Source organism: Coregonus lavaretus (genome assembly GCF_964263955.1).
Source record: "Coregonus lavaretus genome assembly, chromosome: 13".
Taxonomy (NCBI): domain Eukaryota; kingdom Metazoa; phylum Chordata; class Actinopteri; order Salmoniformes; family Salmonidae; genus Coregonus; species Coregonus lavaretus.
The window spans coordinates 8,052,755-8,113,702 of record NC_140000.1 but is presented as its reverse complement, the minus strand read 5'-3'; the positions used below and the strand labels follow the sequence as shown (position 1 = coordinate 8,113,702).

The 60,948-nt window shown below is 44.1% G+C and overlaps 2 protein-coding genes across 4 annotated transcripts in view; both read right to left on the bottom strand.

Annotated features, from left to right (window-relative positions):
* Positions 1-14,113: 14,113 nt before the first annotated feature.
* Positions 14,114-49,749, bottom strand: LOC311140679 (nuclear receptor ROR-alpha A-like). Its single transcript, XM_084175855.1, has 14 exons — positions 49,257-49,749; positions 48,418-48,607; positions 48,033-48,195; positions 47,767-47,877; positions 47,447-47,571; positions 19,972-20,057; positions 19,707-19,848; positions 19,256-19,576; positions 18,930-19,159; positions 18,402-18,534; positions 18,131-18,238; positions 15,584-15,694; positions 15,229-15,338; positions 14,114-15,060 (listed from the first exon to the last, which is right to left on the bottom strand). The coding sequence occupies exons 1-14, from the start codon at positions 49,416-49,418 to the stop codon at positions 14,902-14,904; spliced, it is 2,151 nt and encodes a 716-aa protein (XP_084031981.1). The 5' UTR covers positions 49,419-49,749; the 3' UTR covers positions 14,114-14,901.
* An 8,453-nt stretch (positions 49,750-58,202) lies between these two features.
* LOC311140406 (uncharacterized protein) overlaps positions 58,203-60,948 on the bottom strand; it is a 13,155-nt gene continuing 10,409 nt past the window's right edge. For 2 of the 3 annotated variants that reach the window (XM_084175445.1, XM_084175447.1), the window contains exons 3-5: positions 60,431-60,485; positions 60,094-60,211; positions 58,203-59,917 (exon numbers count right to left, since the gene is read on the bottom strand). In XM_084175445.1, coding sequence (XP_084031571.1) covers positions 59,884-59,917; positions 60,094-60,211; positions 60,431-60,485 — 207 coding nt within the window. In that variant the 3' untranslated portion in view covers positions 58,203-59,883. The remainder of the gene's footprint in view (positions 59,918-60,093; positions 60,212-60,430; positions 60,486-60,948) is intronic. The other variant, XM_084175446.1, reaches the window with a different exon arrangement.

Here is a 60,948-nt window from a genome sequence, read left to right as displayed (position 1 = left end):
CTTCTGGCACCTGGAGTTCAGACAGGTGGGTTTATGGTTGTTGTGGGGGTCCTCCCCTTCCTCTACCTCTCCATTGTGGTGTACCTCTGCCTCTTCCCCTCCCTGGGGGTTGATGGTTAAATTGCTGCAGATCCCAACAATCACGCTTGAAATGTCCAGTTCTTCCACAGTTGTAGCACAGGTAGTTCCCTCTTCTAGGAGGTGGTATGCCTTGCTGAGGCCATGGTTGTGGTTGTGGGCCAAAAGTCATGGTGCCTTTTAGGCTGTATAGTGAGGTGGGGCCAGGAGTGGTGCTGGTGTCTGGGGCGACTGTAGGAGACCCTTTCACACACATTGTGTCAGATTTTTTAGGTTGCACCCTCCTACTCTCCTCTATTTCCCATGTCCCTACTCTCAACTCTCCCTCTGCTCTCTCGGTCATTCGTTGTTCTAGGTATTCATTAAATTTGGGTATGGTTGGGTTTGGCCCTGCCATTTTGCTTTACTATCTTTATACACTTATCCCGTCCCTGGTGTTTTATTTCCAAGGATGTATTATCGGTATCAATACAGACTTATCTCATGTACGACACCCTCGTATATAAAGAGGCTGATTGTTTTTATATTATGTGTAATGCAATCATTATCATAAAAATCAGAATTCCAATCACATACACCAATGCAGTAATTTCTACACACAGTACACACCACGCTTTAGTTATCTCACGCTTGTTCTAGAATCATGCACAAATTCAATACCAGTTTCCCCAGTCCCTGGTTCCTGAAACCCTAGGTCGAATTCACTCAATTCCACAGTTTGGTATTCAGTTTCATAAGTCTCACTATAACTTCCCATCATCCATTACACATTTAAGATATAACACAGACACGTTAAAATATAAACACAGCAAAACAAAACTGCCAATTAGAATTCAATACCTTAAAAAATGTAGGTTACCAGAGCGTCCTAAAACATAGTCTCAGTTCGACTGCTACCCTTCACACAACCTTATACTTATGTGAAGTCACAGAAGCAACTGGATCCCTATCAAAGGATTTTTTTTTTTTTTAGACAACTCGATCACTAGGAAGGACTTAGTCTCAGCTTAATTGTACCTTTCACACAACCATTTATATGGAACGTTTTAAGTGTGAAATCACAGAGATAACTGGCATCCCCGGGAATTTAGTACCTCTGGTCAATTTCGGTGATTCTCCCCCACCTAATGATGGGTCAAATCTTATCCACTCATACGTCAAAAACACATCCCCCACACAACCTATCTAAAAATAGGACCTTTTAAATGTGAAAACCCCACACAACCTATCTAAAAATAGGACCTTTTAAATGTGTAAACCCCACACAACCTATCTAAAAATAGGACCTTTTAAATGTGTAAACCCCACACAACCTATCTAAAAATAGGACCTTTTAAATGTGTAAACCCCACACAACCTATCTAAAAATAGGACCTTTTAAATGTGTAAACCCCACACAACCTATCTAAAAATAGGACCTTTTAAATGTGTAAACCCCACACAACCTATCTAAAAATAGGACCTTTTAAATGTGTAAACCCCACACAACCTATCTAAAAATAGGACCTTTTAAATGTGAAAACTTATAGAACAACTAGATCTTGTAGGAAATTTTACAGTATAAATCACAGTACCAGATATCTCACTTATGCCTTAATTCATTAGGATGGAAATTATTTAACAAGTATTCATACTCACGCTCAGTACTTCTGATCAAAATTTGGTATTGGTCTATAATACAATATGCAAGATTTCGTTTTAACAGGCTCTGCATACCTTTTTAGAAGAGCGCTCTGATCAGGTTCCTGAGGCAAGATGAATAGTTGATGTCTCCTGGATTACAGGTCACTCTTCCGTCTGTTTTTAGATCGATGTTTTGCCTTTTCCTCTCGCACCAACTCTTTAGATCGAATTAGAAACCATCCTCTGCTACCAATTTGTTGGTGAACACATAATTAGGAGAGGAAGTACAAAACCATCGACGCTAGACAGAGAGGAATTTGCTTAAGCAAAAGGCAGTTTATTAAACACAGAGATATCTGTTACTGTTAGCTAACATGCATGGGATCCTGCTAATTAACATGCATGGACCTAATCATATAGCACTCTATTAGTGTCAGCTGAGAAGGATGAATAAACAGAGTTTACAGCATTACTTTATACAATGTAACATAAAGGAAGGGGTCCTTCTTCTAGTCCCTTGATTGGTTCCCGAGGCGTAGGAGGCGGGTCTGCTCTGTCCAGAGCAGATGCACCATTGGTGCACGGCAGAGTCCTCTGCCCTTGGCACCCGACCAGTAGACAGGGGAGTTGAGAATGAGTGTGCGTGCAAATGAAATGTCTTGTGTGTGTCCAGGGAACTCGTGAGGCCTGAGAATGAGTGTGCGTAAGAAATGAAATATTGGTGTGTGTCAAGAGAAAATGGTGGGGAGTATCTGGTGGTTTATGGCCGGAGAGGGGGTGTTGTCCTATTATCGCATTCCTGCAAGACTAGGTCATCTGGTGAGAGATATGGTGTTCTCCTCTGTCCTTTGTTCTCTGACCTAAAACAGCATTTATTGAAAACAGGCTCCAAATGGGTCTTTGCACAACATTTTAGTCAGACCAATCTATAACCAATTATATTTACTACGACACTAGCTAGCTAGCTAACATTGTCCCTTTCTTAAATCAGCCATTGATGAAGATAGGGATTTGGACTTGTGGTTTTACTTAATTCTCCATACTGGCCAATGATTATAACGCCAATTCTGATCCAACCATACATTCATACATTGTGCCCCTTGCCTGAGAGGATGGAAGTTCATTATGTAGCTAGATGTAGAAGGCTAATGTTAACTAGCTGGCTCATCGTTGCCCATGAAAGTAAGTTAGGCTAGCGAGCAAGCATTTTAGCCAGGTAGGATAGCAAAAAATAAAAGCGTGTACTGTATGACTGAGTCATAGACCGTTTCGTTAACATAAAAGAGAGGAGGATGGCATTGGCGTTTCTCTACAAGTAGGCTGAGTCAACATGTTTTTTCTACTTGCACAACACATGCACGCACACACACAAACATCGAAACCATGGACAGTCACATCATATTTAGCTTACATCGATTGGACTAAATTATTTTTGGTATCTTTTAGTTGTCACTGTATTAGACTAAGCATAGGTGATTTGATGATGTTGAAATGGTGCTGGAATAGTGGAGGCAGCTCCTGTTTTCTTTGCGACTTGCGGTAACTCTCCATGGTTCAAAATCAATAGTTGTTTAGTAGTCCGAAAATGTCGGAAACATTAACTTGCTTGACCATGCTGTAGGTAATTTAACTGTTTGTTACATGCGATTTGCTTTGTGGACTTCGCCGGACAGAGGTTGCTCTCCAGTTTTGTGATGAAACAAAGGTGTACTTGAATTTATTCTGCCATTGTGTCTTCTTATTGTCTCGGCCTTAGGCCTATATATCACGGTGGTACGGCATATGAATTAACAGGTTATAGAGCAAAAAACGCAATTATTACAACACATAGGTTGTAATATGTTTTTAGTTTTTTTGGCTTGGCCCCACACACCGCTACTGTGAGTCAGAGTTCCTCTCAAATATGGTGCGATTACTTTGAGAAACGTTAGCTGGTAGTTTTACATAGGCTGCGTATCAATTACTATCTAATGCATTTGTGTGCAATCATGCATTGGCACAGTAGTTTATTGTTCCAAGGTGGAAAGTGCGATTGTGCCTACATAACACTAGGCAGGTTTCCATTGACCCAGGTTTCTTCGACAAAAGCAATGTCGCAACAAAAAAAAGTCATTGCGACATGTGAAACAGCAGATAGCCTATAGGCGAAATGTTCTAAAGATCAACAAAATTTTTATACGTTCGACAGGGGTGGATTTTCTTTGTCGAACCTTCATTATTGAGACAAATGATGATGTAAACAGTGTTTTTCGAATATATGATGATTGCCAAGGTATGCGGGGCACGTGATGTCAACACTTAACTATGAAGTGCCTGTTAAATGTATTTTTCAACTATAAAAATAATGTTTCTTTGCAGGATCCTTTCAAGAATGGCTCAATTGCTTCAATTTGCATTTCTGTTTTTTTTCCGCATTTTTTTAAAATGCATTTTTCACCATCAAATTATTTACATTGCAAGTTTCACCATGGCACGGGACGGTGGCGATACGTTGGCACATGATAATTATTAGAATATGACAAATATTAGTAAATTCTTGCATTCTATCCATGCTGACTTTCGCGGGCTACCTGAGACATGAAACAGATAGGTGGGAGGGCATACAGACTGTCGGTCATTTGTTAATGCGCAATTAGCCTAAATGGATCATGGAAACACTTCAACCACTATGTTTTTATTCAACACTAGGTTTTTGCGTAAAAGTTTTTTTTTAGGTGTGACGTCAGTACGTCCAGCTGTTTTTATCGACACAAGATAGTTCAATGGAAACGCACCCTAGTAGAGAAGGGTGCAACTGCAGCCCGCAATTCGGGGCGTTCCTGCACGTGGGTATTCCTGCATCTGCAGGAACCCCTCTTTATACTTCTATTGGTACATTTTTAAGCTGACTCCAGTACATAGGCAGGAGCAGGGGCGGTGTGTTCATTAGGGCGATATGGGCGACGCACTGCCAAACGGGAAAAGGAAGGGATTTTTTTTCTAATCAATTATATCACGGCAACAGTAGTTATCAGTGTTCTAATCTAGACGTCTGATCTGCCACTAAATGTCCAATCAGGCTAAAGTCGTGCTTCAAATGTCCCCGCCCGTTTTGGGGCGATTTCAGTCAGGTTGAAAATCGCCCAGAAGTCTCTCATAGCCTCTAATGTAAAATCAATTTTTTTCAAATATCAGAGCTTTCAATACAATCTCTATGGGTTTCTGAGGGCTTGCACTTACGCGCTTTCGTCATACGTAACATAACCATGAACGTAACTAAGAAAAGAGCGGGTAGCCTCATCAATCAATTCACTACTACTGTCAAAATGGCTAGCCTTCAGTGCAACTCGATTGTCTCTTTGAAAGAAGTTCCTTTTTGTCGGCGAACAAATCAAGATAAATTGGCAACGAAACAATTAGGACCTCCCAGACCAAATTTAATAATTCAACAGGTTTCTACTAAGCAGAGTCGTGAACACTGTCTACGAGAATCGAGACGACCTCATAGAATGTTTTGAAGCCATTCGGACGGGTTCATTGGGTTCATTTGACCAGCCCACCGTGAGAGAGGCATCTGGCTACGTGAGGATGCTACATTATGAAGATTAAAAATTTTTCCTGCGGCTTTTTCACAAATCATGCCCCACGTCGACATTCTGTACCAGAAGCTACAGAAGAAGGACATCGATGCTGTCTTTATCAAACGTGCCCTCGACAGCTTCACAAGCAGTGTGCAGGCCATAAGGTAAGATTAAACAATATCATTCGATCTTTCTCAAAGCAGAGCTTTATTTGAAAATGTATGCATGAAAGGAGACTGCATTTGTGTTTGAAATTACATTATTCTCATTATATATGGCCAGTGGTGTAATCTAGCTTATTTTATATACTATGTGTACTGTACAGTGGTGCTCATAAGTGTATGAACACATTCTAAAGTTGACTAAAAAGAGGAAAAATAAATAAAAAAATCATCTTTTGGAAATTGATCTTAATGACTTAATTACAAAAGTTGGAAAATCCAACCTTTAAGGACACCAATTTTCTTTTCTTTTTTATTCCTCTTTTTAGTCAACTTTAGCATGGGATCATAAGCTTATGAGCACCACTGTATACTGTGCTGAACATCCAGGCTATGTGAGACACAAAGGCTAACTTAAACACTAAAGACTTTATGCATCCCTGCCCATTTTAAGTGGAACTGAAGTATTTGTACTATACATGGATACATTGCATATACCTGTGCATCACATAGACAACAATACTGTACAAAGCCAACAAACACATTGGTCTGTTTGCCTTCAGGGACTCCTCTCAACAGCAGCTGCAAGAAGCAACAGGAGCCAAAAGACCCAGAACAGCTTTGAGAGAAGAGGAGAAGCAGAGGCTGTCTGAAGAGGTCTGCAACACCATCCTGGATCACACCAAAGAAAGGTTCTCTTTCTCTGGCCACCTTGTGAGTGCTACCTTACTGCAAGCAGACATGTTTGAAAGGTACTGCCATTCATTTCCTGATGAGGCTCTGAATGCCACTGTGAATGCATACCCAATGCTGAGCAAGGCAAAGCTCAAGACAGAACTATCTCTGATCTATGAGAATCCTGAATTCAAGGGACGCTGTGGTGCACTGGCACTGTACCAGGTTCTCATGAGCTACAACCTCCAGGAGACGTTCTCTGAGACTGTGACTCTGTTGAACATCCTCATAACTACTCCCATGACAACAGCTGAAGCTGAGAGATGTTTCTCAACTTTGACACGAGTTAAGACATTCCTGCGAAATTCAATGGGCCAGGAACGTCTGAATGCACTGGCCATGCTTTCCATGGAGAGGGAACTAGTCCTCAGCATGCCTGATTTCAATGAGAAAGTCATTGAACGCTTTGCTGTATTGAAACAGAGAAGAGAACAGTTTCAGTACAAGTAATGTAGCCTCTCTCTCTCTTTGTCCCTCCCTGTCTGTCTCTTTAACACACACACGCCCAAATCAGTTCACAGTTGATGTTGTTTAAAATAGTTATTTTTCATTTTTAAAAAAGTAAAAAAAAAAAAATCTGTTCATGTTCATTTTTACAAATCTATACAATTGGCCAGAATATGGTTGTTCATATTTACAAATCTATACAATTGGCCAGAATATGGTTGTTCATTTTTACAAAGCCATACAGATAGCTGTGTTTACCTTTTCTAGAAATTACTTTCAAATTCTGTTTTCAGGCAAAATGTCTATCACTGTTCATTTTCACAAATCTATACAAGAGGGCAGAATATGGAAGTCTATAAAAATGTCTTATTACCAATAACTTGCATCAATGTTTTCAGTAGCCTCTATCAAAAGCTCCTGCTTGCTTGTTGTGAATTATGCTCAGGTGCACATATTTCCAATTCAACCATGAGGCAAAAAATGTGGTAAAAGCTCTTGTTGATCCTGCAATCTGAACAAATACCAAGATGCTGTATTTTCAGCTGATATTTCATTTGTTTATGGAAATGCATATTGTTTATGCAGTGTTGAGGAATGTGAAAGAACACCCTTGATTATTTTTACTGTGATAACTTATTTTGATTTTGTAAGCCAACACTTTTGAGATCAGTCAATAAATGCTTCTGGTATTGACTTATATGCTGCCCCTGTCTTCATGTTGTTGCTGGACATATCTTTTTAAAAATGTGTGTAGGTCACCTAAATCATCAGAAAAATTGCCCCCCCTGAGAATTTTTTCAGGAGCCGCCACTGGGCAGGAGGCAGGGGCGCTCCAGTACAGTAGGTGGCGGTAATGTACCATAATGTTTGATGCCAACCACCGATAAACCCCACAGAAGAAGAAGAGGCAGGGGCGACAACGGCAGCTGGCTAGAGCTAGTGCACACCGGTAGTGTCCTTCGCCCCCACCTTTTGGGCACACATTTTATTTGTCACGTGCTGAATAAAGCAGTTGTAGACCTTACTGTGAAATGCTTACTTAAAAGCCCTTAACTAACAATGCAGTTTTAAGAAAAATATGAGTAATGAAAATATTTACTAAATAAACTAAAGTAAAAAATAAGTTGAGTCAATACAGCTTAGTCGAGGTAATTTGTACATGTAGGTAGGGGTAAAGTGACTATGCATAGTTAATAAACAGCGAGTAGCAGCAGCAAAATAGTCCGGGTAGCTATTTGATTAACTGTTCAGCAGTCTTATGGATTGGGGGTAGAAGCTGTTAAGGAGCCTTTTGAACCTAGACTTGGCACTCCGGTACTGCTTGCCATGCAGCAGCAGAGAGAACAGTCTATGACTAGGGTGGCTGGAGTCTTTGACCATTTTTAGGGCCTTCCTCTGACACAGCCTGATATAGAGGTTCTGGATAGTAGGAAGCTTGGCCCCAGTGATGTACTGGGCCAAACGCACTACCCTCTGTAGCGCCTTCCGGTCGGATGCTGAGCAGTTGCCGTACCAGGCAGTGATGCAACCAGTCAGGATGCTCTTGATGGTGCAGCTGTATAACTTTTTGAGGATCTGAAGACCCATGCCAAATATTTTCAGTCTCCTGAGGGGGAATAGGCGTTGTCGTGCCCTCTTCACGACTATCTTGGTGTGTTTGGACCATGATAGTTTGTTGGTGATGTGGACACCAAGGAACTTGAAGTTCTCAACCTGCTCCACTACAGCCCCGTCGATGTGAATGGGGGCGTGCTCGGCCCTCCTTTTCCTGTAGTCAACGATAATCTCTTTTGTCTTGATCACGTTGAGGGAGAGGTTGTTGTGACCTCTGACCTCCTCCCTATAGGCTGTTTCATCGTTGTCGATGATCAGGCCTACCACCGTTGTGTCGTCGGCAAACTTAATGATGGTGTTGGAGTCGTGCTTGGCCACACAGTCATGGGTGAACAGGGAGTACAGGAGGGGACTAAGCACATCCCTGAGGGGCTCCCGTGTTGAGGATCAGCGTGGTAGATGTGTTGTTGCCTACCCTTACCACCTGGGGGCGGCCTGTCAGGAAGTCCAGGATCCAGTTGCAGAGGGAGGTGTTTAGTCCCAGGCTCCTTACCTTAGTGATGAGCTTTGAGGGCACTATGGTGTTATACGCTGAGCTGTAGTCAATGAACAGCATTCTCACATAGGTGATCATTTTGTCCAGGTGGGAAAGGGCAGTGTGGAGTGCAATAGAGATTGCATCATCTGTGGATCTTTTGGGGCGGTATGTGAATTGGAGTGGGTCTAGGATTTCTGGGATGATGGTGTTGATGTGAGCCATGACCAGCCTTTCTAAGCACTTCATGGCTACAGACATGAGTGCTATGGGTCAGTAGTCATTTTGGCAGGTTACCTTGGCGTTCTTGGGCACAGGGACTATGGTTGTCATGAACCCTGCATCCTGAGTCGGTTCCTGCCTGTGTTGCCATTTTTCTGCTCGGAATCTCCAGTTTCCTGAGGGTTCGTGAACGCTCCCGGCCTGGTTGCCGGGCGACATTGCTAGGCGGGAGATCTCCCGATTAACCGCACCTGCATCTCATCAGCGGTCTGCACACCTGGTCCTGATCATCACCCTTCTTAAGCCCTGACCTGACATCCATTCCCTGCCGGATCGTTAGCCATGAACAGTATGTTTGTCAGTGTATCAGCCTTGGAGTTTCTAGCGTTAGTTTTGTTGTTTTGCACCTTGTTGGCTTGCCATGTACTTACCTCCGTTTTGTTTCTATCTGCAGTCAATCTCCCGGAACCTTCACCCAACCCCTGCCTGGTTGTCGGCGGCTGCCGAGCCATTCTTGGATCTACCACTGCACCTCCACCAACTCATCTCCGCCGTCCGCTCTGTCCCCTGGATTATTCTACATCGTTTTTTGAATCTGTTAAATAAATACTCACCTTCGTTTCAACTCACCTTGTCCTGGTCTGGTTCTGGCTTAGTAAACCGTGACAATGGTGGTCTGCTTGAAACATGTAGGTATTACAGACTCGGTCAGGGACAGGTTGAAAATGTCAGTGAAGACCCTTGCCAGTTGGTCAGCGCATGCTCTGAGTACACGTCCTGGTAATCCATCTGGCCCTGCGGCCTTGTGAATGTTGACCTGAATGTGTAAAGGTCTTACTCACATTGGTTACGGAGAGCGTGATCACACAGTCGTCCACAACAGCTGGTGCTCTCATGCATGCTTCAGTGTTGCTTGCCTCGAAGCGCGCATAGAAGTCATTTAGCTCGTCTGGTAGGCTCATGTCACTGGGCAGCTCGCGGCTGGGCTTCCCTTTGTAGTCCGTAATAGTTTGCAAGCCCTGCCACATCCGACAAGCATCAGGATTTAATCTTAGTCCTGTATTGACGCTTTGCCTGTTTGATGGTTCGTCGGAGGGCATAGTGAGATTTCTTATAAGTGTCCGGGTTAGAGTCCCGCTCCTTGAAAGCGGCAGCTCTACCCTTTTGCTCAGTGCGGATGTTGCCTGTAATCCATGGCAGAAATGCCCACATGCAGAAACACCCCGAATTGCGGGCTGCAGTTGTACACTGTTGCCCTAGCAGGCAATTGTTGCATCTATTTTCTATGCAAACTTTCTAAATGTCTACAAAAAATCACAGGACAAGTTAATGGAAACATAGCTACTATGCGCACGCAGAATACGCAAAGTGAGTTAACCTAGGACAGGGTTAACCCAGTGCCGGGTTAACTCACGGTACACTGAAGGATTCCATTGTAAATCCACAGACTGTGACTCCCCCTTGCCTAACCCTTTTACCCCTTCCTTTCCCTCTCTCCCTCAATCCCTCCTCCCCTTCATGGGGGACACACAAACACAATGTCCCAGAGCAGTGTTCTTCAGCTTTAGAACTTTCCAGGAAAAGCATAAGGAAGAGGAAGAGGAGGAAGAGAGTTTATATGACTAAAACTCAAGGGACAATCTAGGGATAATCTTCAGACGGTACTTTAATCTAACAGAATTAGTACTTTGGATGGTACAGAGTTTGTATGCTAGATTTGACTGAGACTTTTTGTTCTGAGGAGATGTATCTAGAAGAACCAGGAAGTCAGAAATGTGTGTTTGTGCAGGAACAGAACACACATTCCCCAGGAAAGGTCAGAGAGCACAGCACAGGAAACAAAACCTCAGAGGGAGAGCACAAGTAACTCTCCCTCTCACTGTTACTGTCTGGGACTGGGGCAAGGCCAAGGCCAAGGGCCATGGGAAGAGATGGAAGACGATAGATTAGACAGTGCCACATGCAGTGTGTGCAGGCTTTAGTTCCAGCCCAGCACTAACACACCTATAATCAAGGTCTTGGTGATTAGTTGATAAGATGAACCACATATTTTAGTGCTGGTCTGGAACAAAAACCTGCATACCACATAGCTCTTCAGGACCGGGAATTGAGGTTCACTGTCCTAGAGATTAAGTTCATGCCCAACGTCTTACCCCTGTTCATCTGATCCTACTCCTCTGACCGGATTTGAAGCATTTGTGGGTGTAGTGCGGAAAGAGAGAGAGTGGTTGTCTTAATCATGTCCTAACAACTCTCCCGGGTCTTAGTCACTTCTCCTCAGGAGCTCAGTAAACAACATTCAAACAGTTCACTCAAACAGACTCTTAGACCTAACAAAGTCTTCCCATACACAAGGCAAAGCTCAGCTGAGTATCAGCCACTGCCACTCTCACACACAGTTAATTAGTGGTGTTCTGTTCCCACATCGTTAGGCTACTTTCAGTTACAAGGTACCGAAGGTAAAGTCATGAAAGACTGAATGCCTCCGCAGTTCATCAAGGGGTGAATCTTAACTTCCACCTTAGCTGAATTTTGACTCTCTCAATGACATCAATGCATGACTAAGTTACATTTGAAACTTAAGTGGAAGTTATGATTCATGCCAGGACATTGCACTCGATGAACAGCTGCAGCATTCTGCAGTGTGCTGGTGTCTACTTTGCTTTCACCACGCTCTCTCTCACACAAATACACACAGATGTAGATAGAACACACTCAGCTCATTGGATAGTCTATGAATCAGACACACACACACCGTTGAGGACGGCTCAAAGCAGGAATGTCTGTGTGTGTTTTGTCGTGGATGTGTCGTTAAAACATACATTCAACCAATGTGCAGCTGCATGCACTGAGCTCTTTCACTTCAAGCTCTTTCACTTCCTGGTATGCAATTAGACATCCTATTTTATACATTGGGAAAACAGACAATACAGGAACACCAGTCACTTTTTAAATCATATCAGCAGTTTATTGGAAGCCTTTTCCATGGAAATCACCATGGTAACACTTAGGAGACATAAACTAGCATGTTAAAGCAGCACACAGGTAATGTTTGTGAAATCTGACACATTTACAATAACAGTCATGCCCAAGGTTAGTCATTCAAATGCCTACATAGGCCTACAGCAATATTGCCCAGTGTCAAAATTTTATACATTCCAGATTATTCATATTTACATTTCTGCCTGTCTAGGATTTCTGACTCTGTTTTTAATGCAAACACACAGCCTCTTTTAAAGCTCATTACGATAGAGACAGATAGCAGAGTTCTGTCAAATTTGATCCACACACAGTTCATTGAGAAAACTAGCTATATACTTGACTGTGTGTTTGGGTCCTGAACAGTGGGGCCCATGGGCTATAGCTCAGTTACTCAGTCTGACGGGTTAGCCAACTCTGTAAAGTCACACAATTAAAAACAACTCAGAAAACACACATACGAGTTCATAGTGATCATCTAAATATAGTAATTTATACCAGCTAGCAACTGGTCTGGATAAAGTCCCAACAGCCACCCGGAGTCAAAATAACATACAGTGGGGAAAAAAAGTATTTAGTCAGCCACCAATTGTGCAAGTTCTCCCACTTAAAAAGATAAGAGAGGCCTGTAATTTTCATCATAGGTACATGTCAACTATGACAGACAAAATGAGATTTTTTTTTCCAGAAAATCACATTGTAGGATTTTTTATGAATTTATTTGCAAATTATGGTGGAAAATAAGTATTTGGTCAATAACCAAAGTTTCTCAATACTTTGTTATATACCCTTTGTTGGCAATGACACAGGTCAAACGTTTTCTGTAAGTCTTCACAAGGTTTTCACACACTGTTGCTGGTATTTTGGCCCATTCCTCCATGCAGATCTCCTCTAGAGCAGTGATGTTTTGGGGCTGTCGCTGGGCAACACGGACTTTCAACTCCCTCCAAAGATTTTCTATGGGGTTGAGATCTGGAGACTGGCTAGGCCACTCCAGGACCTTGAAATGCTTCTTACGAAGCCACTCCTTCGTTGCCCGGGCGGTGTGTTTGGGATCATTGTCACGTTTCATCTTCAATGCCCTTGCTGATGGAAGGAGGTTTTCACTCAAAATCTCACGATACATGGCCCCATTCATTCTTTGCTTTACACGGATCAGTCGTCCTGGTCCCTTTGCAGAAAAACAGCCCCAAAGCATGATGTTTCCACCCCCATGCTTCACAGTAGGTATGGTGTTCTTTGGATGCAACTCAGCATTCTTTGTCCTCCAAACACGACGAGTTGAGTTTTGACCAAAAAGTTATATTTTGGTTTCATCTGACCATATGACATTCTCCCAATCCTCTTCTGGATCATCCAAATGCACTCTAGTAAACTTCAGACGGGCCTGGACATGTACTGGCTTAAGCAGGGGGACACGTCTGGCACTGCAGGATTTGAGTCCTTGGCGGCGTAGTGTGTTACTGATGGTAGGCTTTGTTACTTTGGTCCCAGCTCTCTGCAGGTCATTCACTAGGTCCCCCCGTGTGGTTCTGGGATTTTTGCTCACCGTTCTTGTGATCATTTTGACCCCACGGGGTGAGATCTTGCGTGGAGCCCCAGATCGAGGGAGATTATCAGTGGTCTTGTATGTCTTCCATTTCCTAATAATTGCTCCCACAGTTGATTTCTTCAAACCAAGCTGCTTACCTATTGCAGATTCAGTCTTCCCAGCCTGGTGCAGGTCTACAATTTTGTTTCTGGTGTCCTTTGACAGCTCTTTGGTCTTGGCCATAGTGGAGTTTGGAGTGTGACTGTTTGAGGTTGTGGACAGGTGTCTTTTATACTGATAACAAGTTCAAACAGGTGCCATTAATACAGGTAACGAGTGGAGGACAGAGGAGCCTCTTAAAGAAGAAGTTACAGGTCTGTGAGAGCCAGAAATCTTGCTTGTTTGTAGGTGACCAAATACTTATTTTCCACCATAATTTGCAAATAAATTCATTAAAAAACCTACAATGTGATTTTCTTTTCTCAATTTACATTTACGTCATTTAGCAGACGCTCTTATCCAGAGCGACTTACAGTTAGTGAATACATATTTTTTTATACTGGCCCCCCCGTGGGAATCGAACCCACAACCCTGGCGTTGCAAACGCCATGCTCTATCAACTGAGCTACATCCCTGCCGGCCATTCCCTCCCCTACCCTGGACGACGCTGGGCCAATTGTGCGCCGCCCATGAGTCTCCCGGTCGCGGCCGGCTGCGACAGAGCCTGGATTCGAACCAGGATCTCTAGTGGCACAGTTAGCACTGCGATGCAGTGCCTTAGACCACTGCGCCACTCAGGAGTCATAGTTGACGTATACCTATGATGAAAATTACAGGCCTCTCTCATCTTTTTAAGTGGGAGAACTTGCACAATTGGTGGCTGACTAAATACTTTTTTTCCCCACTGTACATAATCTCAAGGACGAAATACACTCAGATAACACTCTCAAAAAGGAAAAACAATGTGTACAACTTGGAAATAATCTGAAAACATTTTCAAGTAATCAAAGTGAAATACCTTGAAATACCTGAATGTTTGTACACCATCCTTATCTATAAAAAATATTTTTGCATGAAAATAGCTTCAATTTCTAAACACTAATAGCCTACTGAGATCATTTAGTTGCTCTCAGAAATTACAAAAATATATTTGTTCAACAAGTAAAGAATTCAAAGTAATTACATCTTATGTTATCAAGGCGTACATGTGTGTGTGTGTTTTTGTGTGTCTGTGTCTGTGTGTGTGTGTCTGTGTCTCTGAGTGTCTGTGTGTCTGTGTCTCTGTCTGTGTCTGTGTGTGTGTCTGTGTCTCTGAGTGTCTGTGTGTCTGTGTCTCTGTCTGTGTCTGTGTGTGTGTCTGTGTCTCTGAGTGTCTGTGTGTCTGTGTGTGTTTGTGTGTGTGTGTCTGTCTACTACTGTATGCATGTTTCTTTGTCTAATTATCTGTCAACATGTACGGTGCAGTTCAGAGAGAGTTCAGAGGGAGTCCACAGAAGGCAGGTCGGAGGTGAACAGCTCCTTGTATAGAGGAGGGAAGACAGAGTGGACGGTGAGCGGGTAGCGCTGGCTGAACCAGATCAGCTTCTCCACATGCAGACTGCACAGAGACTGCAACACTGACACCTTCTGGTAGAGCTGGGGACAACACACACACACAGCTAGTCAATGACAGTTCTACACACTGTATCCAGTGATGTCATAGAGGGTAAACACTCACTACTCTCTCAAACTTGAATGCGTGAGTCTGTGAGTGTGTGAGTGTGTATGTGCGCGTGTGTATGTGCGAGTGCCTGTGTGTGTTACCTTGTTCAGAAGGCTCTCCTGGTTGTCTCTGTGTAGCATGTGTCTGAGGCATCTGTCCAAGTCTCTCCTCATTCTATGTACTCTGCCTCCATCCTCAAGACAGGGGCGATCTACACACACAGGAAAAATATTAAAATATATTATTTATATGATGTTCTATGACTTTACTATTCTATGACTTTACTGATCTATGACTTTACTGTTCTATGACTTTACTGTTCTATGACTTTACTGATCTATGACTTTACTGTTCTATGACTTTACTGTTCTATGACTTTAGTGATCTATGACTTTACTGTACTAAGATTATCTGCAGTATCATTTTACAGAATGTGTGTGCATTTGTGTGTCTTACCTGGGTTAATGAGCACCAGTGAGCTGAAGAGAGCCATCTGCTGCTCAGTCAGTCTCAGGGCACACATACTGTGAGCAAAGTCAAACACCGCCACAATCAGATCGCCACAGCCTGCAACAACACAGTTAGCATAGTTAGCATCACTAAGACTAGGAACCAATTGCCTAAGCTAATATGAGATAGTGTCCTCCGTAATTATTGGGACAGGGAAGGATTTTTTATTATTTTGGCTCTATACTCCAAAAATGTGGATTTGAGGTTAAAGTTCAGAAAGTTACAGACGCACAAATATCATACAGCCTCTACATTAATGTATAAGTGTTTGCAAACATATTCTTTACAATAAAAGTGACTCCAAAATGACACAATGCATTATTTACCATTCATTTCTATTGGGCACAAAATAATCTGAAACACAACCAAAACAAACAGCAAATGCGTCCAACACATTTTTTGAGTCACAAGCTTGATGTAGTCATTGCATGCAAGGAATATGGGACCAAATACTTACATTTACATTTTTACTACTTTAATACACATATAAGTGAATTTGTCCCAATAATTTTGGTCCCCTAAAATGGGGGTGCTACAGTACATTCGGAAAGTATTCAGACCCCTTGACGTTTTCCACATTTTGTTACAGTCTTATTCTAAAATTGATTAAATTGTTTTTTCCCCCTCATCAATCTACATACAATACCCCATAATGACAAAGCAAAAACAGGTTAGTAGAAATTTGTGCAAATGTATATAAAAAAAAAAAAAACTGAAATATCACATTTACATAAGTATTCAGACCCTTTACTCAGTACTTTGTTGAAGCACCTTTTGCAGCGATTACAGCCAAGAGTCTTCTTGGGTATGACACTACAAGCTTGGCACATCTGTATTCGGGGAGTTTCTCCCATTCTTCTCTGCAGATCTTTTCAAGCTCTGTCAGGTTGGATGGGGAGCGTCGCCGCACAGCTATTTTCAGGTCTCTCCAGAGATGTTTGATTGGGTTCAAGTCCGGGCTCTGGCTGGGCCACTCAAGGACATTCAGAGACTTGTCCCGAAGCCACTCCTGCATTGTCTTGGCTGTGTGCTTAGGATCGTTGTCCTGTTGGAAGGTGAACCTTTGCCCCAGTCTGAGATCCTGAGCGCTCTGGAGCAAGTTTTCATCAAGGATCTCTCTGTACTTTGCTCCGTTCATCTTTCCCTCTATCCTGACTAGTCTCCCAGTCCCTGCTGCTGAAAAACATCCCCACAGCATGATGCTGCCACCACCATGCTTCACTGTAGGGATAGTGCCAGGTTTCCTCCAGACGTGACGCTTGGCATTCAGGCCAAAAAGTTCAACCTTGGTTTCATCAGACCAGAGAATCTTGTTTCTCATGGTCTGAGAGTCCTTTAGTTGCGTTTTGGCAAACTCCAAGAGGGCTGTCATGTGCGTTTTACTGAGGAGTGGCTTCCGTTTGGCCACTCTACCATAAAGGCCTGATTGGTGGAGTGCTGCAGAGATGGTTGTCCTTCTGGAAGGTTCTCCCATCTCCACAGAGGAACTCTGGAGCTCTGTCAGAGTGACCATCGGGTTCTTGGTCACCTCCCTGACCAAGGCCCATCTCCCCCGATTGCTCAGTTTGGCCGTGCGGCCAGCTCTAGGAAGAGTCTTGGTGGTTCCAAACTTCTTCCATTTAAGAATGATGGAGGCCACTGTGTTCTTGGAGACCTTCAATGCTGCAGAAATATTTTGGTACCCTTCCCCAGATCTATGACTTGACACAATCCTGTCTCGGAGCTCTACGGACAATTCCTTCGACCTCATGGCTTGGTTTTTGCTCTGACATGCACTGTCAACTGTGGAACCTTATATAGACAGGTGTGTGCCTTTCCAAATCATGTCCAGTCAATTGAATTGACCACAGGTGGACTACAATCAAGTTGTAGAAAGATCTCAAGGATGATAAATGGAAACAGGATGCAGCTGAGCTCAATTTCGAGTCTCATAGCAAAGGGTCTGAATATAATATAATAATATGCCATTTAGCAGACGCTTTTATCCAAAGCGACTTACAGTCATGCGTGCATAATTTTTTTTTGTGTATGGGTGGTCCCGGGGATCGAACCCACTACCTTGGCGTTACAAGCGCCGTGCTCTACCAGCTGAGCTACAGAGGACCACAATAAGGTATCTTTTTTTTAATATACATTTGCTAAAATGTCTAAAAACCTGTTTTTGCTTTGTCATTATGGGGTATTGTTTGTAGTTCGATGAGGAAAAAAAATATTTTAATCTATTTTAGAATAAGGCTGTAAGGTAACAAAATGTGGAAAAAGTCAAGGGGTCTGAATACTTTCCAAATGCACCGTATGTACCCAATACAGATGAAAACACCCTAAAATTAAAGCTGACAGTCTGCACTTTAACCTCATAGTCATTGTTTGATTTCAAATCCAAACTTCTGGAGTATAGAGCCATAAGAATAGAACATCCTTCACTGTCCCAATAATTACGGAGGGCACAGTAGCATCCATTCAATAGCTAAGACTAGGAACCAATGGACTTACCCAGAGACTTGAAAAGTTCAGTGCTGGCAAACTTCCCATCGAAGAAGACGGTGCTGTTCTCTGTGTTAAAACACCTGCTCATTCTGACCAGAACTACCTCCATCGAACCTGAGAGAGAGCGAGAGAGATGGAGGGAGGGAGGGAGAGAGAGAGGGGGGGGGGAGAGAAGATTTAGTAATGGCAATGTGCACTTCTTACAGGAAGACTTTTGTTGAGAGAGGGGAGAGATGATAGTAGATTAAGGAGTGATTGACAAGTGGGTTCGGCTCACCAGTCTTCAGCAGGGTGATCTGGTCGTTCTGGCCGAGCCCACGGAACCCTGGGATGCGTTTGGCAAACTCCACCACGTACTGTACCGCTTCAGTCAGCCTCATGGCACAGTGCTGCCACATCTCATCTACTGACTGGAGACAGCGGGAGGAGAGGGAGGGGGAGGGAGGGAGAGGAAGGGGGAGACAGGGAGGGAGAGGGAGGGAAGGAGAGGGAGGGGGAGGGAGGAAGGGAGGGAGGGAGGGAGAGGAAGGGGGAGCGAAAGGGACAGGGAGGGAGAGGGAGGGAGGGAAGGAGAGGGAGGGAGAGAGAGAAAGTGAGGGAGGGAGAGGGGGAGACAGGAGAAAAAGAGAGATGTGAGGGGAGAGGGAATTCCAAAAAAGAGGTGAGAAGGAGAAGAGAGAGACAGGATGCCTTCACTTGAGTTCAGGGGTCAGAGTTATTTTAACTTATTAATAAAACCCTTATTTTTTACTGACGACTGACTGATGATGATTTATATGAGACCAGTGATGTGTTGATACAGTACCTTGCTCTGGTAGGCATGGATCTCCTCTCTGCTGAACAACTTCCATCTCAGAGCCTGCAGTTCCTCCAGTCTGAACTGACTGGTGTCCCTATGGGAACGCATGATACTGCCACACAGCTCTTCTATGTGTAGCAGGGAGTGGGGGTAGGGGAAATAGGATTCGTCTGGGTCATAGGATCTAATTCCCATCCCTATCGTCTGGTCAGGAGACGGCTGACGGGAGTCGAACCCTGAAGAAGAGGTAGTGAGAAGGGGGAAGGGGGGTAATAGATATTAAACAGTGCTAGTCTGATTATGTGTTTCGTGTGTGTGTATGTGTCCCTTACCTCTTTCGTATGAGTGCCCACTGCCAGGAGACACACAGGAGCCCTGGTAGGCCAGACCTGGGGCCTGGGACTCGCCTGGGGAGCACACCAGGTAGGGGAGCACATCTGTCGGGCAGGGTGGCAGCTCTGGCTCTCCAGGGAAGGAGTAGGCCGAAGCCAGGGGCTGGAGCAGGTGGGGTGACCGGTTACGGCGTGCCTTGCTTGGGTAGGGCAGGGCTGGCTGGACCTCTGCCTGGAGATGCTGCTGCTGCTGACGGTGTCTCTCCACCTCGGCATTCAGAGAGTCCCGCTGACGTTTTGACATCCGACCAAACTTCACAGCTGGGGAAACAAAAACAGTTGGTGGTGGAGTTGAGTTGAATTACCCTTATATAAAGTCAAGTGTGTATTTATTCAACCTTTATTTTACCAGGAGACATCTTAGTTTTTTATGTGTGCGTGCGTGTCTCACCATCCCGGCTCATGCCCTGGTTCACACACTTCTGCAATCGGCAGCTCTGGCAGCGGTTGCGGCTGGCTCTGTCTATAGGACAGTTACTCTGTCTGGAACAGGAGTAGGACACGGACGGCAGCTGGCTACGCCGGAAAAAACCCTGAGGGGGAGAGAGGACCATTGACATAACCAATGAAACCACTGGAAATAAGTCATCTGACCACACGGTTTGTTATGTCTGCTTGGTCAGAGTGAAATGAGGTGTGTAGTGCTGCAGTCTCACCTTGCAACCCTCGCAGGTGATGACTCCATAGTGAACTCCTGATGATTTATCCCCACAGATCTTACAGGGAATTACCTCAATCTGAGCTACACACACAATAACACATACATTACAGTTAACACACACATTACAGTTAACAGTAACACACACACCTGTGGACTACGTTGGCCAGCAGAGAGCAATGAGACAATGTCCAAACCCAGATCTTTCAGAACTACAGTGTGAGCCCATTCAAAACTGTCTATCAAGGAGATAAGGGAGAGTTAGGGGGAATTCGGGAGAGTTAGGGGGAGTTAGGGAGAGTTAGGGGGAGAAGAGAAAGTGAAATATAGATGAGGGTAAAGAGAATTGAGGGCAGGAAGGGGAAAGAGAAACCTAGACTGCAGAGAGGTAACATTAACACCAAATCAGACTGAGAAAGTTGGTTGACCACAAAAATATGGAGTGGAAAACTGGTTTTTGGTCTGTGTACGTGACACCTGTCTACATGACACCTGCGTTGTGTGTGTTCAGTGGGTATGTCAGTATATCTCGTTGACATTTTATGGAAACTTACTGTGAATGTGGCTGAGTGGTGAGGTTTGACCATTCCCCTAACAAATCAACAACACTTCACATGAACACACACACATAACGCAACTTTGCTACAATAATACAGGCTTGTTAAAAAAGAGACAATTTGCTTGGTTGTTTTTCCCCTCCTCTAAGATCATCAAGGTCATCAAACGTTGCAAACAGAGTGAAAGAAAGAACACTCTGTTTTCCTCTCATTAGCATTTCTTACATTATTAAAAATGAACCGAATGACATCAAATACACAGAGACAGAAGAGACACAACAGTAGAGGGGGAATATTTGCAAATGGAGAGAGGAGGAGGAGGTGAAGGTGTCAACCTCAGTCTTTTTAAGTGGTTAACTGGCTTCTCTTTTGCTCTGACTATCCTTCTTTCATCTCACCTCTCGCTCTCTCTATCCCTCTCTCTCTCTGTCTCATAAAGGATAGTGCTGCCAGTAATAGAGTCTTTCATCTTGGTTGACACTGCCAGGAATGTCCATCCCCCTCTTCCTCCCCCCTCCCCCTTCCCCCCATCCCCCCATCTTTCATCCTCATCATTCCACAAATCATACATTATTACATTCAGAACATTTGAAAATAAATACGCTATTCTGATGTGAGTTCAGGAAGAGTGTTTGTCTTTCTTTGTGTTGGTGTGTGTTCTAAGTTAGTTTGTCAAGCAGTGAGACAATGGCTTGTGTTTACGGTACAGTCAATCAATCAATCAATTTTATTTTATATAGCCCTTCTTACATCAGCTAATATCTCGAAGTGCTGTACAGAAACCCAGCCTAAAACCCCAAACAGCTAGTAATGCAGGTGTAGAAGCACGGCAATACATTGTGTGAATAGTGTGTGTGTGTCAGTGTGTCAAGTGTGTGTGCCCTCATTTCAGGTGCCACAGGAATCTCCCGTAAGAGAGGGCAGTCAGCAGTGAAACTGAGAAACCCCCTGCACATCTGATAGAATACACACTATACTGCACATCTGATAGAATACACACTATACTGCACATCTGATAGAATACACACTATACTGCACACCTCATAGAATACACACTATACTGCACACCTGATAGAATACACACTATACTGCACATCTGATAGAATACACACTATACTGCACATCTGATAGAATACACACTATACTGCACACCTGATAGAATACACACTATACTGCACATCTGATAGAATACACACTATACTGCACACCTGATAGAATACACACTATACTGCACACCTGATAGAATACACACTATACTGCACATCTGATAGAATACACACTATACTGCACACCTGATAGAATACACACTATACTGCACATCTGATAGAATACACACTATACTGCACATCTGATAGAATACACACTATACTGCACACCTGATAGAATACACACTATACTGCACACCTGATAGAATACACACTATACTGCACATCTGATAGAATACACACTATACTGCACACCTGATAGAATACACACTATACTGCACACCTGATAGAATACACACTATACTGCACATCTGATAGAATACACACTATACTGCACATCTGATAGAATACACACTATACTGCACACCTGATAGAATACACACTATAACCCTAAAGACTGCATGGATGGTATTGTCTATGTGCAGGAAAACAAATGAACACTTCATGAATAGACTGACTAATTGAGTGAGAATGTGAATGAGAAAGTGGATAGACAGAATGGATGGGTGGGTAGATAGAACAAGTAGAGTCACAGCCTACAACATTGTATAGCGAGAGCGAGAGAGCAAGAGTGAGAGAGAGAGAGAGAGAGCGTCAGTGGTCTCTGTTTTTTGCTCTCTCAGTTCTGATTCTCAACCTCAAACAACAGGAAACCAACCTGACCCACAACCTTTCACTGTTGACGCACACACATGTATGTTTCTATCTATTCCATTCATTTGGGATTGAGGACCAGTATGTACAGCAGGGCTGTCTGAGGATCAGCAATACCATAGACAACAGATGATGTGGGATGAGGACTCATCTCGACATTAGATCATTGATGATTGAAAACATCAGCTTAGGAATCATTTGCAACCGCCACAGCAAACTGTATTTCCATCTCGGTCCCTATCTCTAAAACTGTGTCCTTTATTCTCATATCTCTCCACCTATTCAGACCACAGGCCTCTCTCTCTCTCTCTCTCTCTCTCTCTCTCTCTCTCTCTCTCTCTCTCTCTCTCTCTCTCTCTCTCTCTCTCTCTCTCTCTCTCTCTCTCTCTCTCTCTCTCTCTCCTCTCTCTCTCTCTCTCTCTCTCTCTCTCTCTCTCTCTCTCTCTCTCTCTCTCTCTCTCTCTCTCTCTCTCTCTCTCTCTCTCTCTCTCTCTCTTCTCTCTCTCTCTCTCTCTCTCTCTCTCTCTCTCTCTCTCTCTCTCTCTCTCTCTCTCTCTCTCTCCTCTCTCTCTCTCTCTCTCTCTCATCTCTCTCTCTCTCTTCTCTCTCTCTCTCTCTCTCTCTCTCTCTCATATAACTCCAGCACCTTGACCAGTCAGTGATCTCCTGTGGTGTGCACAGCAGCCTATCTTTAACTGTTACAGGCGTCTCTACCCAAGGCAGCCCTATCCATCTAGTTAAGGACAACAGCTAACCTGGCTCTCCAACTTCAACAGAGCCGTCATTTACCCAGCCTCCCGTAATTCTGACAAAGGTACTCACCAAACCACATATTCAGCTATCAACAGACTTTCCCATCTGTTGATAGCACCAGTGGTGGTATTGCTGGAGCGGATGAGGAGCGACGGCAGCTAGCTAATATAACATGACCTCCTATACTTCCGTCTCCTCTGACTAGTCACCATGGTAGTGTCTGCTACTGCACTATGGGCCTGGGACATCCTACACACTAACAACCAGCAGCTCGTGTAGGGCTGGCAGGTGGATCCATGTTACTGTTCTCAACCTCTACTTTACAATCTCCCTTCAGTGTAGTAAATGATGATATGGCCTCGGCAGTTACTGACATAATGCTATTGTCACAGAGTTCTCAGTCCCCCCTCATCCCAGCCCTTATCTCTTTAGCCGAACCAGCTATAGGCCAGCTACAGAAAAGAGGGGGAATTCTGGATCTAAATTAAGAAAGAAAAGCGGGAGAGAGAGGTGAGAGAGAGAGAGAGAGAGAGATAAAAGAAGATGAGCGTAACAGCGAGCGAGAGAGAAGTGACTGGTAAGGAGAGAGGGAGAGTGGGGATAGCGAGGTAGAACAAGAAATACTGTAGAGAGAGCGAGAGCGATAAATGTTATGCAACACTAGTCCACAGAAATCACCTAGGCTACAACTGGATTGCATTAGCCGCCCCTACATACAAGTACACTGCCTTCGGAAAGTATTCAAACCACTTGACTTTTTCCACATTTTGTTGTGTTACAGCCTGAATAAAAAAATCGATTAAATATGATTTATTTTCACACATCGACACACAATACCCCATAATGACAAAGTGAAAATATGTTTATAGAAATTCTAGCAATTTTTTTGAAAATGCAATACAGAAATATCTCATTTATATAAGTATTCACACCCCTGAGTCAATACCTCATGGTCCTCTGTAGCTCAGCTGGTAGAGCACGGCGCTTGTAATGCCAAGGTAGTGGGTTCGATCCCCGGGACCACCCATACACAAAAATGTATGCAAGCATTACTGTAAGTCGCTTTTGATAAAAGCGTCTGCTAAATGGCTTATTATTATTGTAGAAGCACCTTTAGCAGCAATTACAGCTGTGAGTCTTTCTGGGTAAGTCTCTAAGAGCTTTCCACATCTGGATTGTGCAACATTTGTCAATTATTATTTTCAAAATTCTTCAAGCTCTGTCAAACTGGTTGTTGATCATTGTTAGACAACGATTTTCAGGTCTTGCCATAGATGTTCAAGTAGATTTAAGTCAAAACTGTAACTCGGCCACTCAGGAACATTAACTGTCTTCTTGGTAAGCAACTCCAGTGTAGATTTGGCCTTGTGTTTTAGTGTATTGTCCTGCTGAAAGGTGAATTAATCTCCCAGTGTCTGGTGGAAAGCAGACTGAACCAGGTTTTCCTCTAGGATTTTGCCTGTGCTGAGCTCCATTCCATTTATTTATTATCCTGAAAAACTCCCCAGTCCTTAATGATTATATGCATACCCATAACATGATGCAGCCACCACTATGCTTCCCCCCCCCAAACATAACACTTTGTATTCAGGACAAAAGGTGAATTGCTTCACCACATTTTTCGCAGTATTACTTTAGTGCCTTGTTGCAAACAGGATGCATGTTTTGGAATATTTATATTCTGTACAGGCTTCCTTCTTTTCCCTTTGTCAATTAGGTTAGTATTGTGGAGTAACTACAATGTTGTTGATCCATCCTCAGTTTTCTCCTATCACAGCCATTAAACTCTGTAACTGTTTCAAAGTCACGATTGGCCTCATGGTGAAATCCTTGAATGGTTTCCTACCTCTCCGGCAACTGAGTTAGGAAGGACTCTTGTATCTTTGTAGTGACTGCGTGTATTGATACACCATCCAAAGTGTAATTAATAACTTCACCATGCTCAAAGGGATATTCAATGTCTGACTTTTTTTATTTTTACCCATCTACCACTAGGTGTCCTTCTTTTTGAGGCATTGGAAAACCTTGCTGGTCTTTGTGGTGGAATCTGTATTTGAAATTCACTGCTCGACTGAGGGACCTTAAAGATAATTATATGTGTGGGGTACAGAGATGAGGTAGTCATTCAAAAATCATGTTAAACACTATTATTGTACACAGAGTGAGTACATGCAATTTATTATGTGACTTGTTAAGCATATTTTTACTCCTGAACTTATTTAGGCTTGCCATAACACAGGGGTTAAATACTTATTGACTCAAGACATTTCATCTTTTCATTTTTAATTCATTAGTAAAAATTTCGAATAACATAATTCCACTTTGACATTATGGGGTATTGTGTGTAGGCCAGTGACCCAAAATCTTAATTGAATACATTTTTAATTCAGGCTGTAACACAACAAAATGTGGAAAAAGTCAAAGGGTATGAATACTTTCTGAAGGCACTGTATTATACATAGAGCGAGTCAAATCTAATCTAAAATACAGTGAGATTAATTGAGCTAATGCAGAAGGGCAGTAGAAAGCTGCTATCAGAAGCTATGCAGCCTAATAAAAAAGGGGCCTTTTACAGTACATTCGGAAAGTATTCAGACCCCTTAACTTTTTCCACATTTTGTTATGTTACAGCCATATTCTAAAATGTATTCAATTGTTTTTTCCCTCACCAATCTACACACAATAACCCATACTAACAAAGCAAAAACCGGTTGTTGCACATTTATAAAAAAATTTTAAACCAAAATATCACATTTACATAAGTATTCAGACCCTTTACTCAGTACTTTGTTGAAGCACCTTTGGCAGCGGTTACAGCCTCGAGTCTTCTTGGGTATGATGCTACAAGCTTGGCACACCTGTATTTGGGGACTTTCTCCCATTCCTCTCTGCAGATCCTCTCAAGCTCTGTCAGGTTAGATGGGGAGCGTTGCTGCACAGCTATTTTCAGGTCTCTCCAGTGATGTTCGATCGGGTTCAAGTCCGGGCTCTGGCTAGGCCACTCAAGGACATTCAGAGACTTGTCCCGAAGCCACTCCTGCGTTGTCTTGGCTGTGTGCTTAGGTTCATTGTCCTGTTGGAAGGTGAACCTTTGCCCCAGTCTGAGGTCCTGAGTGCTCTGGAGCAGGTTTTCATCAAGGATGTCTCTGTACTTTGCTCCGTTCATCTTTGCCTTGATCCTGACTAGTCTCCCAGTCCATGCCACTGAAAAACATCCCCAAAGCATGATGCTGCCACCAACATGCTTCACCTTAGGGATGGTGCCAGGTTTCCTCCAGACGTGACGCTTGGCATTCAGGCCAAAGAGTTCAATCTTGGTTTCATCAGACCAAAGAATCTTGTTTCTCATGGTCTGAGAGTCTTTAGGTGCCTTTTGGCAAATTTCAAGCGGGCTGTCATGTGCCTTTTACTGAGGAGTGGCTTCCGTTTGGCCACTCTACCATAAAGGCCTGATTGGGGGAGTGCTGCAGAGATGGTTGTCCTTCTGGAAGTTTCTCCCATCTCCCCAGAGGAACTCTAGAGCTCTGCCAGAGTGACCAACGGGTTCTTGGTCACCTCCCTGACCAATGCCCTTCTCCCCCGATTGCTCAGTTTGGCCGGGCGGCCAGCTCTAGGAAGAGTCTTGGTGGTTCCAAACTTCTTCCATTTAAGAATGATGGAGGCCACTGTGTTCTTGGGGACCTTCAATGCTGCAGAAAGTTTTTGGTACACTTCCCCAGATCTGTGGCTCGACACAATCCTGTCTCGGAGCTCTACGGACAATTCCTTCGACCTCATGGCTTGGTTTTTGCTCTGACATGCACTGTCAACTATGGAACCTTATATAGACAGGTATGTGCCTTTCCAAATCATGTTCAATCAATTGAATTTACCACAGGTGGACTCCAATCAAGTTGTAGAAACAACTCACGGATGATTAATGGAAACAGGATGGACCTGAGGTCAATTTCGAGTCTCATAGCAAAGGGTCTGAATACTTATGTAAATAAGGTATTTCTGTTTTTTATTTTTAATACATTTGCAAAAATTCTAAAAACCTGTTTTCGCTTTGTCATTACGGGGTATTGTGTGTAAATTGCTGCAGATTTGTTTTATTTAATCAATTTTAGAATAAGGCTGTAATGTAACAAAATGTGGAAAAAGTCAAGGGGCCTGAATACTTTCCTAAGGCACTGTATATTACATTTCCATTGTCCTTAATAAGGGGTTGAATATCTCTGACATGAGCAGCGAGTGCCATTCAGCACCTTTCCCTTGTCTTTGTATAAAGTACCCTGTCAGCATTCTGCATTTTGCTCTGTAAACGGACAAAAAACCTCAACTTTCCTCCACCGGAAACACCCCGCAGAATCACACCCTCCAACACACAGACGCATGACAAAGAGAACATGGGGCATACTGTTATCCATCAAGTAAAAATCTTAGAGAGTAAGAGATTTACTTGAGATAACGTTTGAACATTGTGTGAATACTTTGAAATAAAATCTAAAATCGAATTGATGGCACACTGAGATGTTTCGACCAATAATAACTAATGTTGCCTCAGGTTTTCCTGTCAAAAATGTTATTCTAGATAATGATTCCTTGATATGATATGATTTTTATTAATATAAATATGAATATATTTCTTATTTTTGACAGTATTTTGAAAAATGTGACTATACAAATGTTCAAAGGGAATCAGAAATGTTATTAAATATGATCAAAGAATACAAATAGCTAAAAATGTAAATATGTTCAGGGTGATTATTGATCCTTACTTACTTCTTGGTAGATTTAAACAATTTGCTATAAATGAATCAATTCCACATTTGAAAATATATATACTGTAAATGTCAAATAAGTATCCATCACACTTTCACCTTAATATGCTGTTAATGCTTTATAATTAAAACATTTTGTAAATGTGCTATAACATATTTATAAGTATAATAACTTAATTAGTAAAGGAATCTCTGGAATTTAAGACACATTTAATTTAATGTATTTTTTTGTAGTTTACTGTTCCGTTTGAGACCCATTTAATTTAAGGTATTTGTTGTTGGTAGGTTATTGAGCGGTGATAGCATGCCTCAAAATGGCAGTTGTGCATCACCCAGGTGGGTGCTATATTGAAAGTGGATGTGGGGAATAATATACAATTTAAAGCGCTTTGACAGATAGTGTAAAACACAATTTTTATGCAAGATAATGCTAGATAAATAACACTGTTTTTGTACAGTATTGCCATGAGAATTCACTACATGAAAAGCTTGAAGACTATATCTTAAATTAAACGATACACATCAAACTGCATTTGTTTTGAGTGCAGCCTCTGAACAGTTATTTTGTTAACTGTAATTTGTGAGTAATGCCATGCTGTCTGGTCAGAAGAAATGTGGCTCTAGTAATTAAAAAATACAAAATTAAAAAATAAAATCTTCAGAATCAATAACAAAGGCACCCTACGCATTTCAACATAAGCATTTCGGAAAGGCTGTTTTGAACCCCAGACTGAGTCCAAGGGGAACAATAATTAGTTGTGAGGAAAACCAAGTAATGGTGACGGGTGTGTGACTGTGTGACTGCTCTCTTTCATCTGTCATGTTTGGGGGTGAATGTGTGACTTCAGATTTTGGTGTCAACTCTTTGAAGTAAAGTGAGGTGCGTTGGAAGTGTGTATGTGTAATGGTATGTGCACCCAAAAAGTGTAAGGAAAGTCTTTTGAAGTTAGAGAACACGAATCTGAACAGGAATCCCCCAAAAGCATCAGCGTACTCTTTGTTTGTGTGTGGAGAATGCCGCCTGAATTAAGCCTATATGGCGATGGTGGAGGGCCACTCTCAGAGAAAAATGAAAGAGGAGAATGAATCGAAATGCATAAATGTTCACTGTTGTATTTAAGTAATGTCAGCATTGTAAAAACAGTCTACAGTTATGTTAATCGTCCTATCCTTCCTTGACATTAAAATTAGAACCCAGTATGTGTAATATTAGAAGTTCTATCTGTATCATGTTATATACAGTGACATACACACAGGAGATATACACTGAGTGTACAAAACATTCAGAACACCTTCCTAATATTGAGTTGCACCCCCTTTTGCCCTCAGAACAGCCTCAATTCGTCGGCGCATAGACTCTACAAGGTGTCAAAAGCGTTCCACAGGGATGCTGGCCCATGTTGACTCCAATGCTACCCAAAGTTATGTCAAGTTGGCTGGATGTCCTTTGGGTGGTGGACCATTCTTGATACACACAGGAAACTGTTGAGCGTGAAAAACCCAGCAGTGTGTTGCAGTTCTTGACACAAACCGGGTGCGCCTGGCACCTACTACCATACTCCGTTCACTTAAATCTTTTGTCTTGCCCATTCGCCCTCTGAATGGCACATATACACAATCCATGTCTCAAGGGCTTAAAAATCCTTATTTAACTGTCTCCTCCCCTGATTGAAGTGGATTTAACAAGTGACATCAATAAGGGATGGTAGCTTTCACCTGGTCATGTTTTGTACACTTAGTGTATATCACGCTACCACACACACACACACACACACATACACTGAGGTGCCAACCACAGAGGGGCAGCTGTGCTACGGTGTGTGTGTGTGTGTGAGTGAGTGCATGCATGCCTACACAGTCCCTATGGAGCCATATGGATGCGTAAATAGAAACAGGTGCAGAGGATGCTGTGAGAGGACCATCTTACAACACAGTACGGTCTCATACCAAACTCACTATCCCTCTCTCACCTTCTGCCTACACAGTCCCTGTTCCTCTCTCGTGTGCCACATCACAGACTGTGTGAGTGGTAGTTCTCGTGTGTCACATCACAGACTGTGTGAGTGGTAGTTCTCGTGTGTCACATCACAGACTGTGTGAGTGGTAGTTCTCGTGTGTCACATCACAGACTGTGTGAGTGGTAGTTCTCGTGTGTCACATCACAGACTGTGTGAGTGGTAGTTCTCGTGTGTCACATCACAGACTGTGTGAGTGGTAGTTCTCGTGTGTCACATCACAGACTGTGTGAGTGGTAGTTCTCGTGTGTCACATCACAGACTGTGTGAGTGGTAGTTCTCGTGTGTCACATCACAGACTGTGTGAGTGGTAGTTCTCGTGTGTCACATCACAGACTGTGTGAGTGGTAGTTCTCGTGTGTCACATCACAGACTGTGTGAGTGGTAGTTCTCGTGTGTCACATCACAGACTGTGTGAGTGGTAGTTCTCGTGTGTCACATCACAGACTGTGAGTGGTAGTGAGAGAACATGTAAATGTGTTGCTGTAATTTAAGTCTTTGAAACATAATCAGGTAAAATACATAGTCATTTCAGGACAGTATCCACGACCACAGTAATGACACATAAATGTCTTAGTGCCCACTTACTAACCAATGAGACGCTTCAAAGGTCCCTCACTTGGTTTCAAAACAACGTAAATACGTAGTCATAGTTAACCATTTACATATTTGGACAAAAACTATTAAATATTTTGAAGACTGATTTGGCCCAACTTACACCAACTACATAATTTGTGTCTTTTTACAATAAGTGATAATGCGATGCAAGATGTCTTGAAATATTTACATTATTTTCAAGAGTATTATCAAAGTAAATGGTTACATTAGTATGAAAAAGATATATATATGTACGCACTCACTAACTGTAAGTCGCTCTGGATAAGAGTGTCTGCTAAAATGACTAAAATGTAATTATATCACTTCTACAGGCCTGTAGAATCAGACACAACGGTTCTATTCTGGCTCCATTATGCTTCTAGAAGAAATATAAAGTAGATACTTGGGGGGGGGCAGGTAGCCTAGCGGTTAAGAATGTTGTGCTCTTAACCGATTGTTCGATTCCCCGAGCTGACTAGGTGAAAAATCTGTCTCTTGAGCAAGGCACTTAACCCTAATTGCTCCTGTAAGTGGCTCTGGATAAGAGTGTCTGCTAAATGACTAAAATATCAAATGTAAACTTCAAGAGCAGCTACAATGTCAAGTTGTTAGAGGTTTTGGAAAGAAACACAACGAGGATCTGGTGAGGATGTTGGACATGCCAACAGGCTGAAACACAATGCACAGTAATCATTCTGGCAAAGATATTGATATGATCATGTTTTGGTTTTGAGTTTAGAAATGAATATGACCGTGAGCGGATATGTTGCTGTTGCTGTACTTGAAGAGTTGGAGGAATACGGAAGGAGAATGGGGGACAAAAAAAAGCCAAACAAACAACATTTCTAAACAATACTTCTAATGTAGGCTACAGTACAGTATACACTCTCTCTCTCACACACACACACAGATACGGTACTGTACAGAGTAACACACATTAAATCAAGGCCATCACTCCTACCTCGCATCGTCTTCATTCCAATTCTCAGTCTTCTTGTCCCACTTTCACAAACTCTATTTCTCTCTCTCTTTCTTGTTCTCACCCTCACCCTCAATTCACACTCACTGTCTCATTGTCACTGTCACTGTCTTGATCTCTTTCTCTCTCTCTCCTTCTCTCTCTCTCTCCTTCTCTCTCTCTCTCCTTCTCTCTCTCTCCCCTCTCTCCTCTATCTGTCTGTATTTTCTCTCTCTCTCTCTCTCTTCCCTCTCTCCTCTATCTGTCTGTACTTTCTCTCTCTCTCTCTCTTCCCTCTCTCCTCTATCTGTCTGTACTTTCTCTCTCTTCCCTCTCTCCTCTATCTGTCTGTATTTTCTCTCTCTCTCTCTCTCTCTTCCCTCTCTCCTCTATCTGTCTGTACTTTCTCTCTCTCTCTCTCTTCCCTCTCTCCTCTATCTGTCTGTACTGTCTCTCTCTCTCTCTTCCCTCTCTCCTCTATCTGTCTGTACTTTCTCTCTCTCTCTCTCTTCCCTCTCTCCTCTATCTGTCTGTACTGTCTCTCTCTCTCTCTTCCCTCTCTCCTCTATCTGTCTGTACTGTCTCTCTCTCTCTCTTCCCTCTCTCCTCTATCTGTCTGTACTGTCTCTCTCTCTCTCTTCCCTCTCTCCTCTATCTGTCTGTACTGTCTCTCTCTCTCTCTCTTCCCTCTCTCCTCTATCTGTCTGTACTGTCTCTCTCTCTCTCTCTCTTCCCTCTCTCCTCTATCTGTCTGTACTGTCTCTCTCTCTCTCTCTCTCTCTCCCCTCTCTCCTCTATCTGTCTGTACTTTCTCTCTCTCTCTCTCTTCCCTCTCTCCTCTATCTGTCTGTACTTTCTCTTGCAGAGTGACTATCTTAGTGCGCCTACAGCATGTTTGGGCCTCAGAGTCTCCGCCAGTCACCTCAGAGTCTCCGTCAGTCACACCGTGTGTGTGCTCGCGTGTGAAAGAGAGGGGGCCTTTACCCTTTCTTTCTCTCTCTCTTTACTTACGGTACTTTTTCCCTTTCTTTGTTGTGCGTAACCCACTCACACTCAAAGCCTTAACCACTCTCTGTACCCACCGTTCTATCTCCCTCAAATATACTTTTATATACAAAAAAAAGTTTTATTGCCATGAAAGGACATATACTGTACTTCTCTAACACTTCAAGAGGATAGGACTGTACTCACAGCACAGACTGACAGCCTAACTAGCCAATTGAGTATGGACTGACATCTGAAACAGCCAATAAAGGGAGAGCTTTCTGATGATGCACATTCAATCATCTGTATGATTATTATTTAAAGTGAAAACAAGTATCATGAAAATATCCCCGCCATTTTCAATTTTCTCCCTACACTCAAAACTAACAGGTGTGTTATAGTCAGGAGCAGAAACAGCACAGAAACGCCACCACATGTGAAGGAGATGCTATCTGATACTATCTGTATCCAGATGCCAGAATACCAATATAGAGTTTGTCTTCAAACCCAAATCCAGCAAACAGGAGAATAATGTCTATACAAAGGAACACAGGTGCATAACAGAGCTATAATGCTGATATTGGCGCCACAGAGAAAACTGTGTGTGTGTGTGTGTGTGTGTTTGTGTGTGTGTCTCTCAGCACAGGTGCAAACGTGTGCAAATACTAGCAATCCAGGCATAACCACACTGCATGCACATATAACTAGCACACACATACCACATGGGCATGTATAGACAGGCATATCAACAAACACGAGTGAGGTCACACAACAACAGACACACACACACACACATAAACAAACACACACACAAACACTTACTCAAATGGGTCTTCTTGGACACAGTGTCTCCTGTAGCAAAGAAGAGATTAGTTAAATTCTGCTTGAACATAAGACACACTTCCTCTCTCACATTGTCACGATCGTTATAAACAGCGGACCAAGGCTGTCACACCCTGGCTCTGGGACTCTATATGTTGAGCCAGGGTGTGTTCATTCTATGTGTTCTGTTTCTATGTTGGGAGTTCTAGTTTGTTTATTTCTATGTTGGCCTGAGTGACTCCCAATCAGAGGCAACGAGTGTCAGCTGTGGCTGGTTGTCTCTGATTGGGAGCCATATTTAAACTGTCTGTTTTTCCCTTTGTGTTTGTGGGTTCTTGTTCCAGTTGGTTTTGTGTTTGTACCATGGACTTCACGAGTCGTTTGTTGTTTTGTTTATTGTCAGTATTTATCACTATAGATAAATAAACATGTTCGTTCATCACGCTGCGCCTTGGTCTACTTCCTACGATGATCGTGACAGAAGAACCCACCATACAAGGACCAAGCAGCGTGTCCAGGAGCAGGCAGACTGGACATGGGAGGAAGCGCCGGGAAAGGAGATGGAGAGGTTGGCGATGGCCCAGGTGGGCAAAGTGTGGTCCTGGGAGGACATGCTCGGGGGAAAAGGGCCATGGGCTAGGATTAAGGCCCTGGCGAGAGAGGAGCAGCGGCGTCAGCAGTGTCATCGTCGGACGGACGAGAGGCAACCCCAAAAAATGTTTTGGGGGGGGCACACGGCATGGGCGACTGGGCAGCAGGAGGCTGCCACAGGACGATTTGGAGAGGAGGCCACCGGGTTTGGGGGGCCAGAAGGCAGGTTGGCGGAGCCTGGATGGAGAGCGGAACCAACTTCCCGTACTCAGGCATGGCAGCATGGGACGGGGCAGGTTCCGCGGTATGCGGAGCGGCGTACTGTGCCACGAGTGGTCCGGCATAGTCCGGTACGTCCTGTGCGAGCACCCCGTACGTGTCGTGCGAAGGTGGGTATGCAGCCAGGACGGAGTGTGCCGGCTCAACGCTCGTGGTCTCCAATGCCTCTCCGCGGTCCCGGATATCCTGCTCCAGTGTCACGTGCTGTTATGCCAGTACGGGTACACAGCCCTGTACGTCCTGTGCGGATGCCTCACACGGAGTGTGTGAAGGTAGGCATTCAGCCAGGACGGGTTGTGGCCGCTCTTCACTCCAGGTCTCCTATCCGTCTCCACAGCCCGGTCCGGCCTGTTCCTGCCACTCGCACCAAGCCTACGGTGTGCGTCGCCAGCCCGGCCCGGCCTGTTCCTGCCCCTCGCACCAAGCCCACGGTGTGCGTCGCCAGCCCGGTCCGGCCTGTTCCTGCCCCTCGCACCAAGCCTACGGTGTGCGTCGCCAGCCCGGCCCGGCCTGTTCCTGCCTCTCGCACCAAGCCTACGGTGTGCGTCGCCTTTCCGGCCCGGTCTGTTCCTGCCACTCGCACCAAGCCTACGGTGTGCGTCGCCAGCCCGGCCCGGCCTGTTCCTGCCACTCGCACCAAACCTACGGTGCGCGTCGCCAGCCCGGCCCGGCCTGTTCCTGCCACTCGCACCAAGCCAGGGGTGCGAGTCGTCAGCCTGGTCCAGCCTGTTCCTGTCCCACGCACCAAGCCAGGGGTGCGCATCGTCAGCACGGTCCGGCCCGTTGCTGCTCCACGCACCAAGCCAGGGGTGCGAGTCGTCAGTCCGGTGAGGCCCGTTCCGGCTCCACGCACCAAGCCAGGGGTGCGCATCGTCAGCCCGGTCCGGCCCGTTGCTGCTCCACGCACCAAGCCAGGGGTGCGCATCGTCAGTCCGGTGAGGCCCGTTCCGGCTCCACGCACCAAGCCAGGGGTGCGCATCGTCAGCCCGGTCCGGCCCGTTGCTGCTCCACGCACCAAGCCAGGGGTGCGCATCGTCAGCCAGGTCCGGTCCTTTCCTGCCTCACGCACCAAGCCAGGGGTGCGCATCGTCAGTCCGGCACAACCCGTGCCTGGGTCACCGGTGCCTAATCAGGTACCGGTCAACTGCTCCACTACGGAGCTGAAGCTAACCGCTCCTGCTACGTCCAGTTCAGCTCCAGCCAGCGGGGCCAGACCGGACCAGGGGCTCTATGGGGGGTTTATTGGAGGGTGGTGGGCAAGCCCGGAGCCAGAACCGCCGCCGAGGAGGAATGCCCACCCAGCCCTCCCCTGTTTTGCTCTAGTTGAGGCGCGGTCGCAGTCCGCGCCTTTAGGGGGGGGGGGGGGTACTGTCACACCCTGGCTCTGGGACTCTATATGTTGAGCCAGGGTGTGTTCATTCTATGTGTTCTGTTTCTATGTTGGGAGTTCTAGTTTGTTTATTTCTATGTTGGCCTGAATGACTCCCAATCAGAGGCAACGAGTGTCAGCTGTGGCTGGTTGTCTCTGATTGGGAGACATATTTAAACTGTCTGTTTTTCCCTTTGTGTTTGTGGGTTCTTGTTCCAGTTGGTTTTGTGTTTGTACCGTGGACTTCACGAGTCGTTTGTTGTTTTGTTTATTGTCAGTATTTATCACTATAGATAAATAAACATGTTCGTTCATCACGCTGCGCCTTGGTCTACTTCCTACGACGATCGTGACAAAGGCGCAGCGTGATAGGCGTACATACTTTATTTCGTACACAACACGAACCAAAACAATAAACAAACGATACGTGAAGTCCTAGGTTAATAACACAAACCTTAACGGAACAAGATCCCACAAAATAACAGTGCCAAACAGGCTGCCTAAGTATGGTCCCCAATCAGAGACAACAAGCTACAGCTGCCTCTGATTGGGAACCACCCTGGCCAACATAGATATACATGAACTAGAACACAAACCTAGAAAACTAAACAATAGAAAATCCACACCCTGGCTCAACATTTAATAGTCCCCAGAGCCAGGGCGTGACAGTACCCCCCCCCCCACCCCAAAGGCGCGGACTGCGACCGCGCCAACCAAACACAAGAGGGTAGGGGCCGGGTGGGCATTCCGCCTCAGCGGCGGATCCGGCTCCGGGCGTGACCACCCCTCTATCTCTACCCCCCCGTAGCGCCCCTGGTCTGGACCGGCCCCGCTGGCCGGAGCTGGACTGAACACCGGTGGAGCGGATTGCTCTGGCTCCGGCGTGGAGCAGCTGGCACCGGTGGAACAGGCACAGACCGTGCCAGACTGACGACGCGCACCACTGGCTTGGTGCGGGAGCAGGAACGGGCCGGACCGGGCTGACGACGCGCACCATTGGCCTGGTGCGGGGAGCAGGAACGGGCCGGACCGGGCTGACGACGCGCACCACTGGCTTGGTGCGGGGAGCAGGAACGGGCCGGAACGGGCTGACGACGTGCACCACTGGCTTGGTGCGGGGAGCAGGAACGGACCGGACCGGGCTAACGACGCGCACCATTGGCTTGGTGCGGGGAGCAGGAACAGGCCGGACCGGGCTGGCGACGCGCACCACTGGCTTGGTGCGGGGAGCAGGAACGGGCCGGACCGGGCTGACGACGCGCACCACTGGCTTGGTGCGGGGAGCAGGAACAGGCCGGACCGGGCTGACGACGCGCACCACTGGCTTGGTGCGGGGAGCAGGAACAGGCCGGATCGGGCTGGCGACGCGCACCACAGGCTTAGTGCGGGGAGCAGGAACGGGCCTGACCGTACTGGGAACACACACCACTGGCCTTGTGCGGGAATCAGGAACGGGCCAGACCGGACTGGTGACACACACCACTTGCTTGGTGCGAGGAGCGGGACTGGGTTTCCTCATAAACCTCCGCTCCCTCTGCTGCCTACTCAGTTCCTCTCGCCGTGCCTCCACACTATCCTTCTCCCTCGTGACCAGTGGCCCCCGTAACCTGGCGGCCTCCTCTGCCAACCTGCTGAACCTCTCTATCGCGGCCTCCCGCTGCCTCGTCGTCCACGGCGTGAGCCCCCCCCCCCTAAAATGTGTTTGGGCTTGTCTCTCCCCCGTGCTCATGGCCTCCATCCCTCTTGCCAGACTCTCACTCATCTCCTCCCAGGTCCATCCTCTCTCCTCGTCACGCTGCTTGATCCAGTCGAGGTGGGATCTTCTGTCACAATCGTTATAAACAGCGGACCAAGGCGCAGCGTGATAGGCGTACATACTTTATTTCGTACACAACACGAACCAAAACAATAAACAAACGATACGTGAAGTCCTAGGTTAATAACACAAACCTTAACGGAACAAGATCCCACAAAATAACAGTGCAAAACAGGCTGCCTAAGTATGGTCCCCAATCAGAGACAACAAGCTACAGCTGCCTCTGATTGGGAACCACCCTGGCCAACATATATATACATGAACTAGAACACAAACCTAGAAAACTAAACAATAGAAAATCCACACCCTGGCTCAACATGTAATAGTCCCCAGAGCCAGGGCGTGACACACATCTTAGTTCAATGCTCTACTGTAGCTTCAGTCCCTTATTATCCCACTCACTCTCAACTGGGCTCATCTCAGTCTCTCTGACAATAATAGAGGAGGACTGAGTCTATGTCTCTCTGACACAACAGAGGAGGACTGAGTCTCAGTCTCTCTGACAATAACAGAGGAGGACTGAGTCTCAGTCTCTCTGACAATAACAGAGGAGGACTGAGTCTATGTCTCTCTGACACAACAGAGGAGGACTGAGTCTACAGTGGCTTGCGAAAGTATTCACCCCCCCTTGGCATTTTTCCTATTTTGTTGCCTTACAACCTGGAATTAAAATGGATTTTGGGGGGGGGATTGTATCATTTGGATTTACACAACATGCCTACCACTTTGAAGATGCAAAATATTTTTTATTGTGAAACAAACAAGAAATAAGACAAAAAAACAGAAAACTTGAGCGTGCATAACTATTCACCCCCCCCAAAGTTAATACTTTGTAGAGCCACCGTTTGCAGCAATTACAGCTGCAAGTCTCTTGGGGTATGTCTCTATAAACTTGGCACATCTAGCCACTGGGATTTTTACCCATTCTTCAAGGCAAAACTGCTCCAGATCCTTCAAGATGGATGGGTTCCGCTGGTGTACAGCAATCTTTAAGTCATACTACAGATTCTCAATTGGATTGAGGTCTGGGCTTTGACTAGGCCATTCCAAGACATTTAAATGTTTCCCCTTAAACCACTCAAGTGTTGCTTTAGCAGTATGCTTAGGGTCATTGTCCTGCTGGAAGGTGAACCTCCGTCCCAGTCTCAAATCTCTGGAAGACTGAAACCGGTTTCCCTCAAGAATTTCCCTGTATTTAGCGCCATCCATCATTCTTTCAATTCTGACCAGTTTCTCAGTCCCTGCCGATTAAAAACATCCCCACAGCATGGTGGTGGCAGCATCTCGGGGTGATGAGAGGTGTTGGGTTTGCGCCAGACATAGCGTTTTCCTTGATGGCCAAAAATCTCAATTTTAGTCTCATCTGACCAGAGTACCTTCTTCCATATGTTTGGGGAGTCTCCCACATGCCTTTTGGCGAACACAAAATGTGTTTGCTTATTTTTGTCTTTAAGCAGTGGCTTTTTTCTGGCCACTCTTCCGTAAAGCCCAGCTCTGTGGAGTGTACAGCTTAAAGTGGTCCTATGGACAGATACTCCAATCTCCGCTGTGGAGCTTTGCAGCTCCTTCAGGGTTATCTTTGGTCTCTTTGTTGCCTCTCTGATTAATGCCCTCCTTGCCTGGTCCGTGAGTTTTGGTGGGCGACCCTCTCTTGGCAGGTTTGTTGTGGTGCCATATTCTTTCCATTTTTTAATAATGGATTTAATGGTGCTCCATGGGATGTTCAAAGTTTCTGATATTTTTTTATAACCCAACCCTGATCTGTACTTTTCCACAACTTTGTCCCTGACTTGTTTGGAGAGCTCCTTGGTCTTCATGGTGCCGCTTGCTTGGTGGTGCCCCTTGCTTAGTGGTGTTGCAGACTCTGGGGCCTTTCAGAACAGGTGTATATATACTGAGATCATGTGACAGATTACGTGACACTTAAATAAAGTCCACCTGTGTGCCATCTAACTAATTATGTGACTTCTGAAGGTAATTGGTTGCACCAGATCTTATTTAGGGGCTTCTTAGCAAAGGGGGTGAATACATATGCACGCACCACTTTTCCGTTATTTATATTTTAGAATTTTTGGAAACAAGTTATTTTTTTCATTTCACTTCACTTCCCCAATTTGGACTATTTTGTGTATGTCCATTACATGAAATCCAAATAAAAATCCATTTAAATTACAGGTTGTAATGCAACAAAATAGGAAAAATGCCAAGGGGGATGGATACTTTTGCAAGGCACTGTATGTCTCTTTGACACAACAGAGGACTGAGTCTATGTCTCTCTGACAATAACAGAGGAGGACTGAGTCTATGTCTCTTTGACACAACAGAGGAGGACTGAGTCTGTCTCTCTGACACAACAGAGGAGGACTGAGTCTATGTCTCTCTGACACAACAGAGGAGGACTGAGTCTATGTCAGGATGATGCTGGGCCTCTGCACACAGGGTCTGATGTGTTTATAGTGTCTGTTGTATGAAATGAATTGGTGTGGAAGAGCCTTGAGAAAGAGACAGTTGGGAGAGTAGGAGCTGACACAAGCAGAGGGTGGATGGAGTTTGAACTCTCTCTCAGGCACACGTAGACATACATTCATACACACACACACACACACACACACACCTTGGTGAGTAAGAGACAGACACAGTTATAGTGGAGGAAGGTGGGAGTTTAGCTTTCTGACCACAATTGTGAGAAAGTTCATATTGGACTGGGTGTGTGTATGTGTGTGGGGGTTGTTTCCAAGCTGAGGTGTGTATTTTTAGTGTGTGTGCTCGTGTGAAGAGAGAGGGCAGGGGAGATAAGCATCGCTGGGTGGAGTCAGACAGAGGCAGAGGCAGCCTGGGTCTTTGTGTCTGGGCTAGAGGTCTGCTGCGGCTTTCACTGCTTCCCTCCGTTTCCCCTCTTCATCAAATCACTTTTGCTTAATAAGCAGAACATAGAGGTCTGGTGAGAGCAAAGCAGTTGACACACACAGAAAACATACACGCTTAGACTCAGAAAACGCAAAGAGACACACACACACACTGCCGTTTGCGATTGTACGCAAAAAGTAAGGATTTTAGTCGCTTTTCAACCTTCAGTGGACTGAGAACGTCAGCCATGCTGTCGGATCATGAGTCAATTTCATGTGATTACAAACTAAACTAAATCCTAAACCTAAGTGCTAATGATCTTATTCCAGTCAGAACTGCAGTGACCCCTGACCCATGCCACTGAGTGTCAGCCGACGCCACAGTGTGGGTACTAAGAGGCCACGTTACAGAAGACCAACATGAAGGCCATGGAAACCGCTATCTTCTTCTAACTCCTCACTGTGCTCTACTTTTCAAAAATACATGTATGTCAGCATAAATACCACCCCCCCCCCCCCATCTTATCTCTCTCTATTGATCTCTTTCTCACCTTATCTGTCCCTCTCCCTTGCTCTCTCAATCGAATCAAACAGCAGTATTCTGTCTTTTTCAATCAATGCTTTATCTAACAATGGAAGTCTTGTTAAGATTTAGATGGCGCTATTTAATCAAAAGCGGTTTCCAAGGTTTCTCATCTCCCCCGTCTGTCTATCCTACTCTGTATGGAGATATAGCAGCTGCATGTTGGAGAGTGACAGAAGAACACACGCTGCATGTTACACATTATCAGCTCCCCACACACACTCGACACACAATGTCATGTAATAAGGGAGTGACTACTAGTGCATTTACGTGTGTGTGCGTGTAAGTGCGTGCATGTATGTACACAGTAAAGAAGAGAGTAGCTCTCTGGTGCATAACTATGGCTATCATGATGTCCTGTCAATGAGTAACGGAGAGAGTAATATGCACCGTGAGAAAGGGTTTTAATGTGTTATAAATCCAGACAACTGTGGCACCATTGCGGGATATTTGTACCAGTGCACCCTCTCGGCCAGACCTGGTTAAATTGAGGGAATAAAGATCAAAATATCAATGTGAGTCTATAGCCTATATTTAGCTATGGTGTCCAACTCACTCCATGGAGAGCCCAGTGTCTGCTGGTTCTTGTTATTGAATGTCAATTTGTGTCCAAGACCTAGAGTAGACAACCAGGTGAGGGAAGCTCCTAACTAATCAGTGACCTTCTTTGATTAATCAAGTACAAGGGAGGAGTTAAAAGCCGCAGACACTCTGCCCTCCATATAATGAGTTTGACACCTGTGGTTTAGGCCTAATGGATGACGTCATTTAATAAATGACGTGTGCAGTACGTGTGATAGAGACTGAGGGAATCGAAGTTGAGAGCTATGGTTTGATTTTAGACTGTGTGGTGCTGGGAAATGCAGCAGGCCTAAAACAGGCCCAACACAGCTAAGAGCTAATCCCTGGTCTTATAGAGGATTACTGCCATGTTTACCCTCAAGGAGCAAGAGTTACACCGTCCGGTGGACAACAGGAGAAGAGAGGTGAGTTAATGAGAGAGAGGGGGAGGGAGAGGAGGTATGGAGGGAGGGAGGGGAGGAGAGTGAATGGGGTAAGAAGAAAAAGTGTGAGGGATAGGGAAGATGGGAGGAGGGAGAAGGGAGAGAAAAAGAGGGAGGGAGGGAAGATGGGAGGAGGGAGAGTGAATGAGGCAAGATGAGAAAGAGTGGAAGATATGAGGGGGGAGGCAGAGAAAGAACTTGGAGGGAGGAGCCTTGGTGATCTTACAAAGAGAGAGTGAGAGGGGTAAGAGAGAGAGAACGAGCCAACTAATGTGGAGAGAGAGAGACAGTGAGGGGGATAGATAAGAGATCAAAAGAGAGAAGGAGCTAAAGATAGAGAGAAACGGGAGGAGAGAGGGGAGAGATAAGCATTAGAATGAGGCTCGCTTAAAGGAGGGGACAGGGTGATGGGGGAGGAGAGGGAGAAGGGGACAGTGACTCTATATGAACACTGTCATACAGCACTTTTGCTTAATAAGCAGAACATAGAGGTCTGGTGAGAGCAAAGCAGTTGACACACACACAGAAAACATACACACTTAGACTCAGAAAACGTAAAGAGACACACACACACACACTGCCGTTTGCGATTGTACGCATAAAGTAAGGATTTGAGTCGCTTTTCAACCTTCAGTGGACTGAGAACGTTTTTTATTTTGTATATATATATTTTGGCATTCACCTTTAAATGTGCATTAACTTATAATGCAAATCTGAGACATTTTCATTTCACCCAATCCACAATGTATAGCTAAAACAATAATAGTTGCATCTGCAAATAATTGACATTTGTGAATTGTAAATGACTGAATAGACTAGGACTAGCCTACCATAGCCTACACATTAATACACTAGGCCTACCCTATCAATAATCAAGATAATATATCTCACCTCTTTTGATTGGTTCGTCAGTAGTGATGGGGTCGGGTGATTTGGGCTCCTCATTTTCCATAACTCCCGGTCAAAACAAACTGCGTATTCTTGCACCTGGCTCTGACACACACCACACTCACTTCACACTCCTGGGCCAAGCCTGTCTACACACCCTTTTGTATAGTATATTCTACCGTGCGTTTTGCTATGCACTTAGTATGCAATGCATGAATAACTTAAAAAACTTTGGATCTTTCATTCTAAATATATAGAACTACCTGCTGTTCTAGCGGCCGGGACTGCGCATGCGCTTTAAAACATACACTACCATCTCTGTTGAGTGAGTCACTACGCTCATTTACTCTGACAACGTCATTGTCATTTTGCCATTCCCTGTTGTCACTCTCTCTCCATACTTCGTCTTGTCTTCACGTGAGGATAATATCAGCCAACTTCATTTTTGCAACGAACTTCCTTGTGCAAGCAGTTCAGGCTACTCCGGTTTCAACCCGCTTGCTCTTTGCGCCCTGGCTGTGGTCCCGAGCTCGCGCTCAGAGGTTATGTCACCAGGACTTATGTAATAACTCACGGCAGTTTGTTTGTTGCAGCTGGTCGGTGTTTATTCTGTACTGCCCGGTTAAGAAATATCCCAACCAACGCATTTTGCCTAAATAAATACGAGGGGAGGCACGCAAAACACAAAACAAAACTTTAAGGCCTATAGGCTAGGCCTATATGTTTGTCTGGAGTTTTTTTTTTCAGTAGCTCGATATATGATAAGCACTATGGAAATATAAGAACATGTGTAATTATAGACTAATCATCAAACGTTTAATTTGAGTTTTTTCCTTTTCGATTTTAATTACGGTCATTCATAGAAGCGCATGTAGACTCGAGCAGTGTGAGTGGTAAAGGGTTAACGACCCCAAAGCCAGGTTTACAGTTACATAATCTACATCGCACTGTATTATCCCCTGTAAACAAATTACTGTATTTAACCACTAAAGTGACTTAACCTGCTTGCTGTTGATGGTTCTAATTCAGGTCATATCAGATCATGCTGATTTGATCAATTTAATTTATGAACAATTACATTTTATAAATAGCTATAATAGTTAGGAGCAAATTGTAACCAACGGCCCCTTAACTAAACAACTGTGGTGACCAGCGCATGCACTTTATAACATGCACTGCCATCTCTGTTATAGTTACTACGCTCATTTACACTGAGAACGTCTTTGTCATTTTGTCATTCTCTGTTGTCACTCTCCATATTCCGCCTTGTCTTCAGGTAAAGATAATATCAGCCAACTTCATTTTTGCAATGAACTTCCTTGTGCAATCAGTTCAGGCTACTCGGGTTTCACCCGGGATGAACAGTGTGTTCCCGTCCATTTTGGTGTGGTCTCAAGAAGATGACCGTGAAAATATCGACCTCTGCGTTTGATGCTCTGTGGTAGAGCGACTGTTGCGCTTTTGCACATTTGATTGTGCAAGAAAGGTGCTTCAGTGCTATGCTTTTTTAATTACAGCCGCGCGGTTTAGCAACTGTCGGTTTCCTTCGGCTGAACCAGAGATATAGGCTTAACTGTCTCAGTGAGGTGATCTGCTTATTATTTAGTCTATATGATATGGCATTTGTGTGAGCAAGGCCATCAATCTGTAAAGAGATAAATCAGATCAATACATGACTGACAATAGGCCAAGGCCACAGATTATGGCAATCAAATATGATAAAAGTAAAACAAAACATCTAATCTCTCACAGTGAAAGAAAGCTATACTGAAAGAAAGCTATACTACTCTCTGGACTCCACCTAAAGGTGACTTACAATGTGTGTGTTTAGGTGGTTTTAACCAAATGAAATGACTGGAAAGTTGTCCACCTCAGTTCCACTGCGCCCTTGCTCCTCAAAGCCCATCTGACCACACCTGAGTCTCAGGCTAACCCTACCGCCGCCCTGGCTGTGTCCTCCACACACACACAAACACACACACACACACACACACACACTCTGCACCCATCTCTCTCCAATATGAGGACAGAAACCCGAGGGGCCTAAGGGAAGGGGGGTGGGGGATTTCACACCTAACCACACACACACACACACACAACAAAATACTCCCAAACCACACCAGTAAACTGTGTGCATGTATTTCATGAGGAGGGACACTGTAGGGTTCCTGTGAAACACAAATTACATCAGAAACTCCAGAGAAATGGGCCACTAGTATCAGTTAATTACCATGCATATTATTTTCAGTTAGTTATCATGCCTAGTATTATCAGTTAGTTACCATGCCTACTAGTATCAGTTAGTTACCATGCCTACTAGTATCAGTTACCATTCCTACTATTATCAGTTTGTTACCATGCCTATTATTATCAGTTAGTTACCATGCCTACTAGTATCAGTTACCATGCCTACTAATATCAGTTAGTTACCATGCCTAGTATTATCAGTTAGTTACCATGCCTACTAGTATCAGTTACCATGCCTACTACTATCAGTTAGTTACCATGCCTAGTATTATCAGTTAGTTACCATGCCTACTAGTATCAGTTACCATGCCTACTATTATCAGTTAGTTACCATACCTACTAACATCAGTTACCATGCCTACTATTATCAGTCCGTTACCATGCCTACTATGTGTTATGGGTGCCTACGATACCCGAATAGTCGCGTAAAGTAGCATTTTGAAACGGCCAGATTGGGACCATAGTGTATATGTTTTGTCCTCAGTGCCAGTCTCAGTAGTGAGAGTGCTGTTTAAGACTATGTGGTCACCTGGGTTTACACTGACAGAATCCTCAGAACTCTGATGTGGACAACGTTTTACGGTAATGCTGCCTGTCATTCATTTCTTACTGGAAGGGGATCATTCACAAAGAGGGAGGGGCCAGAGAAAAGATAGACTGACAAATAAAGAAAAAGAGAGAGAGGGAGAAAGGGAGAGAGACAGACAGACAGCGACAGAGAGAGGAAGGAAGGAAGGAAGGAAGAGAGGAAGGAAGAAAGAAGGGGTGAGAGGGAGATGTAGATTCGTAGAGAGGTCGACAGGTGAAGAGAAAGGGGTATCTGTATGACATCAGTCTGTCTGAAGGTTGTTTATAACACATGGACCAGTGAAAATTGAAAAGTTATCACATATTGAGCCAAATACCATAGAAAAACAGTCTACAGTACCCAAGAGGTAAGGCTTTATTCAAGAGGTCATAATGGTCACATAATAACGTATGAGCAATGATGAAAATCTCCAACTGCAAAAGGCCTAATAAATTAATAGTAATGATACAAATAAAATACAAAAAAATAAACTGTCCATTAAATATATCGGAGTGGCTGCGGATCCAACTTTTCTATACCTCTCATTCCGACGGCTAAAAGTCCTGAAGCTTCTGCGCATGTGCAGGATTCCCTACTTTACGCACAGTCTCTGTTCTACTCGTAGAGAACAAGCTACTCTGGTGAATGGTGCTCGTTTAATAAAGTTAGATAAAAGCTGAATCAATGTCTGGAAGATCACAATGATAGTATTCTACAAAACAGAACCACATATAATAGCGTAGCATAACGTTACTGTAAGACAAAACACCACCTAATTTCTTATGACATTTTAGGATGATTGGGAAAAAATGTTTCTCATGTGGCCAAAACTCAACAACACGCGCCGCTAGGGAAAATGTGTGCTATGATTGAAACTAAACACAGGTATGCAGATGCTGCATGGACGTTTCACCGGTAAAACTTGAAGATGTATCATTCACAATTGACTGAGAAATGTGAAGGGAGGTTTACGAGTAGATCAGAGACAGTGCATAAAGTAGAGAATCCTGCACATGCGCAGAAGTGTCGGGACCTTTAGTTGTCTGGAAGAGGGTTCCAGAAAAGTCTTATCCGCAGCCTTGGCATAAATATAATATAGCAGAGGTTATGTCCTTCCCTCTGACTGGAGCTGCTTGTCCAGGAGTGTGTAACAGTGGAGAAAGAGAGGTACAGTATTTACAGCCGGTTATGTCTATGATATACAATATCTGTAGGCTATGTCAGTAGAGCGCAAGGCATCAGGTGTCACAGGCAAACTGCTAGAGTTAAGAAGATTACTAGTGGATGTCGATTAAGGCAGCCCCCCGCACCTCTCTGATTCAGAGGGGTTGGGTTAAATGCGGAAGACACATTTTAGTTGAATGTATTCAGTTGTACAACTGACTAGGTATCCCCCTTTCCCTTAGATCTGACAGTCATAACCACAGACACGCATGCGCGCACGCACACACTCAAGCATACACACTCCCGCACTCAACACACTGAGGTACTGATATACACCCAAACATTCAGTCAGTGCTGTTTCTGATGTTGTGTGTTTGTAGCGTCTGGTTGGTCGATGAGCTGGCCTATCCATCATCCTCCTAATAGGTGTCCCATTGTGATCGACAGAAACAACCCTGAGAGAGAGAGAGAGAGAGAGAGAGAGAGAGAGAGAGAGAGAGAGAGAGAGAGAGAGGGAGAGGGAGAGGGAGAGGGAGAGGGAGAGGGAGAGAGAGAGAGAGAGAGAGAGAGAGAGAGAGCGAGAGAGAGAGAGAGAGAGAGAGAGAGGAGAGAGAGAGAGAGAGTGAGAGAGAGAGAGAGAGAGAGTGAGAGAGAGAGAGTGAGAGAGAGAGAGAGAGAGAGAGAGAGGAGAGAGAGAGAGGGGGAGAAGGAGAGAGAGAAACATACTATGAGAGAACCCTTCAGACTGACTGACAGTCCAATGACACGTGTCTAAAAACACAGCCAACACGTCAGGGTGGGTGACAGTACCTGTGGCCTCTGTGTGTAGTTTGGAGCCGTCCGTGTTGGTCACTTGACAGGAAACAAAGGTTTTCCGTCCCTCCTTCTTATCCAATGAGCAGGTGAGCAGCACTGTACTACCCAATGGGATGGGGCTTTGGGGAGGAGAAGCGGGATACAGTATGTGTTATAACCAGGAAATGTGGTCAGGAAAAATCTAGAACCTCACGTATAACTTAGAACCCTATAATAATGACCACAATAACATGAAAACATATTTTTAGAGCTTAATAAGCCATGAGTGAGTGATCGAGTGAGTGAGTGAGGGAGTGAGGGAGAAGTGTGTGTACCTGCGGTAGTTGATGTTGAGGTTGGCAGTCATGACAGGCCCAGAGAGGTAGGTGGCGTGGGTCCCTGTTACAGTGTCAATCATGGTGGCTATTGCCCCCCCATGGACATGCCTGGAATCACACACATCATTTATCAATGTTACACTTTGACTAAATATGTTGTTTGAACGCTAGCAGTTGATTGTGTCATTTTTACAGAGATACACACACACAAGGACAAACATTGTCACAGTGTACACATGTACACACACACACAAGCAGCTCACCCCGGGGGTCCCTCCAGTAGGTGGCCAGCCTGGAACACACACACACACTTCTGCTCCTGCTTGTTGACAAACATGACGTACTCGAACGCTGCTCCCTGCTCCCTGATGTTCCTCGTGAACAGACGAGCCTTCGACTGAATGATCTTACTCAGATACACCCCACCTTGGAAGGAGAGACACAGGGTTACACACATACACACAACATCTTACTCATACACTACGTCCAGGATAGGAGAGACAAGGTTACACACATACATTGTTTACTTTACATTTTAGTCATTTATCTTGTCCAGAGCGACTTGCAGTAGTGAGTGCATGCATTTCCGTATTTTTTTCATACATACACACACACACCATTTGTGGAAGAAACCCTTCCTTACTTTACCTGTGGCGTACTTGATGGAGCGGTTATAGCTGGGCAGTTTTCTCCAGACACCCCACTTCTTCTCTCCCTCCTCCGTCTCTACCTCACACTGGTTGTTATAGTGCTCATACACACGCCTCATGTCAGAGCCCCAGGACGAGTTGGGCAGGCTGAAGTCCCGTGGCTGGGAGGAGAAAGGCCAGGGCAGCACCTAGTGGACAAACACTACTATTACACTCTCATCCATACTTTATTACAGTATTATCTGACTGAGTACAGGGGGTCCCACTGTATGACAACAGAACAGAATGACAGGGCAGAAACATCCAGAACGAAATACAATACAATACAGTTCACAATGCACATTGTGGGAAAAAAATACTGTTTCTATCGGCAGTTACGTTCGGGATTAGGGAACAGTTAGATCAAGATAAGCCATGAAAAATGTTTAGGTATGAATCATGACTTACATGTTCTCACTCACATTGACAGTAGGCTATAGTGACTCATGTTTTCACTCACATTGACAGTAGGCTATAGTGACTCACATGTTCTCACTCACATTGACAGTAGGCTATAGTGACTCACATGGTCTCACTCACATTGACAGTACGCTATAGTGACTCAAATGTTCTCACTCATATTGCCCTTGACAGTAGGCTATACTAATGTTATGGAACTCACATGTTCTCACTCACATTGACAGTAGGCTAAAGTGACTCACATGTTCTCACTCACATTGACAGTACGCTATAGTGACTCATATGTTCTCACTCATTATGCCCTTGACAGTAGGCTATACTACTGTTATGGCTGTTTGTTGCTAGCTAAATATTCAGTGGCTGTGTTTCTGGACCCACCGCCATGGTTCGGACACTGTTGACAGAGGACCAGGGATGCTGGAGAGTCTCTCTTGAAGTCATTTGTTGTCTGATGTTGGCGTTGAAATTTCCCTTTGAGATTTCACGTCCCATTATTTGGTACAGTCCCCTGGCCATCTGCTGCGCTCCTATTCGTATCATGATGACAATGTTGGGGTAAGATTGCCCAGCCCTATTCTGATGTAACTACAAGTAAATTAGCTAACGTTAGCTAGCTAGCTAACGTAACGTTAAGGTTACTACTAGCTAGCCCGCTTTAGCTTTACTGACTAGAGGCTGAGGTATGATAGCAATACACATTCAGAATCAAACCTAACATAGCACTATAACTTTCTACTGTTACAAACTAACAACAGGAGGATAAATACGGAGCTTCTGGCCATTTTCTCTCGCCTCTGGTTTTGCCGGTAGAATGACTTTCATGTGGATTTCATCGCCCCATGTTACCACTTCCTGAACGAGGAACGACAACAGGGACGAAGGGCAACATACGTCATCCTGGTCATGTGACCTGTATCGGTCACTGTGATTGGCAGCGAAGGAAGGCTTCTTCCGACTACATAGGTTAGTTACCATGCCAACGTAGACAGCCTGTCCTTCATCCTTTCAGACGCTGACATTTTTTTACACTTTATTTTGCATTTTACATTTTTAGTCATTTAGCAGACGCTCTTATCCAGAGCGACTTACAGGAGCATTAGTTTATTGAACCCGTTTTTGTTAATGCAAGATACTTTGTGACAATTTACTTCAAATAAACTGCCAGCAGGATGTTTGGTTGCAAGGAACGACGTTCAAAAAACTAACTTGTGCAGAGGGCGAGAGACAGAATCAAGGTAAGCATGTCACTAATAATAATATGCCATTTAGCAGACGCTTTTATCCAAAGCGACTTACAGTCATGCGTGCATACATTTTTGTGTATGGGTGGTCCGGGGGATCGAACCCACTACCTTGGCGTTACAAGCGCCGTGCTCTACCAGTTGAGCTACAGAGGACCACGGGCAACACATAGACAAACAAGAGGTAAGATAACTTTATAGCTAAGTAGCTGGAAATGTTTTATAGTATGCATTTTCACTCTTTTATAGAAAGATGGCGAGATGACAAACCACATTGCAGAGCTGGACAGGTGTGTAAACTATTCAGTTATGTACTGTTGGGCTAATTGTAACTGTAGCGTTTGATACGTTGCAGTTTCTCTCTCTCTCTCTCTCTCTCTCTCTCTCTCTCTCTCTCTCTCTCTCTCTCTCTCTCTCTCTCTCTCTCTCTCTCTCTCTCTCAGTATCTGTGGTGTTTGAGGGCTCCACCCAGGCTGGTTCCATGAAGACCCTGAAGCTGAGAGAGCTGACCCAGCAGAGAGAGACTGCGCTGGGAAAGACTGCTCTGACGCTGGTGAGGGGGGGATGCTGAAACAGGGCCCTGTCTCCTAAGCAACACTAAAAAAGTACTTCCTCGCAGAATTTCAGAATGTTAAAAATAAATGTCCCCACCTAATAGCAGAAAAATGTCAATAGCTTGTATTTATTCATGATATATGAAAACAATTTTCTAAACATTAACAATGATTCATATTTGTTCATATTTAAGCTACGGTTTCATTAAATTGGGGTTTTAAAACATGTTCCAAGGTCAAATAAATGCCCCCAATGCAAATCACTGTGTATGGAATACATATTGGCGTATAGAGCAAACACTATTCTAGGTGCCACAGTAGAAGTGTCGTAGGGAATACTCTGTAGGGTCTGTAGAATGTAGATATGGTGTAATTTCACAGGGCTCTGAATCATACAGGGTGTTGCTGGACTTTTACTGTGGTCAAACAGCTTAAAATGGGGTGCCTGGACACCATATGGTACAAATATAGCACTGTACGGGAAGGAACACTCTGTATTATTCAGAGCCCCATGAAATGACACCATATATACATTCTACAGACCATACTGAGTGTTCCCTACAATGCTTCTACTGCGGCACCTAGAATAGTTTTTGCTCTATAAGCCAATATGTATAGCATATACAGTGATTCGCATTGTGGCCAACGGAATGGGTGGAGTAAAAGGCCAGCAACACTCCATATTATTCATAGCCTCATGAAATGACACCATTACATTCTACAGCCCCTGAGTACTTCCCACCCCACTTTTATATCGGCACAAATAATCGTATAGTGTCCAGGCATCCCATTTTAAGATGTTCGACCACTGTAAAAGTCCAGCAACTCTTCCTATGACCTAGATTTTTGTTCTAACTCATCTGATTTGTATTCTAGGGACTCTAGTGAGTACACTGGGCTCTGGTTTTATGGACACACAATCAATCGCTTCTCCTGTGTGCCATTTGTCTGTGCAATGCAACAAAAAATACAGTACTTTTTTTCTTAAACATTACATTTCAAAATTGCATCCTTGAACAATAGCACCAGTAAATAAACAAGAATCATACAATCGAAATATATATATATTTTTTAAAATGTTTATTGTATATATTTTTTACCAGTAGGCTATTATTATGTTCTTGACATTCATTTACTTAAGCGCCAACCATTTTCTCAATGTGCTCCACCTTATAATATTCTTTATCTTACTGTATATACCTCCCGAGTGGCGCAGTGGTCTAAGGCACTGCATCACAGTGCTAGCTGTGCCACTAGAGATCCTGGTTCGAATCCAGGCTCTGTCGTAGCCGGCCGCGACCGGGAGACCCATGGGGTGGCGCACAATTGGCCCAGCGTCGTCCAGGGTAGGGGAGGGAATGTCCGGCAGGGATGTAGCTCAGTTGATAGAGCATGGCGTTTGCAACGCCAGGGTTGTGGGTTTGTTTCCCACGGGGGGCCAGTATGAAAAATAAAATAAATAAATCATGTATGCACTCACTAACTGTAAGTCGCTCTGGATAAGAGCGTCTGCTAAAATGACGTAAATGTAAAGTAGTAATTCTCTTTAGTTTTTCCCCCCATGTAGTTATTATAGTTTTCCTAATTTTAACATTAGACGCTATGCAAAGTTGCAAAAAATACTGATTTAGTAGCAGACACATAGCGTTTTACCGCAGACTTTAATTTTGAAGGCAAAATCAGGAAACCTGAAGTATAAATGTGGATAGGTTCAGCCATGAAGCTGATCCCTGTCTCCATACCATTTTAGAGACCTTGTTCTCTTAGGGGACGTCATTAAATAGCTATAATCAGCCCTTTCATGAAGGTTCGTAGCATTATATCTCTAACCTATTCCTCTGACTAAGGAAAATGAATGGGTTTATTCTTGCTAATTTGTGTTGCAGTGTCCTTTACACACATACACTGTCAGAGCAATTACACGTTTGTATTACCAGATGGGGGTAAAAGTAGGCTACAAATTGTCAGGATTTCCATATAGGACACACCAATTTATCAAATGAATGAATTGCTTGCATTGTCCATATTTGTACCAAGTGGTCCTCTGTAGCTCAATTGGTAGAGCATGGCGCTTGTAATGCCAGGGTAGTGGGTTTGATCCCCGGGACCACCCATACGTAAAAATGTATGCACGCATGACTGTAAGTTGCTTTGGATAAAAGTGTCTGCTAAATGGCATATTATATTATATTTACCAGAACTTGAACTACGGCTTCCCCTGTATCTACAGTACATGCTCTCCATGATGTCTGCTTTCTGTATGTGTGCAGGTCCGTAGAGCAGCACTGCAGGCCCTCCTGGAGCATGAGAGACAGCAGTACGTCATAGAGCTCAACAGACTGGGCAAGGCCATCTACAAACAGAGTCTAGACTCTAGTCTTCACTAGACCCATAACAACACCAAAGACTATCTGAAGTTTCTGCTGAAAGCCATCTACCAGCAAGGATGTGTAAACAACTATAGAATACTTTTAAGTATTAATGTGAAAACATTTACTCACAGCCATCTATAAGCACCTTGTTTACAATTGAAGATGTGTTTTTTCTTTAGGATTACAGTTTTACATCTTTGTCTTTACATTTAAAAAAAAAAGTCTGATCTGTGCAGAAGCAGAAACTGCTTCTGTAAAAGTACACATTTAAGTAATTTACATTCCAGTAAATTAATTACTGGGCCTCATGTCACATGACTCATGTCACGTTAACAAAACAGGGATTTGTGTGTCAGTCAGGGAGGTAGCACTATACATAAACAAAACACATATTTGGTTAACAAACAGGTCTCCTTCACAACCGCAAGCAAGACCAAAAGAAATCAACGAATACACAGTCTGTCATTTGTCCGTTCAGTAGAGCTCTCTACTGGTCATTTGCTTCAGTTTTGAGGAGTAATTACAGTGCCTTCGGAAAGTATTCAGACCCCTTGACTTTTTCCATATTTTGTTACATTACAGCCTTTTTCTCAAATTGATGAAAACATTTTTTTCTCAGCAATCTACACAGAATACCCAAATAATGACAAAGTGAAAACAGGTTTAAAAAAATGTTTGCTAATGTATAATACATTTTTTTAATAGTACCTTATTCAAATCAAATCAAATTGTATTTGTCACATACACATATTTAGCAGATGCCATTGCGGGTGTAGCGAAATGCTTGTGCTTCTAGCTCCTACAGTGCAGTAATATCTAACAATTTCACAACATATACCCAATATACACAAATCTAGTAAGGAATGGAATTTAAGAATATATACATATATGGACAAGTAGAATATTATAGAATAGAATACAGTATATACAGTAGGGAGAACAAGTATTTGATACACTGCCGATTTTGCAGGTTTTCCTACTTACAAAGCGTGTAGAGGTCTGTAATTTTTATCATAGGTACACTTCAACTGTGAGAGACGGAATCTAAAACAAAAATCCAGAAAATCACATTGTATGATTTTTAAGTAATTAATTTTCATTTTTATTGCATAACATAAGTATTTGATCACCTACCAACCAGTAAGAATTCCGTCTCTCACAGACCTGTTAGTTTTTCTTTAAGAAGCCCTCCTGTTCTCCACTCATTACCTGTATTAACTGCACCTGTTTGAACTCGTTACCTGTATAAAAGACACCTGTCCACACACTCAATCAAACAGACTCCAACCTCTCCACAATGGCCAAGACCAGAGAGCTGTGTAAGGACATTAGGGATAAAATTGTAGACCTGCACAAGGCTGGGATGGGCTACAGGGCAATAGGCAAGCAGCTTGGTGAGAAGGCAACAACTGTTGGCACAATTATTAGAAAATGGAAGAAGTTCAAGATGACGGTCAATCACCCTCGGTCTGGGGCTCCATGCAAGATCTCACCTCGTGGGGCATCAATGATCATGAGGAAGGTGAGGGATCAGCCCAGAACTACACGGCAGGACCTGGTCAATGACCTGAAGAGAGCTGGGACCACAGTCTCAAAGAAAACCATTAGTAACACACTACGCCGTCATGGATAAAAATCCTGCAGCGCACGCAAGGTCCCCCTGCTCAAGCCAGCGCATGTCCAGGCCCGTCTGAAGTTTGCCAATGACCATCTGGATGATCCAGAGGAGGAATGGGAGAAGGTCATGTGGTCTGATGAGACAAAAATATAGCTTTTTGGTCTAAAGTCCACTCGCCGTGTTTGGAGGAAGAAGAAGGATGAGTACAACCCCAAGAACACCATCCCAACTGTGAAGCATGGAGGTGGAAACATCATTCTTTGGGGATGCTTTTCTGCAAAGGGGACAGGACGACTGCACCGTATTGAGGGGAGGATGGATGGGGCCATGTATCGCGAGATCTTGGCCAACAACCTCCTTCCCTCAGTAAGAGCATTGAAGATGGGTCGTGGCTGGGTCTTCCAGCATGACAACGACCCGAAACACACAGCCAGGGCAACTAAGGAGTGGCTCCGTAAGAAGCATCTCAAGGTCCTGGAGTGGCCTAGCCAGTCTCCAGACCTGAACCCAATAGAAAATCTTTGGAGGGAGCTGAAAGTCCGTATTGCCCAGCGACAGCCCTGAAACCTGAAGGATCTGGAGAAGGTCTGTATGGAGGAGTGGGCCAAAATCCCTGCTGCAGTGTGTGCAAACCTGGTCAAGACCTACAGGAAACGTATGATCTCTGTAATTGCAAACAAAGGTTTCTGTACCAAATATTAAGTTCTGCTTTTCTGATGTATCAAATACTTATGTCATGCAATAAAATGTAAATTAATTACTTAAAAATCATACAATGTGATTTTCTGGATTTTTACACTCCGTCTCTCACAGTTGAAGTGTACCTATGATAAAAATTACAGACCTCTACATGCTTTGTAAGTAGGAAAACCAGCAAAATCGGCAGTATCAAATACTTGTTCTCCCCACTGTACATATGAGATGAGTAGTGCAAGATATGTAAACATTATTAAAGTGACTAGTGTTCCATTTCTTAAAGTGGCCAGTGATTTCAATAGGCAGCAGCAGCCTCTAATGTGCTAGTGATGGCTATTTAACAGTCTGAAGGCCTTGAGATAGAAGCTGTTTTTCATTCTCTCGGTCCCAGCGTTGATGCACCTGTACTGACCTCGCCTTCTGGATGATAGCGGGGTGAACAGGCAGTGGCTTGGATGGTTGATGTCCTTGATTATCTTTTTGGCCTTCCTGTGACATCGGGTGCTGTAGGTGTCTTATTTACATAAGTATTCAGATCCTTTGCTATGAGACTCGAAATTGAGCTCAGGTGCATCATGTTTCCATTGATCATCCTTGAGATGTTTCTACAACTTGATTGGAGTCCACCTGTGGTCAATTCAATTGATTGGACATTATTTGGAAAGGCACACACCTATATAAGGTCCCACAGTTGACAGTGCATGTCAGAGCAAAAACCAAGCCATGAGGTCGAAGGAATTGTCCGTAGAACTCTGAGACAGGATTGTGTCGAGGAACAGATCTGGGGAAGGGTACCAAAAACATTCTGCAGCATTGAAGGTCCCCAAGAACATAGTGGCCTCAATCATTCTTAAATGGAAGAAGTTTGGAACCACCAAGACTCTGCCTAGAGCTGGCCGCCCGGCCAAACTGAGCAATCGGGAGAAGGGCATTGGTCAGGGAGGTGACCAAGAACCCGATGGTCACTCTGACAGAGCTCCAGAGTTCCTCTGTGGAGATGGGAGAACCTTCCAGAAGGACAACCATCTCTGCAGCACTCCAACAATCAGGCCTTTATAGTAGAGTGGCCAGACAGAAGCCCCTCCTCAGTAAAAGGCACATGACAGCCCGCTTGGAGTTTGCCCAAAGGAACCTAAAGGACTCTCAGACCATGAGAAACAAGACTCTCTGGTCTGATGAAACCAAGATTGAACTTTTTGGCCTGAATGCCAAGTGTCACGTCTGGAGGAAACCTGGCACCATCCCTACGGTGAAGCATGGTGGTGGCAGCATCATGCTGTGGGAATGTTTTTCAGCGGCAGGAACTGGGAGACTAGTCAGGATAGAGGGAAAGATGAACGGAGCAAAGTATAGAGAGATCTTTGATGAAAACCTGCTCCAGAGCGCTCAGGACTGGGGCAAAGGTTCACCTTCCAACAGGACAACGACCCTAAGCACACAGCCAAGACAACGCAGGAGTGGCTTCGGTACAAGTCTCTGAATGTCCTTGAGTGGCCCAGCCAGAGCCCAGACTTGAACCTGATCGAACATTTCTGGAAAGACCTGAAAATAGCTGTGCAGCAAAGCTCCCCATCCAACCTGACAGAGCTTGAGAGGATCTGCAGAGAGGAATGAGAGAAAACTGCCCAAATACAGGTGTGCCAAGCCTGTAGCATTATACCCAAGAGGACTCGAGGCTGTAATCACTGCCAAAGGTGCTTCAACAAAGTACTGAGTAAAGGGTCTGAATACTTATGTAAATGTGATATTTCAGTTTTTTATTTTTAATAGATTTGAAAAAAATTGTAAAACCTGTTTTTGCTTTGTCATTATGGGGTATTGTGTGTAGATTGATGAAGGAAAAAAAACTATTTAATCAATTTTAGAATAAGGTTGTAACGTAACAAAATGTGGAAAAAGTCAAGAGGTCTGAATACTTTCCGAATGCACTGTATCTAACATGTGAGCTAATTAAGCAATAAGGCCCGAGGGGTTGTGATATATTGTCACGGTTTCGGCCGAGGCTGCTCCTCTTCCTTGTTCGGGCGGACTTCGGCGGTCGTCGTCTCCGGAGTACTAGCTGCCACCGTTCGATGTTTTTTGTTCTTTTGGTTTTGTCTGTGCATAACACCTGTCCCTTATTTGTGTCTTGATTATTCTCCTTATTTAGTTGGTTTGTTTGGGGCAGGTGTTATGCGTGATTGTTATTGTCAGTTTGCCTCCGAGTAGTTCTCTCTCTCGTTTATTTAGTATTTTCGAGAGTTCGCACTGCGTGCGCCTTTTCTTGTTTTTCCGCACTGTGTGTTGTGCGTAATTGTTCGTGCCGCCCGGTTGGGTTGGCGACTCATTCCCGTGTTGGGATACATATATATACTAAAGTCCGTTGAAGAACCTCCTTGTCCCTGCGCTTGATTCCTGCACTACATCTACACTCAACACTCTGACATATATGGCCAATATACCACGGCTAAGGGCTGTTCTTACGCACGACGCAACGCGGATATACCACAAACCCCCAAGGTGCCTTATTGCTATTATAAACTGGTTACCAACGTAATTAGACTAGTAAAAATATGTTTAAAATTTTGTTTTAACTACATTTAACATACTGTATTGTAGCTCATAATGACAGTTCCTATCTCTCTAGCCATATAATGACAGTTCCAATCTCTCTAGCCATATCTGGGACACGTTGGTGATGCAGGTTTGGAGATTCCAGCAGACAGACTGTGAAAGATCAGAAACAATGCTGACGTTTAGGCAGGCATTGCAAGACGCCTTGGATGATGTGCACACACACCTTGCCTTTGACGTGCGCACAACCTGTAACTTCCAGGTGAACAAAAAGGAGAGCTGTCGTTGATAATATCAATCAGAGATCAATCCAGTTTAATACAATCATACAGGGAGACACCTCCAGAACAGAAGCAGAGAACATGTCCAACGGGGCTCTTGGAGACAGGGCCTTTATATTCTAATCAGAGAGTACCAAATGTTCTCTAAAACATCAACCAGAGAGGCTTGAAGTCAAAACAAAAGACAGTGACTTTGCCGGCTGCTACAGAATCACACAGTGTTCATGTCATCAATACAATAATAATCAGTGTGTTCTCGGTCCTTGTACCTTCAGTAGCTCAGGTCTAGTGACCATCAACCCATTCACAATGAGTGTCACAAATAGAACACTGGTAATCATGTGTATTACAGAAAGGGAAAACATCTAAATATGCTAATAATTGTGTTAATTACTGTTAACTGAATATTAACTTTATTCAACTTAAATATTTCCATTAATTCCAAAATGGAGCTCTTTGGCATCAACTCAACTCGCCGTGTTTGGAGGAGGAGGAATGCTGCCTATGACCCCAAGAACACCATCCCCACCGTCAAACATGGAGGTGGAAACATTGTGCTTTTGGGGTGTTTTTCTGCTAAGGGGACAGGACAACTTCACCGCATCAAAGGGACGATGGACGGGGCCATGTACTGTCAAATCTTGGGTGAGAACCTCCTTCCCTCAGCCAGGGCATTGAAAATGGGTTGTGGATGGGTATTCCAGCATGACAATGACCCAAAACACACGGCCAAGGCAACAAAGGAGTGGCTCAAGAATAAGCACATTAAGGTCCTGGAGTGGCCTAGCCAGTCTCCAGACCTTAATCCCATAGAAAATCTGTGGAGGGAGCTGAAGGTTCGAGTTGCCAAACATCAGCCTCGAAACCTTAATGACTTGGAGAAGATCTGCAAAGAGGAGTGGGACAAAATCCCTCCTGAGATGTGTGCAAACCTGGTGGCCAACTACAAGAAACGTCTGACCTCTGTGATTGCCATCAAGGGTTTTGCCACCAAGTACTAAGTCATGTTTTGCAGAGGGGTCAAATACTTATTTCCCTCATTAAAATAAAAATCAATTTATAACATTTTTGACATGTGTTTTTCTGGATTTTTTTGTTGTTATTCTGTCTCTCACTGTTCAAATAAACCTACCATTAAAATTATAGACTGATCATGTCTTTGTCAGTGGGCAAATGTACAAAATCAGCAGGGGATCAAATACTTTTTTCCCTCACTGTACATCTATGCACTGTTAATATTGAATAGACAATTGAACCAGATGGGCATGCACCTGCACGCTTCTTTAGAACTCTTCTCTAGAACCTTTGCAACACTCAGAAGTCACCTCAGAGATACACCTTGCTCCATCTCAGAGAGAATTAGCCCTAACCTCTTTCAGTCATTCCTACAATAACCATTCATGTACTGTACCATAGGATGAAAATCACTCATTAAAAAATGTAATGTCTCCCTTCCTTACCTGCATACATAAACTAACAGTGTATGTAATGAAGACATGACATTCAGACTGGGTTTTCCAAATCTTTCTTGTTTTTAATTTTCCTGAGTATTGAGAGGTACAGTAAGTGAAGGTGGTTGTAGGTGATGAATGTTATGAGCTGCACAACGATGATGTGCATGGGTGTGTGTGCATCACTGCAAGCATGAGGGAGGGAGGGAGGGAGGGAGATAGTGTAGTGCAAGTTTTCTTCATTTTGGGGCCTCAGTGATTCCACACAGCTTCCTGCAAAATAACAAAGAAAACAACAACAACCACTAGTTATCAATGGCATGTGAGCACCCAGTAACCACAGAACTACATGACACACAGTACACCGTGACCATAGAAGTGTTTGATAATGGTGACCACAAGACTGTGTGTGAGTGTGCCTGAATGCCTGGGTGTGTAACTGCTCTTACCGTCCTTCCTCATTGGTCTGGTCCACAAACGCACACAGTGCCTTGTCCCGGTCCAGAATCTGCTGTTTCAATGCCTGGATCTCCTCCTGAGCTGTCTTCTTCTCTGCTTCTTGATTATCTAGAGGGAGGGGGCGGGAGAGGGAAAAGGGGGAGGGAGGGATAAGGAGAAAGGGGTGGAAAGGGGGAGGGTAGAAAAAAAGACAGAAGGAAATGGGTAGATAAGGAGGAAAGGGTAGTGAGAGAGAGGTGAGAGAGTAAGGGGAACATTTAGAATGATGCATGATGTATTCCCTCTGAGCTGAAGGTACCCATCACTGCAGTAAAATAGACATCGTACCTTTAACTTTCTGAAGGGCCGCCGACGCGTCAGTCTTCTTTTTCTCAGCATCGGCCTGAGGAGGAAAAATAGGGGAGATGAGGAAGATGAGGACCGGTATTTGAGGAAGATGAGTACCGGTATTTGAGGAAGATGAGGACCGGTATTTGAAGTATTGTAGGCCTTATCTAGGCCTTATTAAGAACTACATAAGGCATACAATAATTTCTTCATAATATGTACTTTGTTTAAAGTGTGACTAATACTTTTTGTGACTAAGTGAGAATTAAATGAAATTCCTGACTGATCACTGCTAAAAGAATACCTGGCAGAATACCTCTCAAATACCACTCAACACAAAACATATAGTACTTTCAGAAAGTATTCACAACCCTTGACTTTTTCCACATTTTGTTGTGATACAAAGTGGGATTCAAATAGGTTTAATTGTAATTATTTGAAAATGATCTACACAAAAATCATAACATTAAAAATATATATATAATGGAAAATAAAACATTTATATAATTATCTTCATT

What these genes read in the sequence shown, in the direction of transcription:
- LOC311140679 (XM_084175855.1), bottom strand. Translation starts at nt 49,418, where the DNA reads ATGATACGAATAGGAGCGCAGCAGATGGCCAGGGGACTGTACCAAATA. An exon ending in CTCCATCAAGTACGCCACAG is followed by an intron (nt 48,196 to 48,417) that starts GTAAAGTAAGGA and finishes TCTCCTTCCAAG; the next exon opens with GTGGGGTGTATCTGAGTAAG. An exon ending in TGAACTTTTCAAGTCTCTGG is followed by an intron (nt 15,695 to 18,130) that starts GTAAGTCCATTG and finishes GTGTTGTTGCAG; the next exon opens with GCTGTGGCGATCTGATTGTG.